At 47.1% G+C, this 72,089-nt stretch overlaps 2 pseudogenes; both read right to left on the bottom strand.

The window, feature by feature from the left end:
* Positions 1-12,615: 12,615 nt before the first annotated feature.
* Positions 12,616-35,741, bottom strand: LOC149356725 (uncharacterized; annotated as a pseudogene).
* Positions 35,742-47,288: 11,547 nt separating this feature from the next.
* On the bottom strand, positions 47,289-48,890 carry LOC149356724 (uncharacterized; annotated as a pseudogene).
* Positions 48,891-72,089: the final 23,199 nt, after the last annotated feature.

Below are 72,089 nucleotides of genomic sequence, written 5' to 3'. Positions count from 1 at the left end.
ACCCGAAATCGACAGCGGGACGCCGATCTCGGACAGGACCTCGATCACCCGAACAGCTAAGCCACCGCCACTCCCACATTTACGAACTATAACCTCAATTCTTTCCTTCAAAAGTGGCTTGTATTGGTATTTCCTCTCGGCAGTCATATTGGGTGCTGTGTGTCAAAGCTAAAATTTTTTCCTTCTGTCCTGTGTCTATGCTGTGCTATTCTGGATGAAATATTGAAAGGGTTGGTTCACTTTGTTAATTAAATTCTATTCACCCTCATTTCCGACTCCTGTGCTGTGCCTCCGGTCAGCGGCTGGTCAGGCGTGGACCTATCGCCGGTTAGCCACTCGGTCCTGCTTAAAATCTGGCACCTGGGTGGAGGTGTTTGTCTCCCCTCCCCAGGTAACAGAGTCTGCGGAGCCCATTGGTGGCGTGCTCCCACTTCGTTACAGACAGCTATACTTTTACTAAGGCACCAAAAGAGCCACGAAAAGCCACGTACAAGACCACAACACGAAGAAGAGCAAGCAAAAGCAGAATCTGCTGTTGATGTAGGCAATTTTGGTTTAGTTTAATGGGGTTTAACGTCCCAAAGCGACTGAGGCTATGAGAGACGCTGTAGTGAAGGGCTCGGGAAATGTCGACCACCTGGGATTCTTTATTGTGCACTGACATCGCACAGCACACGGGCCTCTAGAATTTCGCCTTCAAGAAATTCAGCCGCCGCGGCCGGGATCGAACCCGCGTCTTTCGGGTCAGCAGCCGAGCGCCGTAACCACTGAGCCACCACGGCGGCACTTCATAGAGCTATCTTAGTGTTGTATTGGGCATTCTGGGGGTTTTTTTCAGGGTTCTCGACACGCATGCACAACCTAGCTGGCCGTTCTGCAGCTGAAAATACAACGTCAAGCCCAACTTTCTTTCCAACTTTTTTCAAATTATGTGCGACTTGTCTAGGTGCAGTAAAATTGCCACACTCTTTCTCGGTCAGCATTCAGGTTTTTGACTGATTGTTGAGAGGTGTTTCCACCTTTTTTAGCAACCCCTCTGCCACTGACTAGAATACGTGAAGTGGGCAGCCGGAAGTGACTAACGACTAACCTGTCGACTCAATGGTAAAAAAACATTGCTGAATCTGATCGAGACAATTTATTGAGGGTACTCTTGAATCAGAACAGATTGTAGCCCTCTTTTCTGCAATGCATAAAGATATGCTTCTATGATGATTCTTTATTACAGCGTGAGGCATCAATTTTAAGAATTCCTAAGTTACAGAAGGACCTAATGCTGACAGTTCTACGCACTCAAGCCTTTTGCGTCAATCACTGCTTGACAGCGACAATGCTTGCTGTCCAGTAACTTGTCAAAGAAAGTAAAGGTTATGCATCCCCACTCAAGCAGCACCTGGTCGAATTTCGCATCGGCGCTACAGGACTTTTTGTCTCTCGGGCGAAGCGCGAAGTGTATTCAAGAGCTTTCTACTGAATTAATGGCAGTGGACTGGCCTCGTCAAAGTATAAGGTAAACGCTGTTCTTCTCTAACTTTTTTGTAAGCGTAGAAGAAGGCTTCGAGTCTTCGTTAGGCTCCGCGGCCATCCTTGGCTGGGCAAGGACGTTGAGCCTCCCAACCAAACAAATAAAAACTTCAGTCCCTTTCTCAGGAATGAGAAGGCGGCTGAAGTGCATCTTCAAGTAAACTGAGGCAGTGGATGAAAATTTAGAGTGTTGAGCAGACGTGCTTCTCTTAAAAAACCAAACACGCAAGCTGTGTTAACAATTGCCTCTTCTCCCAACAAAAACATCGGGGTGCAAATGAATGTAGTAATTATAAAACTGCGTAAAATACTTTTTCCTTAGCTTTTATACTTTTGTTCATGAGAGTAAAATGTGATTTACTGTTAATTCTTCTCCGCACTTCTCAGAAAGAGGTTTCGCTTGTTTTGTCAACAGAAAGTTGTGAGTAAGATATGTATGTCCTATACGAAGCCGGCAGAGAATTACTTCCTTAAAACATTCCTGGTGTGTGCAAGACTTCCATTCATCTAAAACTGCGTAGCAGGATTAGCGGGGGAATAACTTAACGACAGCTAGCCAAAATGCCGGTCCGAGCTTCGGTCATCCAGCCAGCGATCTCGCGCCGCGCGCTAGCGGAGCGGCGGCCGCCGCTGCTCATCTTCCTCTTTACAATCACCCCCGGGCGGAAGGCGAAGCCATCCTGGCGAGTCAGGGAGACGACAAGACACACGGGTCATAGTACGGCTTCAGGCGTGACACATGAACAGTCTCGCGGCTACGTCGGCGTTGATCTGTGGAGGGTGTCACCGGGTCGATAATGTAGTTGACCGGGGAAGTGCGCTCTACGATGCGGTAAGGTCCATGGTACTTGGGGAGAAGATTGGAGGAAAGGCCAGGTGAGGTAGACGGCACGTGAAGCCAGACGATAGAGCCGGGTAGAAAACTTTCAGCAGTGTGGCTTGTGTCGAAACGGACTTTTGACGCCCCTGCTCGCCGGATGTTAATGACCGAGCGAGCTGACGGCACTCCTCGGCATGCTTAGAAGCCTCCGAAATAGTGGTGCACTCAGACACGTCGGGCCGGTAAGGAAGCACTGTGTCGAGTGGTGAGGAAGGTTCTCGCCCGTAGAGGAGAAAGAACGGCGAGAAGCCGGTGGTGGTCTGCGTGGCGGTGTTGTAGGCGTAGGTGATGAACGGCAGGATCCGGTCCCAGTCGGAGTGGTCGGAAGACACGTACATCGACAGCATATCGCTTAAGGTGCGGTTAAACCGTTCCTTCAAACCGTTAATCTGAGGATGGTAGGCCGTGGTGGTATGGTGAGTGATCTTACACTGTTTGAGAAGAGATTCCACGACCTCGGACAGAAAGACGCGCTCACAGTAGCTCAGCAGTTCCCGGGGCGCTCCATGGCGTTCGGGATCGAGCTAAGAGTCGACGGGCTGAATGCGGCCAAGGCATTCGCCACGGAGAAATATGCAGGGACTCAAAAAAGGGTTCGATATCGGGATGAGGCTGCAGCCGTCTTGATCAGTTAGCACAGCGAATGGCAGAGGCAGACCGTGTCGAGAGATGAAGACGTCGGATGGTGTAAAGACGACCGCGCCGTCAGATGCGGTGAGGCAGGAGACAGGGACAGGAACAGATGAGCATGGAGGAATCTCGATGTCGTCAGCCACAGACAGTTTGCCCCACGAAAATGACGTATCAGGCGAGGTAGCACTGCACGGAAGAAGTTCGAGCTCGGCACGAGCGCAGTCGATGAGGACCTCATGTTGGGAAAGAAAGTCCCAACCTAAAATAATGTCATGCGAGAACGATGAGAGAACGACGAATTCAACAGTATATAAAGAACCGTGAATGATGACCCTGGCTGTGTAGGCGGCTAAAGGCGAGATTCGCTGCGCATTAGCTGTATGAAGCGAAAATCCGGATAACGGTGTCGTCACTTTGCGAAGTTTGCGGCACAATTTCTTATTGATCACAAAACAGCAGCGCCAGTATCGACAAGCGCCAAGGTGGTGTGGCCCTACACAGAAACGTCGAACACATTCGCTGGGAACAAACGAGGCCTTGAACTTGTCGCCGAATACGCAGTTCTTGCCTCAGGAACTGCGGCAACTAGTTTTTCTGGCGCATAGGGGAATGAGGACGCAGTGGCGAAACAGAACGGCGCCGCGGGGATGGCGAACGGCGGCGAGAATACGGGCGGCGATCGGAGGCATCAAGCTGTTCGGCAGCCGACGGACGTGGCGGGGGCTGTGGTGCCGCGTAGACGTAGGTTCTGGGGTCATCCACGGGTGGTGGCACACGGCGTCGGCACAGGCGTGCAACGTGTCCAGGGACACCACATGCATAGCAAATGGGAAGGTTGTCACGGGTGCCCCAAGGGTTGACACGAGCAGGAGGTGGTCGGGTTGGAAAGGCAGGCGGCGGCGTCGGAGGATAGAACGGGACAAACGGCTCGGCTCTTGGTTTTCGGACGGCGTCGGCGTATGTGAGCGGCGCTGCAGCAGAAACCGGCGGACGAACAGGTGGTAGCGCTTCCGTCACTTGCTCGCGAATCACAGTTTGTAGGGTCGGATCCAGGTTGGAGGGAGGCCCCTGCACGCCGTGAAGAAGTGACAGCTGTCCAGCCACCTCCTCAAGTACAAAGTCTTTTATCTGGTCAAGCAGCGAGCTGTGAGAGGTTGTCACAGCGAGGCTGGAAAGCGAGTCAGGCTGCACGGGAACCAAACACCAATTCCAAACACCAATTTCATACTGTAGCCAAACACCAATTCCATACTGTACGTATGAAAAATTTCCTTGTTTCTTCTCCAAGCAAGTTCTGGCGACATCTCGCGCCACGCAAGAAATTGATTCTTGGCCTTTCTGCAGACAGTGCGGGTATGCACGACAAGTTAGAAACAGCGCAGGCGCTCAACCAGTACTTCAGCTCAGTATTCACTCACGATGACGGCTGCAAGCCACATTTTTCTTCTTTTGATGATCTGGCACCAATCAGTGACATTTGCATAACTGAGGAAGGTGTGCTAGCTCTTCTGCTTAACTTGGACACAAAGAAGTCGCCAGGGATTGACGAAATACCTAATGCCTTTCTGGTACGGTACGCTGAATGGTCCGCCAAATATTTAACTTTAATATTTAGGAAATCACTAAACTGCTCTGAATTGCCAAGTGATTGGAAACTCTCAAAAATCACCCCGATTCCCAAAGAACAACACAAATCAGCACCTTCTTCCTACCGGCCAATTTCTCTTTTGTGCACTTCAGTAAAATTGCTTGAACACATCATCTGTAAACACTTGACTAACTTTCTAGAGGCGAACCACGTCCTTGATAATCGTCAGCACGGGTTCCGTCGCGGTCTGTCCACAGTAACACAACTTATTGCAACAGTTCACGATTTAGCGGCAGCACTAGAAAGGCATAATCAAGTTGATATTGTTTTTCTTGATTTTGAGAAAGCATTCGACCGTGTGTCTCATCAAAAATTATTGCAGAAGTTAAAACCTATACTGAAACACGAGTGCCTATACTCTCATGGATCGAAGCCTATCTTTCGCATAGACGTCAAAGTGTGGTTATTGATGGTGTCCTCTCTGATGCTGTCCCAGTAAATCCGGTATTCCGCAGGGCTCAGTCTTGGGCCCCTTTTTCTTTCTAGTATTTATTAATGACATAGTTCACAACGTACATGTTAAAATACGGCTTTTCGCAGACGATTGCATAATTTAGCAAAAAATTTCTAGCCCTGAAGATCAACTCCTTTTAAGCGATTCACTGTCTGCAGTAGAAAAATGGTGCTCCACGTGGCAAATGACTGAATTCTAACAAGACAGTAGCAATGACTGTGACACGTAAAAAGAATCCTTTAAGTTTTACATACCGTATAGCCAATGAGCCCCTCTTAGTTGTCAACGCTTTTAAATACTTAGGCATTCAGATAGCCTCAGACCTTCGATGGAACGAGCACATATCGTATATAGAAAAAAAAAGATCTAAGACAACTGCACTACTTGAGAAGAACGCTGGCACAATCCACACAAGAAATAAAGCTTTTAGCTTATAAAACATTTGTTCGGCCAAATTTTGGAATATGCTGCGGCAGTGTGGGATCCCTGGACCGAAAGTAACAAACGTAAAATAGAAAATGTCCAACGGAAAGCTGCTAGGTTTATTTTTAATTCTTACAGTTGGAATATTTCCCCAACAGCCCTACTGCAAACCGCAGGACTTGAGCAGCTGGCCATGCGTCGTCATCGTGAAAAATTGAAGTTATTCTATCTGTATAGTCACAATAAATTAACAATAGAGGAATGAATTTTAGTTGAGCACACATCTCGACGCTCTACACGCTCTTACGATTCCAAGAAAGTTGCCGCGTTTTCATGTAAAACAAATGTTTTTAGGTACTCGTTCTTTCCTCATACTATCACTAAGTGGAATGGTTTACCTGCTGAGGTTGTCAATTGCGAATCGGTAAATTTATTTTTACAAGCTCTGAAGGATGTATAGGGCTCTTATGTATCCTTGTTTTGGGCCAAGTCCGATCCCTTTGTTTGCTGCCAGGTTCGATGTAATTACATGTTCTCTGCCTTTGTATTCAATTTTATGTTGTATGTTCTGGTTTTTGCTCTGTTCGCTATCTGCTTCTTTTGCAATGTACTTGTCATTTTTTTTCAATATGTTTGTACCCCACTCCTGCCTAAGGCCTGTAACACAGGCCGGCCGTATTTGTTAAAGAAAAAAAAAGGAAGGTGGTGGCACCAGAATGCGCTGCTTGCGGAGCTCATCGTAGCTCTGACACAGGTTGAATACTTCGGCAACGGTGTAGGGTTCCGGGCGATAAGGATCTGAAATGCTTCAGTTTCGATGCCTTTCAGGACATGCTTAATCCGGTCCGCCTCAGAAATAGACGAGTCTACCCATGAACAGAGGTTGATGACATCCTCGATATAACTCGTGAACGATTCTCCCTGCAGCTGGGCTCTCACTCGCAGGCGCTGTTCAGCGCGCAGCTTGCAGGGCGCCCAAGATGTCAGAAAAGGCTCTTTTGAAGGCAGACCAGGGGGTAAAGTCTGCTTCATGGTTCCTGCGCCATAGGCTGGCCACGTCCGAGAGGTAAAACACCACGTTGTTCAGTTTCATGGCGTCGTCCCACCGGTTGTGGCCGCTTACCCGCTCGTAGGACGCAAGCCAATCCTCCACGTCGTGATCATCGGACCCGCTAAAAATGGCTGGGTCCCGCTGTTGGAGAGCGCCAGGGCAAACGACGGGCGTAGGCGAAAGGGAAGATGACTGGCTTTGCGTCGGTGGACATAGCTGAAGCGATGGTTCTGCTGCGAAGTTCCAGGACGTTGGCCAAAGGCTGTTCCCCGGCACCTCCACCAAATTTTAGCAGGATTTCCGGGGAAATAACTTAATAACTTAGCTAGCCAAAATGCCGGTCCGAGCTTCGGTCCTCCAGCCAGCGATCTCGCGGCGCGCGCTAGCGGAGCGGCGGCCGCCGCTGCTCATCTTCCTCTTTACAACTGGCTTTATCAAATGTAGTTTATTACTTATCGCATTGTCCGAAGTTAACTGCAATTTTTTCCTTAATTTACGGTGTACTAAGTGCATGCAATCATTAAAGGCTTTGTTTACTTTGTTTATTTGCTTGCAACAGGCTTTAGCAGCATACAAGTCTGCTCTCTCGTTGCCTTGAATTCCAATATGGCTTGGTACCCAGCAGAGTTTTACGTTTTGTCCTAGAGCTATGGCTGTTGTTATGTTGTGTATGAGGTCACCAAGTAGTGGACTGATTGCATTTCTTGAGTGAAGGGCTCTAAGTACACTTATACTGCTGTCACGCGGGCACTTTCGATCGCGATCCAGTCGACCGAGATCGAACTCGATGCAGATCCAGCGTTGCTACACGGCGAATTCAATCGCGAGCGACCTCGATCCTGCTCAAGCGAATGGAGCACGATCGAGGAGTCGCTGCGAGCCTCGTTCCCAGGCTACACGGCAACTGAAGCAAAATATCGCAGCTAAAACTAAAGAGTACTAAAATATTTGTGATAAAAATAATGAACACATTTTGAAAACAACATTTGTTTTATTTGTGCGCTTTGATTTGCAAAGCGGTGTTTATACTCTTGACACAACATACCCGGCATGCCCATTTTGACAGCGGTAAACAATCGCGACCCCGGCTCCCACGTGCGTTTGCTGCCGAGCGTTTGTTGCTGTAGCCATGGAGTCACCTGCTGCTGGCGCTTCACGTCATCGGAAGCTTTGTTCCGAAAAGGAGACCTCTGTGCTCATTGATTTATGGGAGGACAGATTAGAGGATCTGAGGCGCCAGAAAGGAAACTTCAGCGTATATAACGAGATAGCGGAGGCCATGGGCGCGGCTGGATTTCAGCGGTCCGCTACAGAAGTGCGCCACAAAATGCGCAACCTAACACGCACGTACCGGTAAGTGCCATGTCTCTGTTTCATAATCAAGCTACTTACATCAGTGCCCGCGTCCTACATTGTACAGTCATGGCCAGAATAATACGAAGCATCTTTCGGTGTTCCACAACTCCACATGTGGTACATACGCGCCTGTGTGGTACTACATACGCGCATATGGCGCCCGTGTGTGTCTCTGTGTTGTGGATCGTCCCGTGTTTGCGCAACCTTCACCTTTACAGTAACATGTACCAACTGGGCCCAACCGAAGTTTTATTGAGGTACTACCGAGAGCAAAAAAGAACAGGGGGGGGGGGGGGGGGAGAAAGAGATGTGACGACAGGACAGCGTTGTGTGTAGCACGTGTTTACATGGCCAGGTGTACGATTCCCCTGGCTCATGGAAAAAATGTCGGTCGTGCATAGTGCACACATATTCAGGGGACGCACTTTCTCCATCCTGCCAAGCGAATACGTGCTCATTAGCTAGCGAGACAATGCAGAAGTCGATTCTTAGCCGCGAATCTGCATTAACAAACTCTTTTTACCAGCTGTATACACGCATGGCCGCTCTCATCGTGTCGGCTCAATTGAAAGTTTTCAAACACTTTTTTAGAGGCTGTTTTCTTAAGTGCGGCATGTTCCATATAAAATATTCAATTTGTGCAGGGACTTGCTGAAAACCGGCTGAACTACCGGTTCTGGCGCCATTGGCTGGCCGCACTTCGAGCAGCTACACTCATTCTTGGGGTCACTGCCTGTAAATGACCCAACAATCGCCCAGGAGTCCAGCTGTGGTGACCAGAGCTCTGTAGAGCATGTAAGTAGCTCGCAATTTGTTGTACGGAGATCTAGCAAAGATAGGCGCATTGATTTTGTTGTCTCGTGTTGTCGTGCTGTATAAAAATGCATGCCGTTTGGCACTGAATGCCATGTCCTAGAAAACGTGCCGGATATTTTCTTTATGAAACCAAAGTACCGTTTATGGTGAACCATTCCTCTACAATCCAGTGAAGTAAATTGCCTCTCACAAGCTATCAGCACCTGCATAACTGAAAAGGCTACTTTTTATTTGTGCAGCTCGTTGACCAAATGGTGCATGGCACCAATAGTGCCGGTAGCAACACTGGTACGCTGCCGTCTCCTTGTGACACCAATGAGGCCTGCTGGGAACCAAGCGGGCCACAGACCCTCAACAGCAGCGCTGCTGAGGGTAATGAAAATAGGCCGCTGCCAGATAGGCCATCTCCGCAGCAGCAGCGGCCAGTGCGGAAAAACAAGCGGAGTTCAACCGTAACTGAATTCCAGCAAGCTCTGCTCACAGAGCAGAGGCTGCTCAGAGAGACTCTCGAAGCTTCTCAAGCAACGGAGCTTGCGTTGCGCGAGAAGCACTATAAGCTCCAGGAAAAAATGGTAAATTGTATGACAAAATTTTTCGAAACACCGTAAAATAAATTAATTTGGCTACTACATCCTCGGTGTGGTTTTCACAGCATATATGGATCCAGCCTGACACTGATGCACGATATACTGTGTGTTACAAGAACACAAAACCAAAAAGAAAGTACAGGAATGACACACATGTTCATACCAAGAAAGATGAGACAAAGCTTTAATTTAGAATTGCACGCATACAGAACAAGTGGAAAAGAACATACTACAGAGCACACTAATTTTTAGAACTTAATGTTATGCTGGGTAGCCTTGAAAAAAAAAAGGCCCAAGAACACTGAAAACAGTTCACGCTGAATTCCTGAGTCTGCTCGAAGTGTTACTCAGAGCAAATATCACCATCTTTAATGTGACATATATCCAGTATTACAAATGCCACACAACGAAGTCATGGCCCTGTAATGTTCTGAAGAGTTCTGTGTCGCTTTGGGATTACCAACAATGATACAGCAGATGTACCCACCCATCAAAAGTATACGGCCCAAGGGGTTTGCTTGTGAGGCCTGCTCTATGCTTCGGGATGAGTCAACCAATGCGTGGAGTGTCTTTCGGCTAGCCCCGTGGAGGCTTGCCGCTCTGCCATGGGCGGAGTAATATGTAGTAATGCACGGAATGATCTTCGTTGTTGGCCAAACTACGTTGTTGGCCAAACTACATTCAGCCATTTTTGTTTTGTGTACTGCCGAAATAGATGTGGAAAATTTGAGTGCGCTGGAAAGGAAACTCTTTGGCGGACCACAGACATAGGCTCAATTTCCTACGACTGCACGCCTTTGTGTGATCCGACCGAAGGCAGCTCCAGAGCAGCGAAGAAGTGCGATGGCTACAAGGACGGCTGGCAATGAGTGGGCGACGTGGATGGGTGAGTGATATGAACCCTATTATGCCGCTGCCAGCAGTGGAAGGTGAAGAGCGGGGCTCAATTTTCGCATTACCGACTGTCGTAACAGTCGTCAATTTTTTCTTAATATTGACGCTGCGCGTTTCTGAGCGAAACGCTTATAGTTTATAGTTGCCGCTTTATAGTTGGCCGCTTCCACATAGGCTGTTGTGCACAGAGCCACGTGCGTTTTGTTTTCCTCCCGTGACAAAACACGGCACGCGCGCGAAATGTAAACATTTAGCTGGACCACGCGGTGCGCAAAGGTGAAGTGTGCGCCTGAGTCCCCGCGCGCAAAGTAAGAAGTCAGGCGACAAAAACAGCGTGGGCTGCTTCCCCTCTCTGCCCTCTGCCTGTCCTTTTATTCCCGCTAGCCGCAGTTGAGATGCTTCAGGTTTCAGTGGCAGGTGCCACGGCTAGCAACAACTTTTCCTTCCTTTATTATTTAGCTGATAACAAAAACACCCCCTCTCCATGGCAGAATTGTTACAAACTAAATGTGATGGTGCCATCACTAGGACAGCGGCCTGCTTTGCTTCGCCGTCACAGCACACAATGCGAATACCTCTCTCCTTGCGATAAAATCTGACAAGCACCCCAAACAAACAACATTGCCGACCAAATTCCATTTCTGCGTAAAATTTGAGCACGAACAGTGCACCGCTTTAGCTGACAGAAGCGGTCTACGGCGCATAAAATTGCCGAACAAGCTATATATCAGAAATTTTCTAAGCTTATCTAGACCGACCCCACATTTATGAATGTGAAGCACGGAACATTGTTACTTCTTTAGCTTCTGCAAATAATGGACATTCACGTCATGATACAGCCATGTAACTTTCAGAACAAACTATATTTTCAGCCTGACGCATGTTCGAGTTAGCGACCCTACTGAACGATGCGTTCGCGCCATGCGAAGAAAAAATTGGCGGGGGCTTAGCTGTGGTTAAGCCTGGTAGGTTGTGAAAGCAAATGGGCACCGCCTCCAGCTGAAGGAACGCAGTGCGCCGCGTCCACAGGTCACGCGTGGCTACCGGCCGCCCCTGCGCAACGACTCAAAGCGTCTTCGGTAATTTTTTTATATTTTGTTTTTTATGTTGTTGCGACTGAGAGAAAGAAAACAATCTACAGCTGATATGACGTCACAGCGGCAGTAGCGCCACAGGTGCGCAGCGCGGCAAACACACACACCGTAACTGCAGCAGGTCTCTCTGAAGGAGCGAGTTGGTCGCCCATAATCTACAGCTGGTATGACGTCACAGCGGCAGTAGCGCCACTGCGCGGCGCGGCGTATCTGCGGCCGGGCTATCTGAAGGAGCGAGTTGGTCGCCCATATTCACTCCGCTAGAGGTCAAACGTAACTGCGGCTGGGTCACGCGAAGGCTTGAAAGTGCGAGTAGTATTGCTTTCGCAATAAAAAAAGTTAATTCGCAGAAATGCTTACCAGGACTCTACGGCGCTTCGGGGCTTGTTGCTCGGTTCCATCGACGATGGGAAGTCGAAGCGTGGGCAGAGACTTCCACCGCAGGCGGGAGTGACTGACATCGGGCAGATGGAAAGCGCATGCCTCGAAGTGTTAGCGCAGAAACGGGGCAGCTTTGGTAGCTTCTCGGTGTTGTAATCGCGCCCTGTGCAACGTAGCCATGCGCTACGTCGTGGTTCGTCCACCGTCAAGAAGAACAAACGTAGGCTCTTTGGGCAGTTTTTTGAAGTCCGATTAGGACATGACCTTACCCAACAAACGTCTGGCAACGCGAAAATATCACTCCCGAACAGAACAGCACTTGCAACAAAACATGATGGAATCCCACAGATCACATCAAAAAGTGCAGACCAAGGATGTCATGGGCTAGCAAAAATGGGAAGTGGGGCAGACATGGGACCTTCGAAAAGTATAACCGTGTGCACCAACAACCCACAAGCAAAAGAAGCGGGGCGAGTGCTTCCTCGGAGCAGGCCGAAGCCACACAATAAAGCATAGCACAATAAAGAAATCGGAAACAAGGCATCACACACTGCACACATGTTCAATAACCTGCAGTCATGTGGTGGAAATAAAGAAACTAAAAGCGTTAAGTGCACTGAAAACATAGCACAGCTGCCGCGGCGACTGGGTGGTTATGGGCCTCGGCGACTGATTAGGCACTGTCGGCTGCGGTGGCTGTGTTTCGAACTCTGCGAAAGGCACAGGTGAGCTGTGCAATGTCATTGCATGTTAAAGAAACCCTCGTGATCGAAATTAATCCACAGCCCTCCTGTACAGTGTCCCTCATGCCCCATCTGTTGCTTCAGGATGTCAAACCACAAAATTTACAATTTACAAACACAACACGCACACCTCACTGTTGTGCCCGCTCCTTGTAGTAGCGGACAACAGCAGCTCGAGCTGAAGCGTCGCTTGTGGTTGCAGTGTCATTGACGTCGTCTGGCTGCTCGTACAGAACGTTGGTGATTCTGGTGGCGAGGACCCACTGTGGCATGATGGGCTCGTTCAACTCCTCACAAATATTATTAGCACACAGCAGGCGCGAATCACGTCAGCAGCATTGTCCAGGTTACATTCCATTCTTTTCAAGCAGTAACGAAATCGAGCCTTCATCCTCCCAAGGGCACTTTCCACCACTCTTATCGCTTTTGAGAGCCGGTAATTAAATTCCTTCATCTCATCATCCAGGTGGGCCCGGTGGCTAAATGGCTTGATGAGATGTGATGTCAGGGCGACGGCCTGGTCACAAAGTATCAGTGGCCCGACTGGTGTTCCACTGATGCTTGCCACAGGTGACTGAAATGCCGGGCCTCTGACAAACTCTGTCAGGTTGGACTGCTCGTACACGTATGCATCATGACAGCGTCCAGGTGTGCCGACCCTAACAAAACGAAACCTGTACTTATGGTCAACAAGGACCAGCAGTATGATGCTATACCTGCAAAGTAACAACAATAATACAAGTCAGTCATAAGTAAGGAATAGTTAGATTTGTAATGCCCCCTTTCTGTCGACAGCAGATGTCTAACTTCGCGCTGTGACTGCAGCTATTTCAAGGTGGCTTCCTGGCTCACAAAACATGCCTGAAGACAATTAGTATATTTTGCAAGAACACTGCTGCGCCATCATAGATTCCCAACTTGAATGATATGGGGTACAGTAGGGGCGAGAACTGCTGATATTCTAATATTATCAGCAGTGTAAATCGACACTGAATGGAACTACGTTACGAGTACAAAACCATTTAGCAGCGATTAAGTTACTGCAAAGGCTAGACAGACAGTGCCTGATAATCGTATGTTCACTGCAAACGCACGTGCCAGTGTCGGCCCACCAAGAAATGAAAGAAAAATGATTACGCTGGGTCACCTTACCATCCTTTGTAGTTGTATTAGTGTGTTGCCTTCTCCTTCGGTGGCGAGACAGGAAAATGGCAGCCGTCCAACGCCCCAACTGCCTGTGGAAAGGCCAGCACGGCACTGCACTCCTTGATGTGGTCGGCGAGTCGCTCTCCGCATGGCATCGTGAGCCAGTCAGGCTCAAGGTCAGAAATCACTGCTGTACAGAATTCTCTGTATACGGTGTTCACAGTTGACCGGCCGACTCCAAAGAGGTTCGCGATCGACCGATCTTCAGCCGACGAGCACAGTTTGTACAAGCTAATGGCGACGCTCTTTTCGACGGAAATCGTCGGCCTCATGCCGGTGTCCTCGCGCTGAAGAGAGGGCCGACATGTTTCCCCTATAAAGCGGAAAGTGGCTGGAGAGACGCGGAATGATTGTTTAAAAAAGTTTTCGCCGATGTGAGGCAAGGTGTCCTCAAACCACCTCTATTTCCGGATGAAAATCCAGCGCTCGCGGTGTACAACACCACTACACGTTGCGGCAGAAGCGAATTGTCCTGTGAATGCAAGAATGCAACTTGTGAAATTTTTATTTATCTCATCGATGTTAAGATTATCTAACAGTATTTTTTCTAAAGTGGCTTCTGTTCTAAAAAGTTCCCGGTCTGCTAAATGAAGTTTCCAACGTCGCTGTTTTGTTGGGATGATTTCTGTTGGAGACGTTAAACTGGTTAGTACTGGAAGGTGATCACTGCCATATGGGTTGTCAATGACATCCCATTTAAAGTCGTTAAAAACAGACGGTGAACTAAAAGACAAATCTAAACAACTCATTTTCGCCGAGGTTGGGAAGCAATATGTACTTTTACCCCAGTTTAACAATCAAATACTACTGCTAAGAAAAAGATCCTCTATAATTTGGCCTCTGGTTTACACTTCCCCAGAAGGAGGAATGTCCATTAAAATCGCCAACTACCAAATAAGGCTCTGGTAGTTGCGCTAAAAGGTTTTCTAGCTCTATGTTTGTGACTTCAAGGTGTGGTTCCAGGTATACAGTGCACACTAATAGTTTTGTATGTAAGTAGAGTGGCTGCTACAGCCTCTAATTTAGTTCTAAGTTTCACCTCACGGGTTGCTATTCCACTTTGCACGATAATGGCTACCCCTCCCGATAGCCTGTTTGCATGCTCTCGGTCCCGCCGGAATAACTTATTTTTTTAGTAGATTTTTATGCTGCGGATCTAGGTTAGTTTCCTGCAGGCACAGCGCAACAGGGGAGAATGAAGTTAGGGTGTCCTTTATGTCGATGAAATTATTTAAAATTTCCCAACAGTTCCAATGAATTATGAATGCCATCTTGTGTGTGGAGGGTGAGAACTGGGTTTAGGTTGGCACCATGATTCGGAGCTTGACTCTTTTTTTCCAATCCAGGGAGTTCCGCCCTACCTGTAACGTTGACGGCACGGAGCTACCTCTTCAGAGGCGCTGGACGATCGTGCAGACTGCACGTGGCTCTTTGTGACAGACCTCGCCTCGTGGGCAGAGTCCTTGAGGTCCGTTGCCTCGAGAGGCAGCATGACCTGCTTTGGAGGTGGTGGAGTAGTGTTAGCTACTTCCACCATGGGCGAGGATGGCTCCGCCGCAGCCTCACTGCGTGAGGTCTGGGCAGGAGCTAGAGGCCGGTGTGATGGGTCGCCCCGTCGCACCACATCAGCAAAGCTTGCATGTACAGTGAGAGAAAAATTGCTTGCCATTCTGATACGTCTTCTTGCTTCTTTAAATGAAATGTTTTTTTTTCGTTTTCATTGTGATTTCTTTTTCCGTCCTCCACGATTGGCAAGACCTGGTGTAGGATGGATGTTCGCCTTCGCAGTTAGCAGCGGAATGCTGCTTCGCAGTTTTCGGACTGAGGCGTGTTCTTTTGAAGTCCATTTCGCGCACGTTTTGCGGCCACGACAACTCTGGGATCCACGGCCAAATCTTTGGCAATTGAAGCAGCGTCTGGGGTTGGGAATGTATGGTCTCACGGCAATCTTTGTGTACCCCACTTCGATGGAGTCGGGGAGTGTGCAACAAGTGAAAGTAAGTACTGGATGCTTCGTTGGGATTTCTTTGTTTTCTGTCCTTATTTTGATTCGCTGAACTTTGGTAACATTTTGATCGGTTATGCCATCCAGCATTTCCTCTTCGGTGATACCCAGTAAGTCAATTTCAGAATTCACCCCACGGACTGTGTTTAGTGACCTGTGGGGTGTGACGGAGACACGAATGTCCCCGAATGTCAGAATGTTTGAGAGTTTAGAAACTTGAACTTTGTCGCGTATTTCTAGGAGCAATTCTCCGCTAACTAGTTTCGTCACCTTGTAACCGGGCCTAAGGCTTCTTTGAGAGTCTTCGCAACCATAAATGGTGATATTTTCCTTGCTGGTTTTTCAGGATCTTCACTGTGGACTACGTGATATTTCGGAAAGACTTTTTCGTTTTGTTTACAAACTGCTTCGTTACTTCGGTACGCCCTCTCTTGAGAGGGCGATAGTTTGATGAAGGGGGGGAACCATAGGATATGTGTATTGTTCGGCTAAGGTGCCAGCCATCCACCATGGAGCCCAACAAGGGGACGGGACAGGTACTTGCAAGGAAGCCCTACCCACGCCAGCTGTACACCCCAACTATAACCAAATATGACGCAACTCAGGGTAGTTGGCCACACAGGGTTAACCCTCGCCGCCAGGAAAAAGGAAAAAACCAAGAAGTGTGAAGACATGAGAGTTGTGAGAAAGGAATAGGAAAGTGAAAGTTAGAGGGGAGGACAGGAAAAGGCGACTGGCGATTTCCCTCGGTCGGGTTAGGCTGGAAGTGCCGTCTACAGGAAGCTGGGGCCAAAGTGGTGTGCTGCCTCCGCCGAGGGGCCTTAAAGGTCCAAACGCTCGGCATTGGCTCAACCACCAGGATTCCCCTTTCCCCGGACACGGCGATGCCACGCACGGCTAAGCGCGGATACTCGGGTCCGTGGTGGCGCACTGCTCACCATCATCCCCCTGCGGGGATGTCCCTGCGGATGCTCGGGAAACCCCGTGGTGTCGCCACTCACCAACGTCTGCATGCTGCAGACGCCCCCCTGCGGGGAGAAGTAAGAGGTGTGTAAGTTTTCTCATTATAGTGTGTAATTACTGATATCCGACTGTAGTGATGCTGTGATAACTCTGAATGCAACAGCTTTTACACTTTTGTGCAATAATCAAGGTTACGTTCCTTTATGCTTTTTTTTATTTAGTCAGCTTTGTCACTGTACACATTGCAGCTGCAGTGATAGTTTTGAATACTCAGGTGTGCATTTTTTGAGGTTAGAGGTGTCTGAGTTCTCATTATAGTCTGATTAGTGATATCTGACAATAGTGATGCTGTGATAACACTGAATGCAGCAGCTTTTGCACTTTTGTGCGATAATCAAGGTTAAGCTTTTTTTTTTACAGTCAGCTTTACCACTGTAGACATTGCAGCTGCAGTGGTCATTTTCAATGCTTACATGTACGCATTTCTGTGAATAGAAGGTATCTTTAAAGTTTCTCATTTTAATCTGAATACAGTGACCTGCCACAATCACAAAGAGAACAGTCTGCTTACAAATTCATTTATTTCCATCAGAAATACGGGGCGAAGCAAAAACCTGTAACAGCAGCTTGACTAGTCATGGTGTCTAGCAATTTGCTGCTTTCGAATCCCCTGACTACTAACGAGGTTGGAAAATATAATGGGTGGTGATAATTGGCAGAATTGGCGGAAAATTCAAGACACAATCCTACACACAGTACATGGCACTGCAAAGGATCAAATATACAGAGCTTTTACAGTACAAAAATTAAATACCCAAGGACATATTCATAAGAAGTAAAGGTACATAATTTGAATGCAGAGGCTCGCATGCAAAATAAAAGAAAGTCTTCAAAGGCAACAAAATATTTTGCGATATTTACACAAACACGCACTTGAGGCTGTAAATTACTGACATCCAACAAGCTCCCTAGAGAAAAAGAAAGGCATGTAATACAGAGAATGGAGGTGCATTGGTGCATGGCACTGGTACCCATTTTCTTCGGTGGCCTCAGTTGCCCTATCACCTTCTCCCTTTTGTCTGTGCAGTACATGAGCACAATCCAGACAATTTTTGAGCCTAGAACAGGATCACTACCTTCAAGGAATAATGATATAGCCCTCCTGTTGATATCAACCCCAGATAATGTAATAAGTATAAATCTGATAATTCGCATCAGCGATCACAACCTCTTCCACACTGCTATTTCATTATGAATGAAAAGGAGACCACCTTCTAGAAAAATAAATGCAGATCATGGCAGATCGAACACTGAAAGCACTAGTGATACCCTTCGCAGTGGCTTAGTGGTTAAGGCACTCATCTACTGAGCCGGAGTACCCGCGCTCGAACCTGACTGCAGCGGCCGTGTTTCGATGGAGGCAAAATGCAAAAGGCGCCTGTGTGATGTCAGTGCACGTTAAAGATCCCCAGTTGGTCGAAATTATTCCGGAGACCTCCACTATACGGCACCCCTTCCTTCCTTCCTTCTGTAATTCCCTCCTTTATCCCTTCCCTTACAGCGCGGTGCAGGTGCCCACAGAGGTATACGAGACAGTTGCTTCATCATTTCCTTTCCCCAAAACCAATTTTAAAAATTTCAAGCATTAATGGCAAACTTGCACAATTTTTCGCAAGCTTCCGAAGTTATTTATTTCGCATGGTTAATGTCAACAGGGATTTGTTTATAAACACATTAGTGGACCTCAAGAACCAATACATTCCTACAATTACTGTAAAAATTGATAATCTAACATTGGCATCCTCATCATCACCTAATACAAGAAAGGCCGCCGCGGCGGCTCAGTGGTTATGGCACTTGGCTGCTGACCCAAAAGACGATCCCAGCCGCGGCCCTTGAATTTCAATGAAGGCAAAATGCTAGAGGCCCGTGTACTGTGCGATGTCAAAATTTCCGGAGCCCTTCACAACGACGTCCCTCGTAGCCTGAGACGCTTTGGGACGTTTAACCCTCATAAAACCATAAAACGGAATGAAAGATGAGGTTAGGCTGTCATCATATATAATGGATGAAAAGGGAACATGCAACTGCAATTAGTAGTCTTGAAAGGAGTACGTATTTGCGCGAAAGACGGGACGAAAACAAGGGAACACAAACGACATGTACAGCAACTTCCAACTAGTTTATTTCATAGAGAGCTATACATTTATACTCTAGAGGTCAAACACAGCGATAAAAACCGTCGCGTGCGCATTTCACGTAAGCAAACCGCCACCACAGGTGCTGACTGATTACATCAAAAGTTCAACAAACCCCGGCACTGCTATCAAGAAGGAAAGGAGAATCATGAGGTGATGAGGAAAAGTCACATTAAAAAATATCGTAGCAAAGCAGTGTCAAAACCAAAACCAAAGGCATGTCAAAGCGTAAAAACAAATCATCGTAGCAAAACCAGTGTCAAAAAAGGCAAAACACACCACTAAAAAAAAATTGCGCCTCTCCCGTAACCGAGAGTAGAGTAAGCATCAAATGTTAACGGTCCTAATACCCCTGTCACATGGGCACTTTCGATCCTCTTTGAGTCAATGCTCATCGAACTCAATGCAGATCGACGGTTGTCACATGGCCACTTTCAAGCGCAATCGAGTTCGATCCTGCTTGACTCGATGCCGGGCCCTCAAGAGTGCTTGAGGTTCCAAGCACAATCGAAAGCACTCTCGCTCTCACGAAGCTATAAAAATAAACGCTAGTTAACAAAACAAAACTACAACTGTTGTTGTAATTGATTAAAATGCAAGACACAACAGTTTCAGGCACTATGCCTGCTTATATGCAAACATATTTTTAAATAATCTCGACACTACACTCCAAGCTTCGCCGTCAGAGTAAACAACAAAGATGGCGTCCTCCTGCTCGTCGACGCGCAAACTGTAGAGCGAGCGCGAGACAGCCGCTCTCATCGACTGCTGGCTAGACCGCCTAGATAATTTCGGCGCCAGAAGAGAAACGCCGTAGTCTACGAAGAAATCGCGAAGGCGTTTCGAACCCTCGGGTTCCATCGCACAACAGCAGATAGAGGTGCGTCGCACGTCTGGCTACGGATTTGGCTGCCGCTGCCCCCGACTGCACAGTGTTGCCGGACATCACCTTGTTATGGTTGTTGGAGGAACATTTGGCGCCACCTAACACACATGAGGGAAACTTCTCAAGGAGCATTGAAAATGCCCGTGTAGCACCGGATGCTTCAAGCATGCTCGAAAATCTCGATGCAGATCGATTTCAATGAGCATTGAAAGTGCCCGTGTGACAGGGGTACAACACAGGCTCCATTGCTCGGCTTAAGCAGCTGCGACGGTGGCGGCATTGAAATCCAGGACGATGCAGAAGCGTACGCGGACACGACGAGACGCAGGCCTGACGAGAATGTATATGCAGCGCGTTCGAATACTCCGCGAGCGTGTATACATCTGCCTGCCAGAGGGGGAAAGGGCTTGAAGGCCAAGCGGCCGGTCTTTTACATGCGTGGATGGATGGATAGGAGCGCCCCCTTTGAAACGGGGTGGTGGCAATTGCCACCATGGTCAGCTTTTCTTTATTATTTTTTTTTTGTTTACTGTGTTGGCAATTCTGATTAAGATTCTCCATCCCCTTTGCCTACGGTTTCCTACAATTCTAACCTCATGCCACATCTCTGCTTTTCAGCCACCAATCCTCCAATCGCTTTTTGCTGACTTCCACTGCAGATTTATTTACATGAGCGTGCGTGAGTGTGGGACCGCAGCGCCATCCTTGGGGAGGGAGCGAAAGTTTTCCGCCGATAGCCATTCGCGCCCTGGAGCTCCCCTCTTTCTCTAAGCGGCCTTCTCTCAACGCCCCTAACAGATAACGTATGACAACGAAGTGTATTGTGGCATGTATGTGCTTTTTGCACGCGTTATTAGAAATCGGAAATTATAATTCCGTGCATTATCAAATGCACAGCTCGACTGATATCTAGATAAACACTGAGAAGACACTGCCAGCAGTTATTTTTTGTGACTCGTTTGGAGAGAAACCGGCGCTTGTATGCCGGTCCCGTAGGAGGGCTTCGAGAGTCTCGTTGAATCTTGGTAAGTCTCGTACGGTGCCTGGATGTTCTCGTTTCAGAGCCCGGATGATGGCTCTCGGTCTCGGCGTGACGTCACCACAATGCCGACAACGGGAGCTAAAAGCATTTCATGCTTAAAAGAACAACCGGTCAACAGGGTACAAAAACGCATTACAACAAAAAATTCAAACAAGAATCGAAGGCTAGGCCACCCAACAACAGTTCGGCCCGAAATAAAATGGAATCCTGAGGCGCAGCAAAATTTACACGTGCCCGTCTAGAAAAGTCACCTCTTTGTTAAGAAGTAAGAGATGCAGTGCTAATGTATTTATCTCCGGAGTTAGTAATATGAAATGCCTCAATAATCTCCCTCCGAAGTTTGGTCTTTGCATGTGCCAAAATCGTGGTGCCTCTAAGCAATGGCTTGCATTTGTGACTGATGACGTGCTCGGGAAAGCGACGTTTTTCGTTGTTTTTTACAGTCCTCTTGTGTTCACGCAGTCTCTCTCTGACGCACTTTCCTGTTTGTCCTATGTATACGCTACCGCAAGACAAAGGAATGCTGTATACAACATTGGTAGTGCATTCAACATATTGTTTTACATGTTTCTTATTGCATGATTCATGCTTTCTAGACAGGATGGAGCAAATGCCACACAGCTTGCTGGGGGAAGAAAAAAAGGACCTTCACATCATATCTTAGGCCTATCTTCTTCAAGTTATGTGAGATTCTATGAAAATAGGGAATGACTTTCATGCACTGTCTAGGTGCGGTAAAGTTCGAATCCTTCTTGTTGCCTTGTTTTGTCTTGTGTAGAAGATTCACGGAGACACTTCTGATGGCATCAGTGGGGTAACCTGCTTTTTCTAGACGGGAGATCTGGCCTTCAAAGCTGTTTTTTTATGAAGTTCGGGCAGCTTTTGTCGAGGGCTGCTTTGAGAAGGGTTGTAACGTTTCCCCTTTTTATGAGCTTAGAGTGGACATTTTCATAGTTGGTTTGGTTGGTTTGTTGGGGTTTAACGTCCCAAAGCGACTGAGGCTATGAGAGACGCCGTAGTGAAGGGCTCCGGAAATTTCGACCACCTGGGGTTCTTTAACGTGCACTGACATCGCACAGCACACGGGCCTCTAGAATTTCCCCTTCATCGAAATTCAGCCGCCGCAGCCGGGATCGAACCCGCGTCTTTCTGGTCAGCAGCCGAGCGCCGTAACCACTGAGCCACCGCGGCGGGGCGGCACTTTCATAGGGAAGCAGAGTTTTTTTTCGTGCGTGGCTTGTACTCATAGCACAGATTGCAGCCAGGTTGACCGAAGGTGGCCTGTAGATCCAAGAACTGAATACAATTTGCTTGTGGCAATTCCCAGGTGAGCTTTAGGCCCTTAGATTCAGTGGTGAACAAATTCACTATCTCTGGCACCATTTCTTCTAAATTCCTGTCTGATGAAGCATCGAGGATGACTAAGTAATCGTCCACATACCTCAGAATTTTTACAATTGCCGTCCCTGTTAGGTTATTCTTGATCCGGTTGTCCGTGGCAGACAGGTATAGGTCACAGAGCACAGGTGCAACAGCAGAACCTACGCAAATTCCGTCCTTCCGCACGTAAAATTTTTCTTGGAAGGAAATCGCTGTCGAATTGAGGTAAAATTCCAGCACAGTAATGAAGTTATCGGTGCTGATCCCGGAGGAATTCTGGAAGCTAATTTAGTTGGTAGATGCAATCTTCTGCTGAACAGCTTCAAGCAGGTTTCCGTGCGGTACCGAGTAATACAAATCTATAGAAAACGCCGAAGTGGAAGAGACGATGCCTTCGACAGCATTGGTGGCTTCTGTGGAATTTTTCACCAGGAAAGGGTCTTCGAGCGGCAGACACTTGAGTTGCAGCTGCAAAAACTTGCTCACATTAGCCTGCCAGGTGCCTCTTTCTGAAACAGTAGTTATTAACGGGCATTCTGGTTTGTGAGTTTTGAACGAGAAGAATACATCCGGGAAACCCTTCGATTTTTCTACGTCCTTTCTCACGCTGTCTAGGGAAAGCTCCTGGAGTATCTGCATCGCGGTAGATTTCTGTTTCTTCGGTCGAAACAGCAGTTCTTTGAAATTTTTGTCCAACACCGTCTTCACTTTTCCATTGAAGAGGGATTCAGACATCACAACAAACCCGCCTTCTTTATCAGCTTGCAGCACTGTGGCACCGCACCGCGGAATGGCCTTAGCTGTCTCCATGATGGGTGGCTTTCCTCTTGGTCCCGTACCGGAAGTCCGCACAAGGCAGTCGACGCCGTCCCCTATCATCCTCACCTTGTTGGCTTCAGTTGTTAGTTATATGGGGTTTTATGGCGCATAAGCAACTATGGCTATCATGCGCCAAACACAAGGTTAGATGATGTTATGTTAAGTGTATAGAAGTTACATTATATTAAATTTAAAACATTGGCTTTCTTTAGAAACTTACAAACAAGTGAAAACTCGACATGTGTTTGCTCGCCTAAAAGCAATGCGGGATGAAATGGAATGTGTTCATTGTAAAATACCGTAAAAAATTTTTTCGAAGTTCTTCGAGATGCGAACAAGAGATTAAAATGTGATTCACTGTGAGCTCCTCTCCACACATTTCACACACAGGTTTGTCTTTTTTTTTAATAAGAAGTTATGGGTGATGTGTGTGCGGCCTATGCGTAAACGACATAAAATTACTTCGATAAAACGTTCTTTATGACGGCATGATTTCCATTCTTTCAAAATAGTCTTTACAGTATGCAGCTTGTTGTTTCTTTCATTCTCCCAAGAAGCTTGCCATTGGGCTCTTAGTTTGCTATGCACTAACTTCATGTAATCCCTCGGAGGCAAACCCACATGTTTCACCTCCATGGCTCTGGCTTGTGCAGCACAAGTGTCGGCTCTCTCATTATCCCTAATGCCAACGTGACTGGGAACCCAGCAGAATTTTATAACATGTTTTTGTGCTGTGACCTTTACTATATTGTGTATGATGCTTCCAATCAGTGGCTCTGTGGCATTTTTGGTGTTTAATGCTGTAAAGACGCTCAGTGAATCTATAAATGATGCTCTTTTTGATGTTTTCATTTGCTATTTTCTGTACCGCAACACAAATGGCATAACACTCCGCGGTGAAAACTGCAGCACATGAGGGCAGTCGTACTGCATTTTCATTTTTTCCTTGTATTACTGCGCTTCCTACATGAGCATGAGTTTTTGACCCGTCAGTACAAAATGACGCGTAATTTCTGTATTTTTCTTGTAGTGCTAAATATTCTTGTATTATATGGTCGTGTGGCGTACAGGTATTACTGAGGCGTGTTAGTGTGACGTCACACACTGTAGGGAGAGTGTACCACGGTGGTAGTGCTTCGTGTCTTGGGGCAATATTTTTGATTTCGTTTATTATGTTCAGAGTGGCATTTTTCTTCGAACCGCAAGAGCAACGGCTTAATCGCTTGGGGCTTGTTGTTGAAGAGCATTCGGGATGGGCATTTCGTGACAATTGGGTAACAGAGATGTTTGGGCTGAGAAAGGATTTTGAGGATGTATGTACAAGTTAGTGCAGTTCTTCGATCTTCTAAGGAAGGTTGATTAGTTTCCACATACAGACTTGTTATTGGGGAAGTTCTGTAAGCACCGGAAGACAGCCTTAAACCAAGATTGTGGACAGGATCGAGTCGTTTTATGTAGGACGGTCTTGCTGAGCCATATACTATGGACCCATAGTCTAACTTCGAGCGAACCAGAGAACGATATATATGTAACAGGGAAGCTCTATCAGACCCCCAGCGTTTTCTTGATAGTATTTTCATCACATTGAGGGCCTGGGAAGCTTTTTTCTTTAAGCTGTTTATATGTGGCAAGAAAGTGAGTTTTTTATCGAAAGTTATCCCTAGAAATTTGTGCTCTTGTTTGAACGGTAATGGGGTTTGGTTTAAATATAGTGTGGGGTCGGCCTGTAGGCCTCGTCTCAGAGAACAGAACCGCTACTGTTTTCTGAGGGGAAAATCTAAATCCGTTTTTATCTGCCCAGGTAGCCAGTTTATTTATTGTTATTTGTATTTGCCGCTCACAGGTAGGTATGCTGGAAGACGTGCATGCTATTTGGAGGTCGTCTACGTAAACTGAGTACATGATGGATTTTGGGATTACTTTTCCTATGGAGTTCATTCTGATGACAAATAAGGTCGTGCTGAGGATGCACCCTTGGGGTACACCAGTTTCGTGGTAAAAAGTCTTGGAGAAGGTTGCGCCTAGGCGGACTCTGAACGTGCGATTGGTCAGGAAGTCGCTCAAACAGCTCAGCATCCTGCCGCGGATACCTAGGTCCGCTAGGTCACGGAGGATACCGAACCTCCACGTGGTATCGTAAGCCTTCTCCAGGTCGAAGAAGACCCCGATACAGTGTTGGTTGTGGATGAACGCTTCCCGAACTGTGTTCTCGAAGCGGACAAGGTGATCGGTTGTGGAACATGTCTTTTTAAACCCGCATTGATGTATATCTAAATGTTGCCGAGACTGAAGGATGAAGGTTAGTCTGATGTTTAGAATGCTTTCGAATGATTTTGCTATGCAGCTAGTGAGTGCTATTGGCCTGTAACTGGTGGGACTAGTTGGTGGTTTGCCAGGTTTTAGGAAGGGTACTATGATGGCTTCTTTCCATGCATAGGGAATTTCTCCACTGATCCATATTTTATTGAAAAATTTTAGGAGAGCCTCTATGGCAGTCTCAGAGAGGTGAGCAAGCATGGCGTAATGTATATTGTCTGGGCCTGGTGCTGTCATTTTACCGGATGTTAGTACTGTGTTTAGTTCCTGCATCGTAATAACCTGATTGTAGTTTTCGTGTATGCATGTTCCAAAGGGAAGTTTTTGTTTTTCTACTATTGTGTTGTGCTTTTGAAATGTTTGTGCATAGTTGGATGAGCTTGAAACTGTGGAAAAATGCTCACCCAATATGTTGGCCTGTTCTTCTAATGTTGTTTGAGTACCGGGTGTTGTTAGCATTGGAAATGTGAATGGAGTAAAATTTCCAGTGAATTTCCGCACCTGCTCCCACATTTTCTTGGATGTTATTGAGCTGTTTATGGAGGATATGTACTGTTGCCATGATACCCTTTCTGTGTTCCGTCTAATGTATCGTGCTTTGGCTCTAGCCCTTTTGAAGGTGAGCAAGTTTCCTGCAGTGGGATATCTGCGAAGGTTGCCCCAAGCCTTGTTTTGCTGCTTTTTAGCCAATGAGCATTCAGTTGACCACCAAACTTTATGTGTTTTTCGTGCAATTTGAGACGTTTGTGGGATGGCTTCTATTGCTGCAGACATTAAGCATGTGACAAATTTTTCATTTAGTTCTTCTATAGTAAGGGTTTCGGCATATTCTTTTTCTAGTGTGGCCTTCGTTCTGAAAAGTGCCCAATCGGCGAGGTGAATTTTCCAACGCCGTGGCTTCGTAGGGAGGATGGATGTAGCTGATGTTAGCTTTAAAACCGTAGGTAAGTGATCACTTCCCCGAGGGTCGTCTAAAACATCCCAAATAAAATCATTAAAAACCGATGGTGATGCAAACGCTAAATCTAGGCAGGTCATTTTTCCAGAGCTGGGGCAGCAGTACGTTGCTTTTCCCGTGTTCATTAAACATATGCTATTTGAAAGAATAAAATTCTCGATGAGCTGACCCCTGGAATCAACATGCTCACTTCCCCAGAATGAGGAGTGTGCGTTAAAATCCCCAATTATGACATATGGCTCAGGCAACTGTCCCAGAAGTTCTTCTAGGTCATGCATGGTAATTGTGTTGTGTGGTGGTATGTACACAGAGCATATTATTGTTTTATGGCTAATGATGTTTACTGCGACCGCTTATAAGTTCGTCTTTAATGACACCTCTCTTGCAGGTACATCGCTTTGCGTAATAATAGCGACGCCTCCTGAGAGTCGGCTAGCTTGTACTCGGTCCTTCCGGACAATATTATATATTTTTTAAATGTTTGTGTGCTGTGGCCCAAAGTTTGTTTCTTGCAGGCACACAGCTGTAGGTGCCATTGTTTTGAGCATATCTCTACAGTTCCATTGCATTAGATACGCCATTGTGATAAGTTGGGGATTGGGGAAAGTCACTTATTCTCAGGAGCAGTGATTCGTGGTTTCCCTTTCTTCTCTAGGGAGTCTCGCCGCCGCTGCAGCGGTGGGGAACTAGGAGTTGTATCCATCGCCACTTTCGTGGCGCCGGATTTCCGCGGAGAATCCGCGGATGCGTGTGTTTTAGATGTCCGCGGACTTTCGCTGACATCCATCTCCTCCACGGTGGACGTGGAGGATGCTTCTTGGTTGCGATGGCCCGTGGTCTTCGCATTGGTCTTTTTTGCTGGCACCGCTGAACCAGGCCCTGCTCCAGCGGCAGAGTCTCTTGGGCCAGCAGTTGCCTTCTTAGGGGGGTGGGGCGACAGGTCCAGTTCAGCAGAGCTGTTCTGGGTGTCTGTCGCCGAGGATGCCGCTGCTGAAAGTGGGGCCTGAGGGCCTCCGGCGAGGATCGCGTGGTCTTCCCGCGAAATTTTCAGCCCTGTGGACTGTGTCACTGACTTCTGTGGTAGGGACTTGGTTGTCGACCCCAGGTCTTTCGGATCGACCTGTGTGCCGACAGAAACCGAAGGCGGCGGCGGTCCCCGCGTCACCGCTTCGGAGTATGTCCCTTTCTGTTGGAAAGAGACGCGTTTTTTTGCCTCAAGGTAGGACAGGTTTTCTGTGGTCTTCAAAGTTATGATTTGTTTTTCTGTTTTCCAGACTGGGCACGACCTGGAGTACGCGCCATGTGCGCCATTGCAGTTGATGCATTTTGGTGTACGTTCGCATCTTTCTTCTGTATGTGCGTCTTCTGCGCATATGACACAAGTAGGTTTACCTCGGCAAGCCAACATGCTGTGTCCAAAGCGCTGGCACTTGAAACATCGTCTCGGATTTGGTATGTATGGGCGGACTTTACAATGGAGGTATGCGGCGTGGATGGAATCAGGGAGAGTTGTGCTATTGAAAGTTAGGACGATGTGTTTTGTCTTGATTTCAGCATTGTTTCTCCGGATGGTTATTCGTCGGGCTGCTATTACTCCTTGTTCAGCTAGTTCTTCTTCCATTTCCGCATCCGTAATCTGTAGGAGTTCATATTCAGATATGACGCCCTTTGAGTGGTTCTGGGTGCAGTGCGGGGTTACCTGTATGCTCATTTCTCCAAGTTTCTGTAAAGACATCAGTTTCGTGCTCTGTTCTTTTGTGTTTATTTCTACAAGGAGATCTCCGGTTCGCTGTTTTTTTGCTTTATAGTTTCTGCCTACACAGTTCTTTAGAGTGTTGGCGATCACAAATGCAGACAGGTTTGCTACAGGTTCATCTGCATTTGAGTCAACCATGAAAAACTTTGGCTTCAGTTGCTCCTGATGCTACGTTCCTCACGAGTTCAAGAAGTTGTGGTCTGCTGGTGCTTGGTTCATAGCTGAACTTAGGACTATAGACTTTTTCTGGCAACGACACATCTCCCAGAATGGTGAGCGTGCTTGCAGTTTCTCGCCGACTTTTATCTCTCCGAGGCAGATTGGCAACCGTGCAGCGCCATTAGAACTCAGTAGACTGGGCAGCCAATTTCTTGTACCCAGTGATGTTTCGATATTGTCTTGATGGCTCGGTGCTCTCCTTCACAATCACTTTGAGGAAATCTTCAAGCAGTCGGGCCTGATCCAAGTACTCGGATTTCAAAATTTTGCAAATGCGTCTAACGTGACCCCACGACGGCTTCGCAAACCCAAAAAGACGCTGAACTTCCAGCGGTGTTTGCTTTCTTTGGATGCCATATGTAAAATCTTGCTTGGCAGACCGTGCTGGCAATGAAATTAACGCACGTGATGGCCGGGTCCAGAGTCTTCTGAGTGGACAGAACAGAGCCCAATGTAGGAGAAAGATACTCAATTAAAACTCTAATCTGAGCGAGTTGGTTCATAGCTTGAAAGGAGTACGTATTTGCGCGAAAGACGGGACGAAAACAGGAGAACACAAACGACATGTACAAAGCGCTACTTCCAACTAGTTTATTTCATATAGAGCAATACATTTAAACTCTAGAGGTCAAACACAGCGATAAAAACCGTCGCGTGCGCATTTCACGTCAGCAAACCGCCACCACAGCTGCTGACTGATTACATCAAAAGTTCAACAAACCCCGGCACTGCTATCAAGAAGGAAATGAGAATCATGAGGTTATAAATGAGGAAAAGTCACATTAAAAAATATCGTAGCAAAGCAGTGTCAAAACCAAAACCAAAGGCATGTCAAAGCGTAAAAACAAATCATCGTAGCAAAAGCAGTGTCAAAACAGGCAAACCACACCACTAAAAAAGAAACAACCGGTCAACAGGGTAAAAAAACGCATTACAACAAAAAATTCAAACAAGAATCGAAGGCTAGGCCACCCAACAGCAGTTCGACCCGAAATAAAATGGAATCCTGAGGCGCAGCAAAATTTACACGTGCCCGTCTAGAAAAGTCACCTCTTTGTTAAGAAGTAAGAGAGATGCAGTGCTAATGCATTTATCTCCGGAGTTAGTAATATGAAATGCCTCAATAATTTCCCTCCGAAGTTTGGTCTTTGCATGTGCCAAAATCGTGGTGCCTCTAAGCAATGGCTTGCATTTGTGACTGATGACGTGCTCGGGAAGGCGTCGTTTTTCGTTGTTTTTTACAGTCCTCTTGTGTTCACGCAGTCTCTCGTTGACGCACTTTCCTGTTTGTCCTATGTATACGCTACCGCAAGACAAAGGAATGCTGTATACAGCATTGGTAGCGCATTCAACATATTGTTTTACATGTAGTCTGTACTCCACGCACACATGCTTGAACCACTGGCCAAACCTTATGGCGTGCTGACACCAGGCAGGCTCCACTGCCAGTGGACTTGGCCTGCAGCACTAAACAAAATCCAATAATGTGCTTCGCACAACAGTGGCACCCTGTGCGCAGTTGCGTGCCCTCGTCCTCTGCAGTTGGAACATTGCAGAGCTAGACGCTGCCTCTCGCCAGGAGCCCTCACGAACATTTCCGAATGTGTCTGTGCAGCGTAGCCAGGAGGGCAGTAGTGGCTAGCTGAAGTGCTCTCCTTACAAAATAAATTATGCAGCACGCATGTTGCGTTCACTATATTGTCCACATTTTTCAAGTCAAGGTTGATGCGCCTCTCAATGATCCACCACCGAGATGCCAAGATGCCCAAAGCGTTTTCAACACATCTTCTGCAAAAGAAACAATCACAATTTTGCTTGAAAAACTGACATGTGTCTCACTTTTTTCACACCAAGCAAAGCTTCGTGACTCAATACACTGATTCTAGCACTTATAATATATCGCATGCGTGCAAGTCTATAATGCTAACTGCCAACTGAGTGAGGCCAGAAATGCAGTTAAATTTACTGTTAGGTTTTCACTTTAGTGATACATACCGTGCACGGATGAGGCGCTAGTTGAACACCTCTTTGGCATCTGTGCGGCTCCCTGGCAGTGGCCGCATGAAATCTGGGCGCAACTGGAAGGCCTTATCGCCTTCTCCTACTTTCGCAGTCGAGCTGCACGAGGCAGATTGAGCTTGCCCTGATGGAGACGTTGGCCAATGGGGGAATCCTTAAAGATGCCCCCATCACCGAGTCTCCCAGGTGCACCCACGTCCACCAGCCGAAAAGGTATCTGCAGTCCACTACGGCCAGCTGAGCGATGGAATGGGTACCCTGGAAATAAGTGCGAATACAAACACTGAAGGCTGGGGTGCACAGGTGTCACTGGAGCGAACAGTACCGAGTGCAATGACCTGGCACATCATCCACCCTCTACCACGTCTTGACCCTCTCTCTACACCCAAAGCAGTTGACAACCTTCCCCCGGAGTGAGTTCACTGCTGGAGGGTTGAAACTTTGTTTCTTGCGTTTCTTGCAGTGTGTTACAATTATTGTAACATAGTGGTTTTTGAAAAAAAATACAAGAAAACGGCTTTGCCTCCTCAGAATACGCACTTGGAGTCATTCCACACAGAACACCAGTTCAGACCACTCACAAATTCATTACACTGTAGTGATAAGTTTGGCGTTTCACACTATTGCCCAAAATGTTTCTTTTTTCGCACACACTGATTTAGATTGCACAGCTTTTATTTCCAACAGTTTGAAGGGCTGTACGCCCCTTGCCTAAACACGAAACAAAAAGCACAACTGCCTTCCCTCCTGAAGGTTGCATCCACTTCCAAAACAATTATCGTTCTGCCATAACATCATTACAGTACTAATTTCCCACTTATCACGACCACATTGAAAATATATATTGAAACAGGACAGCGCTTGTCCTCTGTCGACCTTTCTTTGTGTCTGTAGTTTTTTTTTCTCTCTTCAATCATTATGAATTTTTATCACCTCGCCCAGCTCAACATTCTGCTATTCGCCTATGCTATCCGTGGTTTCAGCTATTGCAGAGTTCCTAAAAATGCATGTCATAACAAACCCCTCATTTCCCTACTCTTTTCTGTTCAAGTACGTTCTTCATGTCACATTTCCATAACTGATATTTTTGTAGCTGTTAAGGTCCTGCTTTTTCTTCCACTAGCTCAGTGTGACTGTTCCACAGTCATATGTGGCCCTTTCCATGCTCGTTGTTCCTTGGCAGCAGTGCAACAAATGGATTACTCTGTTTTACATCACAACATGCACATACCTTGCTTTCATACTTTATAGTTGAAATAAAGCCTTCCAGCATTCTTCCGGCATTTTATTTCAATGTGTTTGGCATCCTCCCCTCCCAGGCTGTTTGGGAATTGCCACAGACTCCAGAAGTCTGCAGCAATTTCCTTCCATTCATCCTCTGTTGGAGCCTGCAATACGGAGGACTAGTGCGTAATGAAAACTGAAATGTCTATATCGTAGCACTACTGTACTAGAGGGTAATGTTGACGCACCTTCATGTAAATTGGAGCGAGCACCTCCCAGAGCACCGTGCATTTGAGATGGACTGCCCGTGTGGTTGTTTCGAACCCCACCCTGAACGCCATTGCGGCATCTTTAATCAGCATTCCTGATGGAAGGTACAGAAGATGTGGAAAATCACAAGAATTTCATCAAGTTCTAAAGCGCACGCACACACGCGCGCGCGCTGTGCTACTCTGGATTATTACAGCCAAGCAATCTCCAGTACAATGTCAGTAGACAAGCGTCGTCTGCTCAGAGCCGCTCATCGGCCACCAAATTCTTAACCGCAGTACCCACACAGCGTCCCTCCAGAAACAGTCCGTCCTTACCGCAGCGTCAGGGCGAGGCGCTCGCCAGACAATATGGGCTCTCTGCGCAGCCACTCTTTCGTAAGGCGACTTTCTGCCATTGCGTGCAGGGAGTGAAATGTCTCCGGTGACATCCGGTAAAACTTTTAGAAGAGCGATGTATCGCCGTCTTGCATCACCTTCATCTGCAAGAATGCATTGAAGCTTATGCAGTTGCGCTCCTTTCATTTCTTCACCAGGAACAACTTACCGCTGTGAAGAATTCGCTTTCCTCAGCGCGCCGCTCCCAGACTGGTAACACCCACCACTTGCGGGCAAGAGCTGCGATTTTCTGCTGCCACTCAATTTCGGACGGGGAAAAGTGCGGGGGAAATGCGCGGGAGAAGAGCACGCGGGGTAAACCGCCAAAACCAAAACTCCACAACCAAGTACCAAAAGTTTACGTAAGAGTTCAGTTAAAGAGTCTATATTCATTGAAAAATCTGTACATACATTTTAGTTCGCATTTTTGTGCAAAAAATTTTAATCCTTACAAATAATGCGACTCTTCTTATAGGCTTAAACAGCGTTGCGGTGTATTATGTCAGCAACACTGATCGTCGTCTCCCAGCGACGGAGCGACAGCCAGCCGTCATCGCCGCGCCGCCTCGTCGCTTCGCTTACTTTTTCGCGTACATGGAGCTCAGTCTTAAATTTGCTTTGAAAGGAAAACTTGCGAACTTAACAGTCACCACGATAGGCAAAACTGCTTGTCGCTTGCGCTCTATGGCATTCTCGGTTTTCTTTTTGTTTTTGTTGGAGATGACACCATGTTCGAGCCATTTTTAAGTCACCGCCAGACAAGGCTCTGATCGGCAGTTCCAGTGGGAGAGGAAACGGCGTGTTGCCGCCTGTCTTCGAGCGCTAAACTTGGAGCGAAATCAATTACCAGCAGGGCCATCCACTTCGTGTCAGCTGGAGACCCCTGCAACGTGCGTTGTGAGTGATCTGTCCAGAACCCCTACATCGCGCGAGCCTGGTGCGAAGAACTGGCGCTTGTCAAGCGATCTTCGGGCAGACAGTGGAGAAGTGGCTTATGGTGTGTCATCGAACAGTGAGAAGCACTGTGGTGTAGGGGCAGCCTGCTCGTCATGCTCTTACAGTGAGGATGGGTTGGCGTGGGGCTGGGAAGCTGCGGAAGGTATTCCCGGCGTTGAAGGAGGCATGCCTCCTGGGCCCAACTCCTACGACAGCAGGCTTCTGGACTGTATGCGCTTCCACGGAGGGCGGCGTAGGTGATGCTTATGACATCACAGAATTCAGGCAGAAGCTACAGATTTGGACAGTGCAGTCACAGTTATCTCATGCCGCGGTGACATCGCTGTTGAAAGTCATGCTGCTGAGAGGCTGCGCAAACTGCATTTGAAGGTAGTCCGTGTTCACAGCAATGGTAAGCTGTACTGTAACTGCTGTTGGAGCAGAAGCAATAGCATGTTATTGCTGTATGCCACAAGTATCCAGCAAATATCTTGAAAGCAATGATAACTTTGTATCGCAGCCTTTTGGGATACACTGGTTGGTCTATAAGAGTTGTCTGCCACTTTTCACCAAAACTGCTTCCCCTGTCACTTTATGTATTCTCTCGAAGATGTTATTACAAAATGAAATGCGGTTAAGAACAGTTATCAAATCTACTAAGACTAAATGAAAAGTTCTGTTTATTCTGCAGCCAGACCATTTGATTGAACAAATTGCATGGAAGGGGAGGGGTGTCCTTCCAGGTGAAATTGCTTCTTTTACTTGTTTTTGGTTACTGTAGGAACTAAAATATTATGTGCATGTATTGAACGTAAAAAATATTCTCGTTTTACTAAAGAATTCAGGATGCTATTGAAGGCATTATATATTGTCATTGTGGAAATGCTTTGCACGTATGCTGCAAAATACATCAAGCATAAGCTGCTAATGTCGGCTTGGAGGTATATTACTTTGACCAAGATTGATTCTTTAGGTCAAGACACTGAGATGCATCAAGCGGAAGAATCGAAGTTTTCTCACTGAAGCACAAAATGAGCATTGTAGTCAAGTGTAAACATCAATAATTATTTATGAAGTATTATTTTTGTCTGTTGTTCCTGCTAGCGTTTCTATACAAACTGAATTGATGCATTACGTGCATTCTGCTGAGGCCGCTCAATCACCCATCATGACACTGTTCTCCTTCCCCAGCGCAGAGTAGCAGGCCAGATAGTCAACTTTCCGGCAGAACTCTGCGTTTCCAAGGCAAAAACGCATCTGTTTGAGGTTGCATATATCAGCCAGATTATTGAGGACAGCCGTTATACCTGATCTATTCTGGCACTAGGTATGCTAGAACTTGCTGCACGTTTCTTGCATAGCACAGTTCATATGCATGTGGAAATTTTCAGCTTGGATACAGCTGCCAAGTGTTGCACTATATTAGCTGTCTACAGTAGCAGCTGTTATTGTTCTTGTTCTAGTGGCTGTTAGGTGTAGCTGTACATGTAATGGAGCTTAAATATGGAGAGCAGAAGTTTTTCTATACCGCTTTAGAGCGGATTTGTTGTGATGACAGCCCCAACCTCCAACAAAAAGGCCTCCCTATAGGCCTCCTATAAGGAGGCTTTTTTGTTGGAGGTTGGGGCTGTCATCACAACGAATCCGCGTTATAGCGCTATAGAAAAACTTCGTTCAGGTGAGCAGACAAGCCTGCAGGGTGAACACCATAACGATAGGCCTGTGTAAGGATATGGAGCCCACTAGCTATAGGGCAGCCTTTTTGTTGTATAGTTTGGGGCTGCCATAGACTGGCTTTCTCCGAAAAGGACGGTAGGCAGGGAGTAGTTAACTACTTCGAAGGCGACGACCTATGACTTCTTTATCCTGATAAACAAGACGATTCGTGGAGATGACAGCCCCAACCTACAACAAAAAGGCGGCTTTTTGTTGTAGGTTTGGGTGGTCATCACCGCAAATCCGTCTTTTTTGATACCATGAAGAAGTCATAGGTCGTCGTCACTACTTGCTGCCTACCGTCCTTTGGGAGAAGGCCATTCTGTGTGGTTCGCGTTAGGCGATTACATCCGCCAGAAGCTGCTGGACTGCGTCCATGCCCGACGCGCTCCAGTGGACGCAGTCCAGCCGCCGGGCCGCTTCAATCCTCCTGACAAATAACAGCCGTTATTTTGAACCGAAAATACTGACTTCTTTACTTACTTTTCGTAAAAACCGTATTTCACGCGATTTTTGCGCAGTGTGAAGAGGCGGCGTATCGGCACTGGCACAACATTGTCTGCGTAGAAATGAAAGCAATCATTATATTTTAATATAGACTACGTTACGAGCTAACTTACCGTGGTTCTGTTGGGTTAGCCACGTGTTCACTACCTTCTGTGGGCTGCACGGGCTGCTGTGGGCTGCACGGGCGATAGGCGGCAGCGTGAGCAGAACAACCACGGCAGAGCGCCCGCGCAGCCACACCACAATCTCCCGCAAGGTGGCCACGAGCCGCCTTGCGTCGCCCATGGTACGCGCCTGCAAGAAAAAAAAACAGAAATGAGTTTGCATGCATAAATGCCGATGTCGTAAACAAGCGTACCCTGGTAAGGTCGTTGGTGCCAACCAGGACGGCGACCATGGGCTCCACGTGAGCCACCCTGCGTAGTTGCCTGAGCAGACTTGCCGCAGTCCCTCCTGGCATTAGGGTAAGATTTTCTGCGCGGCGAAATTGACGAGTAGTTAGGCACTGCAGTTTCAGAAAATGAACCATATTTGCTTCTACGGCCATCCTTACCGATCTGGCTTCGCGGAAGTCCAGAAGCACGCTCCGTAAACCGCAGGAGCATGCTGTCTCCAATGAGCTGAAGCTGGTAAAGTTACGCGGGTTGGTTTTGAAACATCTGAGTCACAAAGAAAAAAACCACTCTTAGGGAATCCCCAGTTATGCCGCGAGTATATGGAAAAAGCGATACTTACTGCTGATGATCGAGGATCCTTGTGACGGGACGAATGGTCGCAATGCGGCTGCTACGCTGCTGGCCCGTAAATTATCTTCATGGGTGCGCCCGGTGACCTCTCAGCTTACGTCATCAGCGCACGTGTTTCCAGTCTCGTGGACAAAACTGGCGCTGTACCAAGAAGGCTCTTACCCGAAAAAGAAAGGCTGCGAGGCGTCTCTAATCGGGGACAAAGGCGGCCGGGGATCGCTCGACACCCGCAAATTTTTTTCAGCACCGAAAGTGGAAAATTTTGCCCATCGGGCCACACCTTTTTGATGTCACACTGTTTCCACCAGGGAGGGGTCTATTTCGATGCCTCATGGCCGTTTGTCGCAAAATCGGATGGAAAGAAGGGTCGAGGGACGACGCACGGGAATGTGAGACTGACACACTGAGGTTGCCAAGCCGGCCCTAAGGTACGGAAGTAGTCTGCATGAAAGATAAACTGAGCCGTTCTACTCCAAGACTATTCTGTGGCGGAGCGACAGCGTGTCGTCAGCAATGTACCATGTATTGAAGGAGGCTGGTCTTTGTCCCTGCGCAGTGGCAAGTGGGCTGGTCATTGTTCGGGCCACTGGTACGAAGTGGTGAAGGAAAGCAGTCGGGGCGACAGATAGGGATCAGTCTAATTTGTCAGTCAAGAAAGCTTTATATGAGCTAATTATGGGGTAAACCACTCCTGCCGTCACGAGAGCAAAGCCAGTTTCTTTTCATTTCCTGCCTAGCCTCTGCTGCAGAAGGTCGGCTGCTAATCCCTAAACTGTACTATTGTACTCTCTCGACAGCTCCCTAGGAGTACTCTCGAAGTCACATGGCGACATTTCAAAGGTTTTTCATCAGCTCTGTTCGTTTCCACAAAGATTGCGAGAGTGTCTTCAAGGAACGATACCCTTTAATTGAAAACAAGCCTTCCCGAAAGCTCACTTACAGATATCCGTAAATGTTCCATTGATCTTGCAGTTTTGCAGGGTGCAAAACGTCCCATTATCTAAAGTGACCATGCACTGGAATGGGCGTCGCGCAGGGAAGCCAGTGCTTTTGTAAATGAAAACTTCAGGAACCGAAAAGCGGGGAAAGTGGGAAAGCTGCTGTGTGCGCTAACGTAGATGCAAGATCAACAAATAGCACATGCCTGCAGGCAGGCGTGATGCAATCTTGAGCTTTTCGTATCAGCACGTGTTTTGTTTACTCGAATCATCGGCAATTAACTATAGGCTTCACAAAACGTTTGACGCCGGGTATAAAAGCTAACTTCATTGACTTCGTTGGCACATACTTATCGTGTTGGGTACTGTACAATCATAACGAATCGCTGCACTGATAACTGGGTCTGCAGGCTTAGAAAAATTTGCAACCATGATGAGCCCCTCTGGCCACGCACCGCAAAAAAGTAAAACGTACATGGGTGCTTCGCTGCCTTACTTGGAGGTTTCAGTATACCACGCGTCAGACAGGGCATTACACCGCCTTGTTCATTCTTCCAGCGTCCCCTGTCCTTTTAAGTTCATTTTCTTTTTCCGTACAATGGTCCATACTGCCATCGTATTCGTTATGTGAATGCGTAGCATTTTTCTGACCTCACACGTTCCCTGGGTATCGCTTCCTCGACTCAACATGGTAACCGTCTTTCGTCCCAAGTATTCTTTACCTGTCCGACTTAGTAAAGCCGGCACAGCTGCACCGGGTCCTCGCCTCCTGGAATAGCTGACGATTATGCCGGAGGCTGGATGTCCACGCACTGTGCATGGGCATGCAGCACGCTTTGACAGAGCTGGTTGTCTTGAAGCTGTGAAAGTTGCCGAAGCGTTTTCAGGAACAGTAACCAATTTTCATGCAATTCCACAACTGTAGTAGAGGAAAAGCCACAAACTAAGCTACCTCGCTGCACATGACGCGAGCGCTGCACAGCTTGTACATTCCGTTGGGGATATGTTGTGAGCGACGCTTACGATAAAGAATAAATTTCAGGTTTTTCGAAATGTTCTACACGGTTCTCTGCATCCTGTTACAATTGTGTGAACACGTGCGCTGGTTTTGTCTTTGCGAGAGAAAAACGTCACTGGTGCTAATCTAATGCTAATCACGACTGTACTTCTCCTTTCCTGTTTCAGGCAAGCCTGGCTGCGTTGTTTACAAAGGAGGATGATAAAACATCATACAAAAACCTTAGTGAATCTGCAAGAATGCAAAAGCCGGTTACGTACCCTGCAGAGCTAAAGCGCCTTCACTGTGGCGGCGTGGCCTATTCTGGGGGCAGGTACTAGGTGGTGCACTGGCAACAATCGCGCATCTCCATGCTTATGACACGCTTTGCACACGCACTAAAAGGACGTCTTCCAAGCCGCTAATTGGAAATTGCAACATACCTCTTGCTGATATAGCATCATTGATTCGAGTGCAGAACACCCGTTTCCAAAGATCTGCCTTGTTAGCCCTGCGTGACAAACTCTCATGCAGTGTATGTCCCGTGCTACATAAACCTCGTGTGTCAAAAACCCCGTGCCAGAAAGCTTGCGACAAAAGCCTCGTACCAAAACGCACTTGCCCAGCAGTGAGTTTGGCGAACACACTACACTTGGTCCGGCAAGGCGAGCGTGTAGACTCAGCAGCCGTGCTCCGCTGTAAATAAAGTTTTATTTTTTATTCTCGTTCTTAGTGCGAACTTTTTTTTGGTCATGAGCAGCTAAATATAATGTACATACCTGAATAGAGCTACTCTCGCTCTGCCAGTGACGACGACCCCTTTCCGCGATAGGCCTAACGATTCCGCAGGTTTCGTGTGTGCAATTCCCGCAACCGTCGAACGCGAATTCACAAGTTTTGGGGAATGCAAATGGCCAACAAATGTAGTTTTCACAACGGTGACCTAATATCGACTATTTTCACAGTGCAAGATGCACATACAATGAAAGGAAAGCTCTGGTCGGTCCCAGACTGCGCGCTCTTGGACAGCCAGCAGTAGTCACCGGCGTCGCTTGAGGATTAGGAATAAGGACGTTTTATTTAACCATCGAACGTACTTGAGGATAAAGCGATTCAAAATTGAATATCGCATCGGAGAAATCAGGGACAATTAGAAGCGTCGGTCCTAGGCGATGTCAGCAATCCGGCTACCGAATGTTTCCGAGGCGCGCGATCACATCGGCCGTTTCTACAAAGTTGTCGCGCTGCATAAAATAGCAAAGGAACAACAGGTACACAAATAGGATTAATAAAACAAAAGCGTAGCTCTCGTTTTACCTCACGCGAACAAACACAAGCTGTTTGTATACAGCGCTGTAAACAGGAGTACTGGTGTGCAGTCGCCCTGTGTTATTGGCGGGACAAAGGGATGGCGACGTCAGTCGGGCCGTGTTCGTGATTCGGAGGCATTCCAAAATCTCGAATGCCTGCGCGGAGCTCCGTTCACTTGCATGTATGTCAGCCGAATGCCGTTGAATAGTTCGTGCAGCTGCACAAGGCGACATTCGACTCGAATGACACTCGGTTGGAAGGTATTTTAAATGCCCGTCTAGCAGAGATATTGCTAATCTCAGCTCGTGAAGCTTTCTTTGATAACAGCATGCGATTACATCTGCTATGAAATATTCTCCAAGTATTTGGGAAAACAAACTAATTTTCACAATGTGCTGCAGCACCGATCGTCGCTACCTGCAACACCCATCGCCACTATCATGATTTCCAAATAGCACCTCTTTTTGCCATGTGACAGCGCAATGAAAGTGCCATTCGTTCATGGGAAGTGCACTTCGTGAAGGTATCACTAAAGTTGCCCGTGTGACAGGGGTATAAATCCCCCACGCACGCGCACAAACACGTTCAAACACGGAAAATGGTACGGTTTCAAAAATAGCTTTGCCGTGTCTGATCATACACGGTAAACAATTTTTGAAAAGTCCCTAAATTGAATTTGAAAACTATCAAAATGTAGCAATTACTACTCAAACATGATGCCACTTCAATTTCAGAAATTAGGGTTTAAAACTTGTTAATTATCGTCACGTATATACAAGTACGCTGGACGAAGTTCCTACGGTAAACTAAGATTTCTGGATTTCCTGCAGCGCACAAAGACCCCCACCCCGGCTGCGCAACATGTAGGCTCTCAGCCCTCATTTCTCTTCACTCCTGCCGAAAAAAAATCGACTAAACGTCTTTCGGGGTGGACGGTCGCTTTTAGATAATGGGACTGTCAGATAGGGGGATAGGGGAAATGAATAATAACGCCCCTGCACACTGCTTTGTTTTTTTCTCTCAACATGGACTCAGCAAACGCACTCGCGCAAGGCTCACAAGGCCTCGCGTATTTGTGTGTGTGTAGCTATTTTCGTCTTGTTATATGTCCGCAGCTGTATCCATGAGCAGGCATACCGGGGAGGCTAATAGCGCAGAGAGAAAAAAAGAAAAAAAGCTGCTGTGTTGGTACTATCATGTCAGCAGTTCGGATACTCGAGCCTGTACTAACGGCTTACTGTATTGCATTATGCCAAGTTTTCCATTACCTAGCGGCCGCCAGGCGGAGCACGTTTTATGTTAGTGGTTGAACAGCGATACCAGACACTCAAAGAAAAAGAACACGTACAAGGAGGCTCCTTCTGTGTGTCTCATCTTTTTCTCTGTCAGTGTCTGGCACCGTTCTCGGCGCGAGGAGGAAAATAGCCTCGAACCGGCGCGCCCGCGCCGCCGCTTCTCCTCCTCCCTTCCTCCTGGTATGCGCGGGCGGCGAGGTACGCGTTGAGTGACGTTCCTGTCCTGGTGTCTTTTGCACGTGAAAACAGCTTTTTACGTGTTTTGACGCTGGCTGTGAGCATAAATTGTGAGCCGAGGTCATCAGGATACCACTGCGCTGTTTTTGGCTGCACCAACAACTATCGCAAGCGGAAAGAACTAGCCGCAGAGCCATGCGCACAGCATCAACAGCCGCGGCGTCAGTGCGGCTGTGACCTGTTCCATCTGCATCGCTTTCCGTCGATGTCTTTGGCTGGCTAGCGTTAACAGAGGATTTTGTGCCTCCTTGATGTCACATGCTTTCTTCTCTAGCAGATAAAAAATGATGTGTGGCACCCGGACGTTTGGCCACTTCATTCAGTGACAACACTTGGATGCCTGTACAGCTTGTGACCTGCAGACAAGTATGAAGGTCACAAAATCATAGCAATGGAAGTAGATAGCTCAGATAAACAGAAAAAAGACCTCTCCAAAGTTTTTGTTGCATGCTAACTATGACAGGAAATGATATGAGATATTACAGCACTGCCGAGTAGGCAACGTTGTTGCAGCAGTGTTACCGCGAACAACCGGGCCTGGGCAGAAGCAGAGCGTGCTCACTGCACCAGTCGTCAAGATACCAAAGTCTGCAAAACTTTTGTGAAGACGCGTAGCGTGCTTAACGACGACCGGAAACACGCTTGCTCACCAAAGCACAATCGAGCTTCGGGTGGCGTGGCGAATTTCTACTGCCGCGCGGCAAATACTCATGCAACCTCTCATCTAAGTTTCTCTGTTTAGTGCGGACATGTATTTAGGGCCGCACCACTTTTCTTTGGACGAGCAAAGAGTGGACACGTACGCGAAAAAAAGTGGCGAGGCAGCGAGAATGACCATCCTCGCGCTCGCTCGGTGGCCAAGCCCCCAAGCAAGCAACGGTGACATACGCGATGTCAACTAGCGTAGACAGTGCTTTCGTTCGGTGCCTGCACGCCCTGGCTTAGTAAACATTCTCGCACCTACCACCTAGACCTGCTCGGAGGCGAGCATTTATCTCGAAGTGATAACCAGCTGAAACGCTGAGGACACCAGGCATCAGACGCCTGAATCTCGCACGACGCGTATCTCGCTGCGAAGTGCTCTGTAGTACCTGCCTGAAATTGTGAAGTGTATGTGGATCAGCTTTCACGAAAGAAATTCATCACCGTGAGTGGTCCAACAATACAGTTCGCGTCTGCGCACCATGCACACTCAAGCAAAGTGAAGTGCGGCTAACGTAAACATTCATGAAGTGACATTGTTATGCTGGCGGCAATCGTAGTATATCGAACTCAATCAGCATAAAAGAAGCTTCGCGGCTGCCTCTGTCACTTCTTCGACCGCCGTCGTAGATAGCGGTGCGACCGTTGCTGTGCACTAGAGCAAACAACAACTCCTAAACAAATTTCGTTTCCCTAGGTCAATCATCGGAACGACGGTGGAAGTGCGTCCTGCCCCATAATCCGATGAAATTCCGGCCATCACTAAACCAAACGGCGGCAGTCTTGCTCGAAAAGCTTTTCCCGTCAACCAGGCGCATTTCTAGCATACACACACAAAAAAAAATCAGAAGCTCCGAAACGCCACTTTGCGACGCCGCCGTATTGCACCGTGGGCGCAGCACAAATGCGCGAGCGCATGCCAGCATGGCGCTAGGGACAAGAACAGAACATAGACGGCGCCATCTCCCCAAAATGGCGGCGCCCTAGATGAAATGGTTGCCGTTCTTCAGAAACGCGTTTTCAGGGTTGCCTGAACGCCCTTGAATATTTTCTGCGAAAATGCACTTATAATTGTGGGTGCAGGTGGTCTCCAGAGCAGTAACGGGCAGTGCTGGCTTCAATAGCAAGAAATGAAAGGGGTGAGTCATCTGTGGACACGCCTTCCCCGGCGCACTTTACAAGGCTAACGCTGGCGACCCTGACCGCGTCTTCTCGCTTGAGTCTGGTGACTGTCAGGACCACGCATGTGACTGCGAGCGCCTAAAGGCTACTGGCAGTGCACATTCCCCCCACCCCCCGCAGTTGTTGACCGAGCAAGCGTCGTTCCTGGAAAGAAACGCGCAACGCACCGCTTCACCACGACGTTGAGAGCAAGGGTTGGGCGCCGCGCTAAAGATTTTTATTACAAACCCCACTGCGCCCAGGGTGGGTGCGCCCTGACAACTTCTACCCACTCCCCGCAGCAGTGGCACACAGGTCTGTCTCCTCTTTCTAGCCAGGCCTTGGCTGCAGAAGAAGCTTGGATTGGAACGGCCGCATTTCAATCGCCTTCGCAAAACATCAGCTTCGCAGAACAGTGAAACCCCTCCCTATTGTAAGCAGCGTGACGTCAAAAAGTTGTGGCCCGGTGGGCAAAATTGACAACTTTTGGTTCTGAGCCGCTGTTGTTGGTCCCGAGGGCTCCATCCCCGCCTTTCTACCCCGATTCGAGACGCCTCGCCGGCGCTCACCGGAAAGAAGAGGTGAAACGCTTGCGCTGAACGACTTTGGCCGGGGGAAAGGGTGCAGCATGGCAGGAGCGTGCTATAGGAGGCGCTGCGCACACGTTTCAGTAAACCCCAATAGTTACTGTCTCGTAAGTCTTGCTTCAAAATGTTCGACAGCGCCACTGTCGTTGACCGGCGGAACTCCATTGTTGAGTCAAAACGCCCGCGAGATTCAAATGCAGCAGCCCAGTCGACCAACAAAGGGGCGAGCTAACATGAGTCGTTTATCACACCCAAATTTACATCACTGGTAGTATTAAGACCAGCGACTTCAGTTCCTGTGAAAAAAGCCATGGAATATAACAGTGATCTTTCGCGCTGGATCTATTTTGCGGAGGTTACGGCACACAAAAAATGGCGCAATTGAATGGCGCAGTACTACCGTTCTGTTTGTCACAGCGAAATTGCGCGTTGAGAAGGTCTGGAATGTTTCCTAAATATTTCGTGTGCCGAACTTGTTCCCTATACGATGTTTACTTGCTTCTGAAATTCGGTTGAAAAAAGCGCAGTTTCTAGGTTACGACCAACTTTGAACATGAAAACTAAAAAATGTGACAATGTAGCTCAATGAAACTTTCAACGATTAACAAAATGGGTACTATCTACAATCCTGCTAAATATGTTTGTGATTTATGAATTGGACTAGGAGTTATTAATGCGTCATTTTTTTAAACTTCACACTTATTTATGGCACCAGTTCTAAATAACTACCCAACAAAGCTCAATAACTCGCTTGTAAGGGTCTCCAGTCACTTCATCTAAAAGCTGCAGAAGCAGTTTTCTTTTCGGAGCAGTAGTTTTCGGAAACATCTGGTCAAACGCAGGCAAGTCGAGCAAAATTATCGTTTTATGCCCCTCGCTCTTTTGCTCACTGCTATCATAATAACGTGAATAGCCTTTAGCGACACATACCACCGCAAAGAAGATACAATTATCTTTACAATGCGCTTAATATCATTTTTCTAGCGCAAACGGATGAGCCACACCGCTCACACAAACATGATGAAAAACGGCTGCTGACCGCCGCAAGCGTCGTACCGCCGCCTTAAGTCTTTTAAAGTCCAGTGTGTGCTACCTTTATCTGGACATAGATAAGGGAGGCATTTTCACTGAGGTAGAAAAGCGAGCTTCATGGATACGCACTTGCATTCAGGCTCTCGAAATCTTTTTGGCAAAATTATTCTACCCACGCTACGCAGTTTCTAGCAGCCAGATGAATTAAATTTATGGATCTTGCACACAAAAATTATCTTGCACACAAAATCACAGGAGGTGAGAAACAGTGTGTTAAATACAAAAATACAGACACGAAAATACAATTCGCTTAGTAAAGTACGTTGCGGGGCTAGTTGGTGATGCATTTTCTTTTCTTCAAAATTAAACAGCGCTAACTTGTCAGACGAATACACAGATAGACATGACAGGACGGGCGCTGCCTGCTTATCGCCTTCCAAAATACGGCCGGCTTAAGCGTAGACAATTTTGTGTCACTTTTAGAATTTTATATCAACGCTACTTTTATCCAGTTTGACAACCGGCGCTATCTACAGCGCCAGGGAATTTGCATCGGATTATGTGTCGCTCCAGTTTTGGGTAACATTTTTAGATATGTAGATGATTTTTTAGTACTTTTAAGGAAAAGTGACTATGGCCGGTATGAGGAAATTGCGACGAATATTTTAGAACAGTTCGGACAACATGTAAAAGGGCTCTCTTTTACGTACGACTTATCTGTCCTTAACCGCCCCAAGTTTTTAGACCTGAACACCGTGCTCGGAGATAAGTGCGTATGCTGGTGCTACCGCCCTAGAGCCAAGAAAGATTTTTTGCCTTTTGATTCGGCCTAATCGAAAACTATTGCGGCACTTTCTCTAGAATCCGCACTGGTCAAGTCATGCCCTCACATGATGCAAGAGAGCTTTCGGGGCGAGGTAGCAAGACTGCGAAAAGCAGGGTTCCCTGGCCACGTACTGACAGCTGTGACCGAGGCACTCGTGCAGAAATTCAAAGGAAGGAAAAAGAAGACACGCAGAATAGAAAGACCCGGGAAGCCAAACCAGTGGTTATGCCATACATCCACAAGGTGTCTTATAACCTGAAAAATGTGGGCAACAAGTACGGCGTTCCGATGGTGTTCTCTGCGCCTTGTAAACTGGCCAAGATGTGCCCCTAAAGTGAGCAGCAGTAGCCCTGTAACATGCGACTGTGGAAAAAACACGCTAAGCGCTTTGTGCGGTGTGCCACGGGTGTGGTCTACGAGATCCCCCTTTCTTGTGGCAAAGTGTATGTTGGCCAGACAGGGCGTTGTGTTAACGAACGTGCCAGGGAACATGAGCGAACCCTGGGAAACACATCAGACTCATGCATGAATCTACCCGCCCATTGCCGTTCTTGCAAGGATCTAAACGATCAGAACTGTGAGCCACGGCTTGATAAGATCAAAATTCTATCCAGGAGCAAAGTTAGATTAGCACGGGAAATATCCGAAGCCTTTTTCTTATCAAGGCGAGAGGCGACATGTGTGTCAGCACCACCTCTGTCTTCATGCATACCAGTGAATTCACTTTGCTTAAAAATAGGGGACAAAATGCAGTCTGCTCGTCTTAATCTACGTTTGCTGTCATCATTGGAAAAAACTTTCCTTCCTTCTTTCCTTTCCTTCTGTGGTTAGTCGTAGATGCGCGTGCGCTCACTGTGGTCTTTCTTATATGTTCAACGAAAATAGGACGGGCGCTGTTCAACTATGTTTATTGACACGTATTTTCGTTGAACATACAAGAAATACAACAGTCTTGACCACAGAAAAGACCAGACCACAGCCATGTCTATCTGTGTTTTCGTCTGAAAAGTTAGCGCTGTTGAATTTTGAAAAAAAAATACAATGTACAGGTCTAAGCAACTTAATGCTTACATTTTGCTGCCAGGGATGGGATTATGTTAGTAAACCCACAAATAATAGTGAAGTAGTCCTCAAACTTTGGGACAAATTTGTATGGTACAGTTCCTTGTATAATTTTTCATTTTTGATGTGGACAAAGGCCCTATCGACGATGATCCTCGACGAGTACATTTGCCTGGACTTCACGACCTTCATTTCCAGAAGCTGCTGCTTTCCCTTCATGTAGGCGGGTGTGAAGAGGTGCACTCCTCTAAAAAAAATAACAAAAAACTCTTTATAAAGGCGGAAACCCCCGCATCAGCCAGTACCTGGTCACCTTCTCCGAGTATGTCCAGTACACTTTAAGGCGAAAATGTGAAACTAACTTCATTTAAGCAACACACCAATTGATATGCATGCAATGTATCACACTTAAGCTTTAGATAAAAGTATTTATTAGCAATATGCATGTTCAGCTCGTAAGCAATCTTAAATGAAAAGGTTCCGCTTCGGATGATTGACTTAGTTCAATACCATCCGTCTCACTTGAAGTTTATGTGCTGTACGATTAAAGGTGAACAACTGCTGCCGTTCAAAGTGGGGCTTTTCATAAAGCTAAATTTAAAATATGAAGAGTAAAAAGAACCTATAAATAAACTTACCACTTTCGAATGGGATCTGCTTGCCTGTCACTCTCCCTCTATGCACAGGGGACACAAATATAACTGCGCCGTGTGGATTCCAACACACAAGTAACTTTATCGTACAGTCGTGCTTGTAATTGCTCCACCCTTCTTGCTGCGTGCGAAGGTTGAATGGTCTGTAAGCAAAAAAAAGGTGTTTCAGTATTGGGCACGAAAAACCTTTTCTGTACAGCGCTGAGGAAATCGTGCTGTGCTCATAATGTAGGTATACCTGGACACTGCAACTTCTGTGCGGTCGATGATGCATCCAAGCTTTGGAAAGAAGTGGCTGTCCTTCGCCGTCAGCCATGACTGGGCAACAGCCGGGGCAGGAAATTTTATTAATTGCTTGCACAAATCCTTCACGGTGTCTATCCAAAGCTTCAAAATGGCGGTCACAGTGCTACGGAACACGAAGAAACGGTAGGCCAGGCCCTTACAGAAAAAGCTTGCCTCAGATTGATGAGGAACAAAAACAACTGAGTTCCCTGTGGCAATGCAGTATGATTAGAGGGAAGGCCTGCTGCAAGAAATGAAAAAAGGGCAAAAACAATGGCTTTGGGCAGGCATGAAAAGATCGAACAAAACGACTTTCAGTGAATTGTGTTACATCCTGGTTACAATTGGAAGCCGCAATGAGAGTTGTGTTTCTACATAGTGGTCCACTATGTTGTATGGCTGAATGACTATGGGCTCATTTTACACCATTCCAAGTTATCACATTGAAATGCAGAAAGAGGAGTTATATTAGAGGAAGAAGCCATGCACACACACCAGTGTAAAATGGAACTTCGGCCTCAATCATTGCGGCCACACCTGGATCTTAGGCCTTTTGTTGCCTTAGCCGCCTGTTCACTTTGTTCAGGTCACACAATTTTTGTCTCAGTTTCTCGCATTCAGCGCTTAGTTGATTGCAGCTGAGGCAGACACCAGCCTCTGTCTGATTTCCTGAAATTGAAGACAAAAATATGATGTAAATCAAAGCACAAACTGAAAATATCCAATAGCTGTCAGAAACAGAAGTGTTGAATTCTGTCTAAACATTGGTTCATACCAAGTGGGTGCTCTAACTCCGATGGATATCAACATGACAAAAAGGCAACAACCATCTCCAATTAAGACCTGAACAAGAAAATGAGATTCACTTAAAATTTTCATAGCACCGATTACACTAACTTCTTGCTGCAAACAAAGTGTATGGCTGCTTGCCTGCATCGGCCAGCCTTCCTCCAGCATCACAGTCAGCCTCGAAATCCGCGAACGTGGCGCCTGATCCTTCTGCCTCGTCCTGTCCCGGCACTGGCACAGAGCCAGCGCCTGCAGCTGACCCCGCAGTGCTTGTTGCTGCAGTTCCTATAGCTGCTGGCAGTGGTGGCACACGCTGGTTTCAGACCTCAGCTACGTGAAAGGAAAAAAGAATAATATTTCAACGTTTAAAGCATCTCTAAACGCTGTAATGATGAAGGCACAAGAAAGCATTCGTACAAACCTTTTCAGGATGCGAAATGACCAAGCGCTGGTGGTGTCGTCATAAGAAAACAGCTGCGGCACATAAATGATGTCGTCTGGGTCGGCACTTGGTGCTCCTGAAGGAAAAAGAAGAGCAAAACCCACTCAAGCAGACTGCATTGCTTACACAAGGGATTCAAACACGTACCGCTGACGAAATGCTCGTAGCAAAGTCTAGAGTTGTCGGTCGGCATCCGCAGTTTGCCGTCAGCAGTCTGCCGGCGGATAGCAATGGTCCACTGTTTCCACCGCTGTCTGTCCCACGACACTCTGAACATCTAAAACCTGCTTTCCTAGAGTTGCTGCAGGTTAACGCATCGCACGACACCACTTCCTCGGTGCTGTGGACGTCCAAAGTAAAAAAAAAGATTTTCGAAAGGTCACGCTCACAGGCGAAACCGAAGCAAAAAGAGCGACAGAAACGACCCGGAATCAAAATTCACGCGACGAAACTTCGCAGTGATTCAATGCCCGCCATAAGTTGGGCACCATCTATTGCAGAAGGCAACGCCGCTGCGTCCAGCGTTGCTATGGGCAGCACCGTCGACCAAAGACTCCCAATAGTCCTTGCGAAAGCCTGCGACTTCTGGCACACTTTTTGGCGTGTCGCTCAGATAGCGAGGGCCTCTCCTCATGTTTCCTCCTCTGAACATGCCTCTAACCACCCTGATGCCTCTAAATTTTCCATGGAGGAAAAAAACTGAAGAGCGAGCGTCCGGCGACAGCCTTGGAGCCTAGTCTTAACAAGTAAAGATATAGTAAAAAAAAAGAGTGTCCCCCTGTGATCACGCCACGTGATAGCGTGCGGTAAAATCTAGCTCCGCTGCGCGCGCGCATGAGTGGATTAGCGCGGCAAACTGACTGTAGATCAACCTCCTTGCTGTAGACGCCCCGCGCCTCCTTGCTGTAGACGCCCCGCGCCTCCTTGCTGTAGACGCCCCGCGCCACAAGCCGCGCATACGCGCGCACTAGAAGATACCAGAAACAAAACATAAAGGACTGACTGGGAGAACGAAAAACTCAGGGAGAAAACGGCTTCACAAACACTCTGCTTGCGAACGCTGGCTGCGTGACGTCACACTTTCTCAGTTTTTTTTTCCTCCATGAAATTTTCCTACCTTCATGAGTTAGTGGCTGCCAACTACCTTTCAAGTCTGCCTCGACGGCGCCAGATGGCGCCACGTATCCGCGAGTGGGGCGCATGACGCCCTCGTCGAGGCCAATCACTGTCGCCATGAAAACGCCAGATGGCGCCACGTGATTGTGAGCTGGCTGATATCGCCTGTAGAAATATGCTGGCAGCAGTGCGTGATAACAGTGACTTTAGGTGGCAAGAAAATTCTTAGCTAGACCTCTTCATACCTTGGTTCAGTTTAGAGCTGGAGCTCTCAATGTGCTTACCGTTTTCGATTGCCGCCTTAATCCGCTATATATAGTGCCGCACTACGGTGCCATAGCCAGTGCAGATATTGCACTTATTTCTGCAGATATACTATTACTTTCATTTTTTGTGTGAAGTGACCCTGACACAGTCTTTTAAACAAGACACTAAGGTGCACTTCATCTGATAGCTAATGCTTCGTGCATGCGGAATTCAAATGCAGGCCATCTTGGTGCTCTGCGATGAGAGTGCATGTTATTAGCCCCCAAAAGTCTATATTAATCTGGCCTACAAGTTCATTAAGTTTTCTCTGTCCGTCCTTTCTTCGTCATTCCTTCCTCATGGTGCTCCTGAGATGTCATACATGAGTGCAACAGTTACTGTGGCCAATTTCTTTTCTTCATTGTTTCTACTGAGGGCGTTTGAGGGCGAAGAAATTACATCTTGCAACTAGTGACCAACCGTGCGACGGAACTCCGTGAAACTTGTATTATGGTACTTTTAGTGCATTTCGCTGAATATCCAGCCCAACATCGTTCGAAAACCAAATTGGGAAAGAGCTGGCCGAAGTTTGTCATTAATGGGTAGCCAGTTTAGTAAACACAAAAAAAGGCAGATCAAAGACTGCAGTTTTGCTGTTCATTTGTAAAAGGGCTCTTATGAATATACATTCTTTCCAGTTCATTAAATTTTGATGTGCTAAGTTGTGTGCAAATATCTACATGAGTGATTAATTCTTTACTGTATGTTTCCATACCGTTTTTTGCTTTATTCCACCAGTTGTGCGGAAAAATGGGAACTGGCTCAGCGCCTTGCTGTTACTGCAGTGTACGTACTGTGCAGGTAACATTAAGATTTATATGCAGATACACTTTAGTCAGCTAACAGGGCTGAAATCATGTAATTTGATGTTTTTGCCAGTATGCAGCGCTGTTGTTAAAGCCCAAACAAGTGTCGACGTTCATGGGCCTACTTCGCAAAGCATGGTGGGACAGACGTGGCCGACACTGTTCGTAGGCTTCTCGGCAGTCTGCTTTCTAAGGCTGCTGCACTCCACTTGAGCTGGAGAGGAACCTTAGGGAGCAGATATGCATTTGCGGGTCTCAAGAACATGAACGACTTCGTTCTTGGTAGGCGCAATGATGTCTACCCCTAATAAGACGTTGGTAAAATTTGAGGTGCCTTGGAAGATCTTGCTACACCAGGTTGACCATAAGCTACTGCCCAGCATAACTAAAAAAACATTTAGAAATAAATTGTGCCAATGCACGTATTGTGTATAATTTTCACACATCAATAGGAGGAAATCATGCGTGTTCATGAAAAACATTTTTGAATAAAAGTAGTTCTGCTATTATTAAACAATCCTCAAGATACCATTGCATTAAAATGAAACTGATGATAGTTGCTAATGGGAATAGGGTATCTCTCAATGGGAGCAACTGATACCAATATGGAGCATGCATACCTGTGCATACCTCTGCAGAGGGGACAAAGAAATTGCGCAACCTAGGGATAGTGGCAAAACTTCTACGTGTTGGTCAGAAGCTCCCTCACTGTAGTGACATTTCAAATCACGCTACTGGCTAAGACTTTTATTAACATGATGTCTGAAGTTCATGCTTTGTAATGACAGCAGGTGGCTAACTGAGTGGAAAGCAAGTGGTGCTATACTTTTCATATCTATGCTGGTAAAATACTTTGGAAGTATCGCTTGCATTGCAGGGGCACAAGGAAACCCTTTAATGACGACAGATAAGTAATCCTTGTTAAAATTGCTTGAGCTCTTATCTTCCCAGATTCTTGTGGTGTTTGATTTTAATGGTGCTATATTTTTTTTCTGTTTGGTCTGCAGGCTGAGTGATTGCTAGCCACAGCAGGGAGGCGTCCCTGCGAGATGTCAGCGCTGTGATCAAAAGGCGGCTGATCGGAGCACAAGACAGGGAAGGAGGCCGCAGTGAAAGGAGGCCGAAGGCAGCCAACAATGCCGCGACTGAAGCACTGAACTGTGATGCGCAGAACAAGTGGGGTCTTTCTTCATGCTTTTCGCATGCTGTTCTTTTTTCCGCCAGATTGTTGACCGACTGTTTTGTGCAATATCTATGCAGACAGTAAAAGGGGGCAATGTTTTTTTTGGTATTGCTTTCATTTGAAATTTCATTTGCTTTCATTTGAATTTTAAATTGTTCCAAATGTTCTACTTACGTTCACAGTGATCTTTTTTTTGAATTTTGAAGGGCTTTCAGTCTTTTTGGAAGTTATTCTTACTGTGTTTATGCTCCATAACATAGCTTTTGCTGAGTTAAAAAGTGATGGGCAGAGTGAATTATTCCTTGTCTTTTCTGCTACATTGTTTGCACTATACAAATTGTTTTTACTTTAAACGGAGAGTGTTTCCTTATTTGTCCGCTATATTGAGGTAAAAGTTGGAGCATTTTCAATTCCTAGAAAAGTGTTTTACTAGTGTATTGCGGCAAGCTTTCCATGCACTTATTTTATTGAGAGGACATAGTAGTAGCGCTAAAAAACAGGGCCCGACAGGGTAGAAGAAAACACAGGCGCTATTGTCCTCTCAATCCAAACTCCAACTAGCCCAGCTTACTGCCTTAAATGACTTATTTTACTGTGCTCATTGCCCCCTAAGCGAAAGAGCGAGCTGAGTTCAAGGGAGATTGGACAAAGTTGTGTCCAGGTTTCCTTATTTACAGTTTGGATGCCATTTATATAATATTCAGTATCATAGTAGTATCATAGTCCTTCAAATGTTGTGCTGTCATTATATTTATTTATTTATTTATTGAATACTGCGGACATGCTGTATGTCCAAGCAGGAGAGGGAAATACATACAGGAGGGAAAAGCAAAACAGGTGCGATAGTACCGAACGATATAAATGCCACAAAACAAGCAACGCAAAAGTACAACTGAAAACGCGGTTACAGTACAGCTACTAAACCAGCAGTGAAAATCAAGAATTATTACAAAGCAACGGAGAGTTCTCCGGTAGAGCATTCCATTGAGAAACTGTTCTCGGAAGAAAAGAAAACTTGTAGGTATTTGTGCGTGCAAAAATAAGTTTCAAGCTAAGGGCATGCTTATGGCGCGAGGCTCGTACAGAATCATTAACGATGTAATTTTCAGGTCGGATACCAAGTCGAGAAAAGTATAATGAATGAAGGAAGTTGAGACGGGCTTTCTTCCTTCTATCTGCCAGTGGTTCTAAGTCTGCGAGTTTCAACATGGCGGAAGGAAAGTCTAGGCGCCTGTAACGGTTGTAAATGAATCGTGCCGCAAGACGTTGCATTCTTTCTAGTTTTTGGATGTCATCTATCGTGTAGGGGTCCCATACAATGCAGGCATATTCGAGACTTGGCCTTACAATGGATTTATATGCCTTCAGTCTTAGGGCACTAGGGCAACCGCTCATCCGAAGCTTCAGAAATCCTAGCATTTTGCGGGTGGAGGAGCATATATTTTCGATGTGTTTCGTCCATTTGAGCCGTGACGTTATTGTGACACCTAGATACTTATATTCTTTTACAGCTCTGATTGCAATGTTATTAATGTTGCATGAAAAATTAAGTTGCGTGGTCTTTTTACAGATACAGAGGGAAACTGTTTTGTCAAAGTTAATAACCATTTCCCATTCATTACACCATTTAGCTAAATATTGTAGATTTGCGTTCAAAGTAAGCTGGTCATACACAGATTTGATAGACTTAAATATAATACAATCCTCCGCAAACAGCTTTACGGACACAGAAGGATCGAGAGCTTCTGGGAGGTCGTTTATATATATGTTGAATAGTACTGGACCCAGAACCGATCCCTGAGGCACACCTGAGTAAACCTCTAAGAATCGAGAGGTGGCTCCATCGATGTCGACAAACTGCTTTCGCTTTGATAAGTATGACGTGACCCAATTTATTATTTGATCCGGAATGCCTATTGTCATTTTTATTACTAGTTTATGATGAGGCACTCTATCGAGAGCTTTGGAATAATCTAAACAAAACATGTCGACCTGGCCATCACAATCAAGCACTTTAGCAAGTTCATCTACAGTGACCATTAGCTGTGTTGTAGTTGAGAAACCTCGACGGAAGCCATGTTGCGCTTTGGGCATCATTCCCGTGTGGTCTAAATAATTGTTGAGGTATTTGGCGGCTACGTGTTCTAGCCCTTTGCAGGAGGTGGAAATCAATGAAATAGGGCGGTAATTACCAACTTGCAGTCGGCTGCCGCTTTTAAAAACCGGAACCACGCGAGAAATTTTCCATTCATCTGGTACTGTACCCGACTCAAGAGACTTATTAAATATTATCAAAAACTTGGCTAGTATTTCAGCGTACATTTTAAGAAAGGTAGTGGGAATATTATCGGGGCCGGGAGATTTCTTGGGGTCTAGCCGCAGGAGTAGTTCTACTATTCCTTCTCTGCTAATAGTGGCTTGCTTTTAACTCCACTGCCAAGTTTTGGAACAGTGTACCTTAAAAAAGTACACCTGCCTTTCACGAACTTATTTTGCTCTCTTCGTGATCAAGTAAGAAAAAGGCAGTCAAAATATAGACAAAACTGGGCGCAGTTTTGTACGCCTTCTTTTCATTTACAATTTACCTGCTATGATTGTCTTTTTTACTAATTGGCCACGATATGACAAGGACTGCATGTTGGGCATCCCTTCCAAATACATGAAGATTATTTGAAATGAGTGCATACCCAAAAATTCAGCGGAGTGCATTGGTGACCGAAAGTGCGGTGAGGCGGAAGCCTTTAGCGCGGTGTTGCTGCTTGTGTCACTGATGTGTGGTTAAGATGTTAAGCTTCGCCTCTAAGAGTGGAACGCGACAGCGTCTTGCAACGCTGCCAGGGAGTCCACAGAACGCCATCGCCCGTTTGGTTTGGTTTGGTTTGGTTTATGGGGTTTAACGTCCCAAAGCGACTAAGGCTATGAGAGACGCCGTAGTAGAGGGCTCCGGAAATTTCGACCACCTGGGGTTCTTTAACGTGCACTGACATCGCACAGTACACGGGCCTCGAATTTCTCCTCCAAAGAAATTCAACCGCCGCGGCCGGGATCGAACCCGCGTCTTTCGGGACAGCAGCCGAGCACCATAGCCACTGAGCCACCGCGGCGGCTCATCGCCCGTTTGGCTCTACGCCTTGCTCGTCGGTAAATTGGTTTTTGAGGAAAGGAAATGTATCTGTCTCGCATATCTCGGTGGACACCTGAACCTTGCCTTAAGGGAAGGGATGAAGATGGGAGTTAACGAAGACACCGTACTCACTAGACACGCTTTTGTTCATTCCAAACCATCGAGCTGGCATGGCGGAGTGGTTGGCGTGCTTGTCTCACACTGTGGAGACCCTGGTTATATTCCTCAGCTCGACCAATTTCCTTCTCGGTTTTATTTATTTATTCATTTTATTTTACTTGGAGCCTCACTATACCATCCCTTTAATTGGTTGCATGGTTACTAGCCAAAGTACAATTGGCCCCGTTTGAAATTCGCGCACTGTGACGTCACGACCATTGCGACCAACTGAAAACCGTGATATTTCTGTCGACAGCTCCTGCTTACAACAATGAGCCATTAAAGGCTTCCGCCTTAATAAAGCATTCTAAAGGGGCTGTGAAAGGGGGTCTCAACAAAGGTGCTATGTGCCTAGGATGCTAAAAGAAGCAGCGTCACAAATGTGCGCCACCAAAAATATTTTTCATGCGTTTTGTGGAAGCTGAGTTATCGTTAGTCAAAATTTGAACTTCCGTGTCTTCGCGCCTTTCCCTATCCTCTCATCTCTTTGCACGCTAAAATGTCGGTCCGCCGGCCTCGGCGCGCTCAGCTCCCCCACCGGCCGACACGCGCGAGAATTCCCCAGGAGGCGGCGCCAGTGCCTCCCAAACTGGTTTGGCGCTGGCGGAGCAGGCTCGGGGAACCAATGATAGAGTGTCCACTGCTGACGTAAACAGCGCTACATGACGCGTTGCGCTCGGATTCGGGCGAAAGCCCGGCGCTGCTGGTCGCTGCGAGGCACGGAAGCGGGAGTTCTAAAATTCTGTTGTAAATTATTGGCTCGCTTTTCAGGTCTTGTACGCGGCATGAACGCTCGGTAGCCTGCACTCCACATAATGAGAATGTTGTATAGCCAACCTCAAACACCCTATTCAGGAACCCTTTAAAAATATACTGCACGGTTAGTCCGCAAGTTTTATTAGGGCTTTACTTACTTTTGTGTGATTCGAGGTACTGCAATGCTATAAGAAATTATACCCATAGAGTATACTCTCCTGAAATGCATAATATTTGAAATGATTTTTGTATATGGTACCAGGAAGAACGGAATATAGTGTTGAGTCTTACTGAGACGTGTGAAAAGCTGAGCTCAGTAATGTTTTAAAAAATGCTTCCTATGCGCGTGATCGTCTGGGGGCGGTAAACGATTTAAAAAATTTTGCCGTATATTAGCGTAAAACTTCATTTTGTCCATGTGCGTCTTAATGTGTGCAATACACGAAATTAGCATCTGCCTGTCATTGTACAGAGTGCACGAAGCTGTTCAGTGCATGAGTTGTGCATAGGATAGAAAGATACTTTCCTGTGCTCATGTATTTATATTCAAAGCGTTAAGCATTGGTATGCTGCAAACTTCGGCGCGTGAAGAGCCTTGTAACAGTAACCGATATATGTACAGGGTTGGTCAAAAGTTGCAAGGCCCCAGGGTCTGCTTTTCATCGGTATATCCTAGCGCATAAGATACCGATAAAGCTATCAAGGTTCGATACTTCTCTACCATTTAGAAATATTTTGAGCCTCGGGGGTGTCGAACTACACAACTATACTGCTCGAAGGCAGACTCTGTGGCCTGGAAACTTCTGACCCAGACATTGGCTTTCCAAACTGAACACGACATTGCTGCCTGTACTGCGTTATACACTTGGCGCTACAATTTTTCCACCACGCCGTGCGTCAGGTGCGTGCAGCAGTTCAGTGAAGAGTAAGCGAACACACAAAGTGCTTCTTAGCACAAGGTTCAAGAAGGCGCACAGCGAGTAGTATCGCTGCTCGCAAGTTGGAATGGTCTACAAGGTCTTGGGCTGCACGTTGGGTCAGTGATGATGGGACCATGTTGCCAATGTGTTTTCCTGAACACAATTGTCGTAGAAGGAATTCTGTTTTGATAAATCGTTATGATAAGAAATAACTAGGTCAAATCTGTTTCTGCAGGCTCTAAGGTAATGTTTCCTCAGGAAACCTTAGTGTCATGCTTGCGTTTCACTCAAACTTTTGCAAGCAAATTGCAGTCGACCTGGTGTACCTTGTGTCGGTGGTCTGTATGGTGGCTAATTTTCGGCGAGAGTCAATCCCTAAGGTTGGGCGAACCTCTGCATGCAATCATGAGCCGACTGGCGTGGTTGGCCGCCTACGTGGGCATTTAGTTCACGGCCACTGCTTTGGCCCGTTTCCGGCCACTGTCAATGCCCACTGTTCGGTCAAGCTCGGTAGGAAACAGTGAACCGACTGGCACAGTTGGCCGCGTACGTCGACCTTATGCCTGCGGTCTATGCGTTGGCCTGTCTTCCGCCAGTGTCAATTTCCAAACTTGGGCCGACCTTGGTGGCCAACGTTGGGCGGATCTAAATATTCTCACGAATGTAAGCCTGGAAAAAGAACAAGTGTGGTGCTTGTGTGTGGTGAAAGAACGAAGTGTATTAGGGCGCTGGGCCCTTACTGTATGGATACTTGGCTGTCTCGTGCTGTATATAATTGAAACAAAAACGTTTCGTAAATGCAGTTCTTCCCGTTATATTATTGTTGGAGTTGGGGGCACCGCAACATCGAAGACGGAACTCAGCAGCGGACTCCTTCTTCGAAGTTGTGCCACCATGCCACTCGAAGAGGACGCTGCAAAGGCACCTGTCACTCTCACGGTCATCACTGCGTAATGTAACGGCATACGACCTACGCTAAACAAGAGCGCGCTGCGTTATACAAATAAAGAAGAGGCGTGGGGCGAGCGCGAGGGGAGACCGCGCGGCGCTAGCGCGAGAGGTAGAAAACGAAAGAGAACCATCCTACTGCGTCACCGACTGACTGCGCCCAACGACTTCGTTCCGCCCGCCTCGACGCTCAGCGCAACCTTCTCACGGCCCATGCGCGTGCGCAAGTGGCCAATGCTGCAGCACCACCACTTCCCTCATTCCGGTCCGGTGACTTGGTCCTCGTTCGCCGCACCATCCGCGCGACTGGCCGTGCCGCGAAGCTCTTGCCCCGATACCGCGGCCCTTACCGTGTCGTTGCACGGCTCGGCCCCGTTACGTACCGCCTAGAAGACCTCCTCGAGCTTCGACCACACGGTGTGCACCACATTTTTCCCGAACATGTCTCCAACATGAAGTGCTATGTCTCCGGCACCCACCGTGATCCCGACTTGGCTCCCACGTCCTCCCTAGTGCCGCCCTCCCGTACCAGCACCAGGCCTCCCTACCGGAATGCCGCCCCATAAGTGGAGCGCTGTGCCGTGAACGGAATCCTAAGTTCCGCGGTGTACCCGTCCCGACTGGGCACATCGAAGCCACCCCATCGCCTACAGGACGACTACACGAGGGCAAGCGCGGCGCTGCGCTTCCGCGGGCTGACACGAAGCCGCAAACGCTAATACAAATGCCGTCGCACGTCAAGCTGTGCCGGTGCGAAGAACCTCAGCCCGGGCTCATCGGGACGAGTTCGATGCCGCCTGCAAAGCGAAGCACGCGCTAGGGACACCAGCGGTGTTCCACCTGCGTTCTATCTTCCCCCCCCGGTGGAAAGATGTAACGGCATACGACCTACGCTAACCAAGAGCGCGCTGCGTTATACAAATAAAGAAGAGGCGCGGGGCGAGCGCGAGGGGAGAGCGCGCGGCGCTAGCGCGAGAGGTAGAAAACGAAAGAGAACCGCCGCGGCCGGTTGTGTCTGGGTGTCCTGGTCTCTCTGTGTCTTTCTCTGCGCGGGCCCGCCGTCCCGTAACAGTAACTATGTGACCCCGGGACCTTCTGCGGAATAGACGGTGTTTACGTGGAGGACAGGCTCGTGATATACGAGCGCGTCAGCACACATAACCGATGGGACCCTACCCTTAAGCTGGCTATCGTGATGCTCTACCTGATGGGCACGGCGCGGGTGTGGTTCGAGACACATGAGGACAAGCTATTCAGTTGGGAGACCTGCATGCAGGAGCTCCGCGCCTACTGGGTAAGACGATCGGCCGACAGCTTGCGTACACACGTCGCGCGGAGTCTTACGTATCGTCATTCAGGACGCGTTAGCCCTATGCTTGAAAGTCGACCATACGATGTCCGAGAGTGACAAGGTGGGTCACGTCCTTAAACGAATCTCTGAAGATGCCTTCAGCCTCCTCGTTTTGATAACTGTGCAACGGTTGATGGGATCAGGGCAACAGAACTTTCAATAACCAAACAAATGCTAAAATCTGCATTGGTGGAGTCGAAGAAAACGTTCTTCAATAAAACGCTTACAAACTTCCTTAAAAGCTCGCCACAAAAGTTTTGGCGATATTTCGCAGAAAGAAAGATTGAAATAGAACAGATAGTGGATGGCGACGCAGTCGTGACAGAAAAGAAAGATATTGCAAACGTGTTTAATCATTTTTTCCAATCAGTTTTCACGAAGGATAGATGCGACAGTGACGGTGATCCTTTAGTCTGCGCAATACAATACCCAATGGAAGACCTACGCATTACAAGGGAGGGCGTGTTGCAGCATTTGCTTAGGTTGGATGCAAAAAAATCGTGTGGCCCAGATGAAATACCAACGGTATTTCTTCAACGGTACGCTGAATGGATGTCGTATTATTTGCAGCTTTTATTCGAAAAATCTTTGCGGGATCATTCAGTACCTCAGGACTGGCGCGATGCCACCGTTGTTCCGATATTGAAAAGTGGCAATAGGCTATGTGTAAACAACTACAGACCGGTCTCGCTCACTTCTGTGTGCTGTAAAGTCCTAGAGCATGCAATAGCAAAACATATTCTGTATTTTTTAGAAAAAAACGATTTATTATACCCAGTTCAGCACGGTTTCCGATCTGGCCTTTCGACGGTGACACAGCTAATCGAAACTGTACATAACCTTTGTACAGCTACAGATGAATGCCAACAGGTAGATGTTGTATGTATAGACTTTGCGAAGGCATTCGATAAAGTTGCACATCATAAACTACTTTCCAAATTGAGGAGCCTAGGAATTAGTGAAAATGTAGTATTGTGGATTCAGGCATATTTAAAAAACCGTTATCAAAGGGTCAGAATCGGGAAAAGTGAGTCGGGGAAGTGTGAAGTTGTGTCTGGAGTGCCGCAGGGGTCTGTTTTAGGCCCACTTTTGTTTTTATTGTATATTAATGATATTCCGTCTAATATTAATTTACACGCGTGTACACGCGTGTAGCGTGTAGCGTTTAATTTACACGCGTGTAGCCTGCACGGAAGATCAGATAAAACTAAATAAATGCCTACAATCATTAAACTCGTGGTGCCAAAGATGGGGCACGGTAATTAACTACAATAAATCTACATACTCACGTAACTAAAAAACAGAACGTTATCAGATTTGAATATAATATTGGAGAAAATACCTTGGTCGAGGTGCAGAGTTTCCGGTACTTAGGGGTGACAGTGACGCATAATATGGACTGGCGTATTCATATTGAGAATATCTAATCAAAAGCGTACCAGAAGCTTTGCTTTCTTAGGAGAAAACTTCCAAACGCAACTAGAGAAATTAAGTTAGTCGCCTACAAAACGTTTATACGACCAGTTCTGGAATATGCGAATGCTGTGTGGAGCCCTCACCAAAAATGCTTAAAAAAGAAGGTAGAAAGAGTACAGCGGATTTCAGCACGTTTTATATGTTCAAAGTATCGCCGTACTGACTCGGTTACAAAGATGATGCAGCAATGTGAATTGGAAACGCTGGAAATTAGAAGAATAAAACATAGACTCAAACTTTTTTTCCAGATAATGCAAGGGGCATTAAAAATAAATAGAGAACATTATGTGAAAGCGCCTCTAAAACGTGGTTCCCGGAAAAACCACAGCAGGGTACTACAGCCTATTAACACACGTACGGATGTGTACCGGTATTCTTTCTTCCCTGATGTAATTGAAATGTGGAACAAATTGCCAAGTGATGTTGTGGAGAGTATGAACGTGCAACAATTTGAGCTAGGTGTTGATATATTTTTGAGAAATGGTGTACAAATTTTGAACTCTGACTCACGATTGCTCATTTATGTATTTGTTTTTGTTTCCTCCCTGTAACGACCCTCATTTGAGGGTTAACAGTATGACCAAATAAATAAATAAATAAATAAATAAATCATTCAGGAATGTCGCCACTTCGATCAAGCGAAGAGCCTCCACATCACCCAGCAGTTCACGTGGCTGGCGAAAACAGCTACGAGGTCATCGTGCGTTGACCCAGCACCACCGTGCCCCACACAAACATCTGAGAGCCTGACGGGGATTGTACGTCGTGAATAGGACGCAATGTCACTTGCCGCTTTTCCACCACTGGCATCCGACCAAGACCCCTTTAGTCTTCCTAATTAAAGCGGTCGTCCGGCAAGAATTCCCAAAACTGGGTCTAAAACTAGTGTGCTCCATGAGTTCCGAAGATGGCAGCCGCGTTTCCCCGGTGCTCAATTCTCGCACTCTATACTATCCTTGCCGCCGCCGCCGCAACCAAGATGTATGGAGAACATCTGGTGACAGGCCCGTCTGTTTTAACTTCTCTCGAGTTGGCCACATCTCGAGACACTGCCGAAGCCCTCCAACATCGGCCTACACCGTTATCCAGACTCCGCCTAATTCCGCCACTCTTCGTTGCCGTCTGAACTGCACTTCTCCAGCCCTGACGCTCAGACACCTCTCACCAACCGCTCGTCGTCACCCGAGCGCCGTCGACCTCCATCCCCTCGACCTCTCCGCCCGTCGTCCCCTGACCCGTATTCCCGATCTCATTCGGAAAACTGATGGCTGCAGCATGTGCAGGTGATGCTGCTCTGAATACCCGACCAGAAAATCCTCCTCTGACTTTCCGCATCAGGCACAACTTGATCGACTTGCACGTATATGGTGTGCCTGTCAGTGCCTTTATCGATACCAGCGCGCAGGTGTCAGTGATGTCGTCCGTACGTTAGCGTCGCTTGCGCAGAGTGCTCAGCCCCCTTGGCCGCTGTCCGTGTCGCCGATGTAGGAACATCTGCCATCTTTGGTATGTGCACTGCCGTGAGCCCATAGCGGGGCCATATACTGCTGCTATTTATTGTCCTTGCCCATTGCCCTCAAGACCTCTTCTTCCTCGGTTTGACTTATACCCCTGTCACACTAGCATATTTAACGTCATTCGAACCTAATGGCATTCGACGCATCGAATGTCATTTGGCCTCGTTCGGAGCTACACGGAAAAAAATAATGTCATTCGAATATGATGGCATCGACGATCAGTGAAAAAAAAAATGGCCTAACTAAACGACATAAGCGCGCATAAAAAAATGTTTGAAATTGTTGTGCAGTGTTTAAAAAGCGGGTGAGAACATTTGTGTGCCGCATTATAAGATTAAAATATTATTTGCGGCCATTCTGCATCACTTTAGAAATCAAAAGCCAAGTGCAAAGTCAACCACAAATCTGATAAATGTAAACAAAATGGCTGACATGTCGGCGCGCGCGGACTCGCGCGGAGCTTGCAAATGACTTCCAAAAGGTGAACTGCTCAGTTACGTCTTTAAGTACCTTCGAGCTTAACGAACATGGCACGCCAACTAGCAAGAATCACGCATCCCAAAATGACCGACGGTCGCGGGAAAGACGCTGCTTCACGCTCGCCCGCTGCCGTAGGGTGCTGAGACCGAGAGTAATAGCTATCCACGACAGCCTATAGTGTGAACAGATTCACACCAACATTAACTTTTTTTAGCAGCACTAAATAAATGCACTTTCTAGGTCTGGCAGTGTGCACGTTATTTTTTCGCCTCGCTTGTTCCTGCTGCGTATCTGGTGTTCAGAGTACGCATTCGGTTCGAGATCGAATGCGAATGAGTTCCCCTAACTCATTCGATGGCGAATGTCATTCAAACCTAATGACATTACATGTTCCTGTGTAGCAGTCGATTAATGACATTAGGTGCTAATGTCATTCGATTCGAATGACATTAAATTTGCTAGTGTGACAGGGGTTTCGCCGTCATCGACTGCGCTTGAAATGTCGTCCTGTCGTCCTCTTGTGCCGGAACCCGCCGACCCCATTGTCCACCGCCTGTCTGCTGCTGATTTTGTCCGTGTGGAACTTGCAGTCGCGACCTACATTTCCTTGTCTGTCCTGCCGGTGACGACATCGTTTCTCCCATTAAGGATGCTCTCCTAGCAAAAGATCTTCCTCTTCCGGATCACGTCGTCAGTATTTCAAGAACCGTAAGTACCTTCCAGCTTTGAACTCCACCGCTTCCTCAATGTATTGCTCTAGCAACCCTTACCGTATTATACGAATGCCGCATCTCATCTTTCACCACACCCGTGCTGTCCTCTTCTAGTCGCCTATTTACTGTAGCCGTGCTAGCCGACGAGTACGCGAAAATGATAGCTCCAGACCTGTCGTCAGCCCAAGATAATGCTATTGGACATATCTTTTGGAGCCTTTTCTTGCCGTATTTAATTTTGACGACTGCACTGTGGGCCGAACATCCGTTGTTAAGTTGGAACAAACACAGGCGCCTCCTCCGCTGTTCTTCGACGGCCGTACAGTCACCAGTGACGAACAGACTCATCCCACAGGAAGTTGAAAAGATGCCAGCCAAGGGTTTTGTTGAGCCCTCCTTAAGTCTGTGGGCCTCTCCTGATGTTTTAGTTAGAGAAAGATGATACTTGGCGCTTGTGCGTCGATTTCTGCCACCTTAACTGAAGTAACAGCTGTTTATCTATTAACAGGTGTTTATCCATTACCCCATATAGACGATGCCAGGGACTGCCTCCATGGAGCCAAATATTTCTTATCTATAGGTCTTCGTACCGGTTATTGGCAGATCGCTGTGGACGACATGGACCGCTAAAAAAACATCTTCATTACTGCCGATGGCCTCTATCAATTTAAAGTGATACCCTTCGGTTTATGTAATACGCCAGCCACTTTTTAGTGAATGATGGACTCGCTTCATCGAGGGTGCCAATGGTCAATACGCCGGTGTTACCTCGACGATGTCGTAGTCTTCTCACCGTTTTGAAATTCATTTTGAAAACCTTTCAGCGATCCTAGTCTTTTTTTCGCGACGCCGAGATCCAGCTCAACTCCTCGAAGTATCAGTTAGGCGGCCGCCAGCTCACCATTCTCGGCCATCTCGTCGATGCATGGGTAGCACCCCCGGATCCAAATAAAATTCGGGACGCCAAATATTTTCCTATCCCTCACTCTCCCAAGGATGGCCGTAGGTTTATTGGCCTTTGTTCATACTTCCGCCGCTTTGTTCAAAATTTCGCAGCTACCGCCCGTCGACTCACAGACCTCCTTGAGAAAGACGTTCCTTTCACCCGGGGCGCCGCCCAAGTCGGAGGCTTTTCAAAGCTCATCTCCTTGCCGACCACACCACCTATTTTAGCCCAATGTGATCAGACAACCCCTACCGATGTTCCCACCGATGCCAGTGGCCATGGGATCGGGCCTGTGTTAGTTCAGCGGCAGCAGGGCCACTATCGCGTCAATGCATATGCCAGCTGTCTTCTTTCGGCCGCAGAGCGTAACTACTCCATCACTGAGCATGCATGCTGTTGTTGTGTTGAATTTATTGGCGCATAAGCAGCTAAGGCTATCATGCGCCAAGAACAAGGTATGGAAAAATTGGCTTGGTCAGAGTTTGAAAACAAAGTGGATAAAAACGGTGGTGTAACTGAGCATGCATGCCTGGCGCTTGTTTGGGCAATTGATAAATTCCTCCCGTACCTCTTAAGACATCCTTTCTCCGTCGTGACCGACCACCACGTCATTTGCTGGCCTTCTGTCAAGGATCCCACGGGGCGTATCGGTCGTTGGGCCATCAGACTGCAGGAATACTCGTTCAACGTAGTGTACAAGTCAAGCAGGCGGTGTCCTGGTGCAGACATCAGATTTTGTCAGCCTGTCGATCCACCTGACTCAAATGAAAACGACATGCCACCTCTTTTCTTTGCCATTTCCGACTTGCTAAACGTCGCTACCGAACAACAACGCGATGCTTGGTTACGCACGATCATTGAAGGACTCGCCGCTGCCCGCTCCGATTCCTCACTGCGCCTTTTTTTGCTTGCAGATGGCATTCTGTACCGGCGCAATCTTCACCCTGGCGGGCCTGACCTGCTGCTTGTCGTGCCTCAGCGCCTGCACTCAGCTGTCCTGTCCGGACTTCACGACATGCCAACCGCCGTACATCTCGGTGTGTTTCGGACATACGACCACGTCCGCTGCCATTTATTTTGGCCAGGAGTACACAGAGTCCCACGTTGCTATGTCGCCGCCTGCAACGTGTGTCAACGCAGGGGAAAACTATCTGTGCGGCCTGCTCGTCACCTCTACCCTATTGACATAATTCCCGCTGCTTTTTATCGCGTCGGCCTGACCCTGTTGGCCCTTTTTGCCGACTCGTTTAGGCAATAAGTAGATTGCTGTCTCCATCGGCTATGCCGCAAGATACGCCATCACGCGTCCGTTGCCGATGACTTGGGTTACAGACGTTGCGGACTTTCATCTGCACGAAATCATCCTTCAACATGGTGCACGACGGCAATTCCTCACCGACCACGGCCGGTTTTTTCGGAAGTCGTGGATGACATACTTAGGACCTGTTCTCCCCAGCACAAACTCCCCACAGCCTACTAAACTCAGAAAAATGAGCTTACCGAAAGCCTGAATCGTACACTCAGATACCTTATCTCTGTACGTCTCTGCCGACCATCGCTATTGGGAAGACTTTTTGCCTGATACCACATTCGCTTATAATTCGTCCCGCCATGACACTTCAGGCTACTCTCCTTTCTATCTTTGTTCGGCCGTCACCCTCACTAGCCTTTGCACACTTCGTTACCGCCCGCCATTGCTACGACCACAGAGTGCTCACTGGATGCCACTGCTCGTGTCGACATGGCGCGCCAAGTTGATCACACTAGTCTCTCCGTATCTCCACTCAAGCAGAAAGCCATTTACAACCGCCGACATCGGGACGTCCACTTCTTCACGGAGTACCTCGTCCTCCTGTGGTGTCCCTCTCGCCGCTTTGGACTGAAAAGTTGCTGCCCTGATACACCGGCCTTTATCGAGTCCTCTGCCAGGTGACCGCCGTCACGTACGAAATTAGTCCTGTCTCTTCTGCGGCGCCATCCACCCGCCATGTGACATATCTTTCATGTGGGTCGTCTCAAACCATACCATGCCCATACCACGCGTCTGATACATCTTAACCTTAGCACCTCAGCACCCTGGTGCTTTTACCTACGGTGAGTGCGCCACGGCCGTAGGCTTGGACAAAGAAGATAACAAAGTGTGGTGCTTGTGTGTAATTGACGAGGAGCACGAAGCGTATTCGGGCGCTGGACCCTCATTGTATGGCTACTTCGCTGCCTGTCGCTCTATACGTCTGCAATCCTTTTTCGCAAATATATTTCTTCCGGTTACAATCTGGCCGGCCACAGCATGTCAATTAGACGTGTGTTTTTCCGCTTGGGAGGTCTCCCCTGAAGCTCGTGTCAGTCGAATTTTGAATACGCAGCGCACTTTCGCGGGCGTCGTCAGGACCGCCGCATGCGCCCTCTACGTTCATCATCATCATCATCATCATCATCGGCAGCAGCAGCAGCAGCAGCCTGACTGCAGGACAAAGGCCTCTCCATACTTCAATTAACCCTGTCCTGTGCCAGCTGCGGCCGTCCATATGCGCAAACTTTCCCCTACGTTACCGCAGACTATTGAGAAAGGAAGCTGCCCTGTATCGGTAGCTATTACAAACACCTTCCTGTCGCCCCAGACAGACTTTCCAAACCTACTTGTTTGAAGGTTTTTATTTTTCAAAACCATAAACCACCCTTCCTTGGCAGCTGCGCTTAATAGGCGAGTAAATGCTCATCTGCCTTATTTGGATATGGTCATGAGAGAATTTTGTGCTGATAGGTTCGGTTTTCTTACCGTTTGATTTGCCTTAGAATATCTGCAGTGCCTCCACAGATGGCTGACGCAGAAGGTCCTGATCGGTCGTTACTCCCTCTACCCATACACGTGCAGCCTTACCAAGCCTCTCTCGACACCAGTCTATTGAAGCGAGTTCAGCGGATGTAGATTGAATCGGCCGCGCAAACCTTTCTAAGACTTGAACGTGGACCGTACGCGTTAGTGCATACCTTCGCGCCCGGGCACCTTTGTGCCGTGGTCAGTGAATTGCTACTTGTGCGGGTAACGAGAAACTATGCAATAATGAAATGATTTCAGCTCTGTCGTGACGCTGCGTTCTTGTGCGACATACTTCGGCAGACTTAAAAATGGCACTGCTTTGCCACTGTTTTGTTTTTATAGTTTGTTCTTCTCCCACCCAGCTAAAATCCCCTAAATCCCAAAATAGATCACGCCTTACAATAAAGGATGGCTGCCTCTAAAGAAAGACTCCAGATTTACGTGTGAACTTTCCATGTTATTGGGGCTGTTCAGCGAGTGGAAAAGCCGCATGAATGGTAAAGACTCAGAAGCACCGCATTCAGAGAACAGTGCATTTTAGCGCGGGAGGTATATGCTGCGAAAGTTGAACTTCCTGTCTGATTGTCCCTTCTTTACGTGTGCGCCCTTCGGAATTTTCTAGTGCGGGCAAAGTAAGGGCGTGATGGCGGTTTGAGGCTCTATGCCGAGATTGTTGATTTTAACCGGTAGAGTAAAGGAAGAGAAGGGTCATGGAGGTTTCCGATATTTCATGCTATATTACTAAAAAAACGGAGATGAGAGAGTAGCCTCGGTAAACGAAGCTTCTCTGTTGCGGCACGATTGGTTCAAATACGACTCGGGGATATAGGTGTTTTTTACTGCGTTAGCAGTATAACATTCTCTCCCCAAAATAACGGTGGTGTGTGTGTGTGCGCGCGCACGCATGTAAATCTGCATGTGCAGCCTCCACCCTTGATGCACACTCTGGTGGGCGCACATCTCAACACACCCATATCTGTGCCAAAACCATATATTTGTGTCCAAAGCGGTAGAAAACGTTGTTCAAGAGCATGCCAAGCAAGCTTTGTACATGATTGATTCGCAACTCCACTTTGGCTATACATGCGCAGACACAACCAGTCAAAACAGAAGGAAAACCGCATATTTGTGCTTAAAATGATGGCAGACGTCAAGAGCATAACAAGAAGATATGAAATTTTCGTTTCGCAACTGAATCTTGGCTATACATGCGCAAGCAGCATCCCTTAGAACTGAGTGAAAATCACATGTCTGTGCTTGAAAAGTATTAGAGCAGAACAATGAAGATCTGAATACTTTCTATTCGCACCCCGCTGCGGTGGCTCAGTGGTTACGGCGCTCGGCTGCTGACCAGAAAGACGTGGGTCCAATCCTGGCCGCGACGGTCAAATTTCAATGGAGGTGAAATTCTAGAGGCCCGGGTACTGTGCGATGTCATTGCGCGTTAAAGAACCCCAGGTGGTCACAATTTCCAGAGCCTTTCACTACGGCGTCCTTCATAGCCTGAGCCGCTTTGGGACGTGAAACCCCAATAAACCAAACTTTCGATTTGCAGCACCACTTATGCTATACGTGTGCAAACGCAATCTCAGAACTTAGTGAAAAACACATGTTTGTATTAAAACGATGGGCAACGTGGCCTTAGTGCAGATCAAGAAAGATCTGAATGCTTTCAAATCGCAAATCCAGATTGCCTAAACATGCGCAAGCGCATTCTCCGAGAACTTTGTGAAAACAACATATTTGTGCTGAAAGAAACGCGAAAGCTCGTTTTAGAGCAGAAGCAAGAGCTGGACACTTCCAGTTCGCAATTTCGCAGCTCCGCGTTGGCTATACTTGCGAGAACACAAACTCTGAAAACTCATCGAAAGCATATATTTGTGCTTGAAACAGCGGGAAACTTCGTTTCTTGAGCCGAAGAAGCAAAATCTGAACGCTTTCAATTGGAAAATATACGTTAGCTCTACATGCGCGAACTCAGTCTCACAGATGTGTGTGAAAAAAAAAAAACATTTGTGCTTAAAGGGATGGGAAACGTTGTTTTGCAGCGGAAGAAGCAAGGCCTGAATGATATCAATTGGCATCTTCCCGTTGTCTATAAATTTCCAAACGCAATCCTTCAGAACTGCGTGAACACCACATGTTTATCCTTGAAACGCTGCGAAATGAGGTTATACCGTAGAACAAGCAGGCTCTGAACAATTTCGATACGCAGCTCCACGTTGGCTATACATGCGAGAACGCAAACGCTCGGAACTCATGGAAAGCATATATATATTTGTGCTTGCAACAGGAGGAAACTGTTTCTTGAGCCGAACAAGCAAGACAGGTCAACGGGCGAGTTGATGGTGTGTACTGAAAGGCACACAGCGCAAAGACGAAGACCGCAGCAGAAGAAACACAGGACGAGCGCTGACTCACAACTGAAACATTATTCGAAGACCGCAACACAATATGTAAAAAAAAATTGCCAACTTATCTACAAGCATACAAATACAAAGCAGTGTTGCTACGTGGCATCAAGGCATAAAACCTCACTATCATGTAATAAAATAGATGGCTTACTAACGCACAACCTTGTTTTTTTCCTCACGTGGTAGGCTTCCATAATCTTACGTGTCAAGCGGGGCGGGTGCTTGTACAGGACATCACAATAGTGCAAGGAAGGAAAACAAGATTTGCAGTCAAGGCCATGGTCAGCGATATTAGTAGAGTTGTTGGCTTTCAAATTATTTGCATGTTCTTTCAAACATTAATAATGCATCGCCCTGTCTGCCCGATGGGCACTTGCCCGCATGACACTGGGATTTTAGAAACTACCTCTTGTGCGCATCCACATACTTTGTTTCGTGCTTAACCCCAAAGGTTATTTCAAATTCTTTTAGTTGTTGAGCCCTTGTTTCCTATAAGTTTTATTTCTTTTCAATTTTGTTTCCAATAAACACACTTTTTACAGGAAGGGTGTTTATAGGATACGGGTCCCTCGTTAATTTCCTACATTTGAACAATTTGAGGCTACTGACAGCTGATAAAAAGGGGTGTGTTGTGGTCCTTTTGAAACAATGTTTTCTTTGAAGGCGATGGAGGCTCTGCACAGAAACTTCGTCCCGGTTTCGACGGCAAAACCAGGAAAGGTAAAAGCCACAGCTCTGCGCTTGCTGGAGGGCTTGAACCTGAACAGGCTTAAAGCAGATGTCAATAAGGCGAAAGGCCTTAGTTGAAAAATTTTCTTCTCAGCAAAGTCGCACAAAGAAGGCATACCGTTTCGAGCTATTGTGACGGAGAAGAGCACATGGCAATATAAAATCCCAGGGTACTTGCAGACACAATCTGGATGACCTTCGATGAGTAGCAATCAAAGTGTACAATGTTGTTGTGGTTGCCATTACCGACCAACCTGAAGCGTCCTTCGGGCCTTGTTCAGTTTTGTTGTACTTTGAATTTGTAAATAGTAGAAAAAGACACGCGGTAATCACTGGGGACTTCAAGGTAAACCCACTTTCAAATTTACCCTCAAAGTCTCAACTTTTAGAATATACCAGGTGTCCCAGCTAAATGTAACCAAGCTTTTAAAAAACACTGGATGCCCTAGCCGTCTGAAACCAACTGAGGGTTCTTTAGAGTCGTGTGACCTAGTCTGCAGTATTTTTTCGTTTTTCAAGGTTAATTAGTTAAGCTTAATTAGCTAACTTTTTAATTATTGACTTGATGAACAAAGCGTCGATGGAAAAGTTGTAGATCGCTTCGAAAAACAGCTGACTGAAACATTTTCAGCAACGTACAATTTACGTATAGTTTTTTTACCAGCCTTTAACCGTAACTCGGACAATAAAAAAAAGCTTCCACGTGACAACCGTGCCACTTCAACGTCCCAAGATGCACCTTAGAGGATGAAATCGTGTTTTCCTGAAGTCCTCTCCTCTATGAGACTTTGGGTGCACATTGGGGCAGAGATGCGAGCGAGCAGCTGGTCACGTGATAACTTCCTTTTAAGGCCGATAAACGAAGCTACGTAAATCGTACCGTGATGGAAACAGCACTACGAGCGGTTTTTCTAGGCGATCTAAAACATTTCCATCGACACTTTTCCTGAAGTCAATAATTAAAAAGTTAGCTAATTAAGCTTAACTAATTAATAAACTTTGAAGAATGAAAAAAATACCCGAGACTAGGCCATGCGACTCTGAACAACCTTTAGGTGGTTTCACTGGACTAGGACACTTCGTCTTTTTTAAAAGGTTGGTTACATTTAGCTGGGACACCAGGTATACTTGTAATTAGTTGGGAAATAATGATTGATGTATGCACGAGAGTCACCTTAAGTTCCAGTGCATTAATAGCTTTATGTTTCAGTGCTTTCAGTGCCCACAAATAAACGTGCCGCGGCAGCTGAGTGCTTATTGTGCTCGGCTGCTGACCCGGAAGACGCGAGTTCGGTTCCGGCCGCGGCGGCCGAATTTCGACGGAGGCAAAATTCTAGTGGCCCATGTACTGTGCGATTTCAGTGCACGTTAAAGAACCCCAGGCGGTCGAAATTTCCGGAGCCCCTCACTATGGCGTCCCTCATAGCCTGAGTTGCTTTGGGACATTAAACCCCCATAAACCATCAGCGTTTTCTAACAATTACAACTAGATCTGGTGTATTCAGTAGTGCCATTAGTGACCACTTACCTATATTTGCGGCTTTTCCAATGCGAGAGCGTATTCCGCTCGAAACTTGAAGCTCTCTATATGCGTCTAATTAACAACCAGAAGGTTCAACTACTTTAGTACATGGTAAAGAATGGTTTATGGTTTGTGGGGTTTAACGTCCCAAAGCGACTAAGGCTACGAGAGACGCTGTAGTGAAGGGCTCCGGAAATTTCGACTACCTGGGGTTCTTTAACGTGCACTGACATCGCTCAGTACACGGGCCTCTAGAATTTTTCCTCCAAAGAAACTCTAGCCGCCGCGGCTGGAATCGAACCCGCGTCTTTTGGGTCAGCAACCGAGCACCATAACCACTGAGCCACTGCGGCGGCACACATGGTAAAGAATGAAGAGTCGGCAGACATCGACGGCATCATGGATCCTTTGAAAGCCTATGATGTATTTATTGCTACTTTGAAAAACTGCTACGACGA

Source organism: Amblyomma mixtum, chromosome 3 (assembly GCF_055824585.1).
Source record: "Amblyomma mixtum isolate Tamu chromosome 3, ASM5582458v1, whole genome shotgun sequence".
Classification (NCBI taxonomy): Eukaryota; Metazoa; Arthropoda; class Arachnida; order Ixodida; family Ixodidae; genus Amblyomma; species Amblyomma mixtum.
The sequence above is the reverse complement of the archived record's forward strand: the minus strand, read 5'-3'. Positions and strand labels throughout refer to the sequence as shown.